The sequence below is a fragment of the Lynx rufus genome, unplaced genomic scaffold (genome assembly GCF_022079265.1).
Source record: "Lynx rufus isolate CCGP_SWC_20201006 ecotype Redwood Valley unplaced genomic scaffold, mLynRuf1.p SCAF_2, whole genome shotgun sequence".
Lineage (NCBI taxonomy): Eukaryota > Metazoa > Chordata > Mammalia > Carnivora > Felidae > Lynx > Lynx rufus.
In genome coordinates, this window is record NW_025814834.1 from 221,421,713 (window position 1) to 221,488,551 (window position 66,839).

Below are 66,839 nucleotides of genomic sequence, written 5' to 3' on the forward strand. Positions count from 1 at the left end.
GCCAATGCAACAAGATAAAAATAAATAAATGTCGGACTAGAAAGGAGGAAACAAAGTTATTCCAGACAATGTGATTAGCTACGCAGAAAGCCAACAGATACAGCAAAAAGGTATTAGGTATAGGGACAGATTAGCTACGCAGAAAGCCAACAGATACAGCAAAAAGGTATTAGGTATAGGGACAGAATTTAAATGGAGGTACAGAAAGCACTTACACGTATAGACACGAGCAACAAACATAAACTTTATCATTTGAAAATATACCGCTCACTGTAGCGATGGAAAATAATTGGTTTCAAAGAGCTATAAAACTTTGTGGAGAAAATTGTAAAACTTTCTTTAAAAACAATAAAGAATACCCATATAAGTAGATATCCAATGTCCATTGTTAGAAAGGGTTGGTATTACAATAGAAGGGCAAAAAACAATAGCAGACAAGACAAAGAAGAAGAAGGGGAAGGAGACGAGCAGGAGGTGGGGGGGGAGAGGGGGAGGGGAGAGAGAAGGAGAAAACGGAGTGGAAGACAGTGGTATAAAGATTTCCCCTACCAGTCGATACAAGGCTATACTAACCAATACCAAAGGTTATTGACTCAGGGACAGATGGAAAGGGCAACAAAACAAATTCGAAAGGCCAGACACAGACCTGTGGGCATCCAGAAGTTAATATGTGAGAGTGAGCATCACAGGTCTATAGGGAAAGACAACGACCATTATTTAGCGGATGCTGCTGATTCTGGAAAAAAATAAAAATAAAAATAAATAAATTCCAGGTGGATTATGTGATAGCTACGTTGTAGAGTTTCTAAAAGAAAATGTAAGAGAATGCCACTCTGATTTCTGTGGATGGCTGGACTTCTTAAGACACAGAAAGTGGAAACAAAGGGAAATTCGTTGTGTTTGATTAAATTTAAGATTTTAACCTTCCATTTTGCCCACAACTAGAGGAAATTAAAGGAAAATCGACATCCGAGAGAAAATACTTGCAAAATATACAATGGGCAAAAGATGACTACTTAGAGTATTTGGAGAATTCCTACATATCAATAAGAAAAAACATTCAATATGAGAATTGGCAAAAGCATTTCCCATAAGAGAAAACACAGATGGCAGAGAAATACGAAAAATGTTCGCCATCATGGTAATGAGATGAATGCAAATTAAAACAATGAGATACCACTTTCCACCCACCCCATTGGAGAAAATAATTAAGATTTTAAAAATTGGCCTCGCTAGTAATCAGGAAAATTAAGATTAAAGCAACAGTGGAATAACATTTATATCCCCCCATATTGTCGAAATGTTTAAGTCTCACAATAGGAGCGTCTGGCTTCCATAATGGTGGACTCGCTTGACTGCACTGTGTCCCACAGGTAACAGTGATAAAATTCGGCCAAAATATAAAATGCAATCCTTTGAAGGCACTGAACGGTGACCAAATGCACACCATGCGAGAGGCACAGGCTTGCAGCTTTTTGCCAGAGGAAGCCCCCTCAGTCCGCGTGTTAGCCAAGTAAAACAGGAAGCTGCCGTTGTACTGGCTTGAGAGGTTGCAGGACAGAGTTCAGGCTGAGAAAAGTGGCTGGAAAACTTAGAAGGAAAGTCCTGAAGAGGGGGGAGCCACCGAGGGGGTTAGACCCCAAATCTGTGTATTAAATCCGCTTGAATCCCTGATGGGCCACCAAACTGCGCATCCGTGGGAGAGACTGGGTGGTCTGAAAAAGCAGCTGCTGGGAGCTTCAAGCACTCACCAGAGATTTTAGCTGGGCCCAGCAAAGAGAAGACGGAATCTGGGGGTTGATCCTGTCCACTGTAACTACCTGCTGACACAAAATCCCCTTCGGAGGAACATAACTGAATCCAGAGTCTCTACAAAACACCAACCGGACATGCAAAGAAACTGGGAAATGAAATGGAAGCCACAGTCAGGAGACAAAGAGGTCAATAGAAACGGAGCCCAAGATAATCCAGGTGCTGAACTTAGCAGACGAAGGACTTGAAAGGAACTATTCCAGATCGATTCAAGAACCAAAGGAAAATACGGTTCCAATGAATGAACAGATGTGGAATCTGAGCCGGTAAATGGACACTGGTTTTAAAAAGAATGAAACGGAGATTCTCGATTTGAAAAATGCAGAGCGTATTGGAGAAAGCAGAAGAGTCAGTCAAGTTGAAGATAGAAATTATCCGGTATGAAGAACACGAGAAAAATGAGCAGAATCTTGGTGACGTGTGGGACCGTGTCTGGAAGTCTGATTGGGTAACTGGAGCCTCAGAAGAACAGAGAACACACTTCCATGTGGGTAAATAGGTAGCAGATCCCCACGGGCCCCAAGGGCTCTCCGCCTACCACAACTCCCTAGGACGTGAAGTATTGTAAAACTCAGGCATGGAATGGTTTTGTTCAGGAACGAGTAAAGGACAGGAAAGGCCCAAAGCATCCTACTTGGCCACCAAGACTAGACACGGTGACCTTGTTGGTTGGTTGATCTCAGGGTGCGAGATTTTTCTTTTTTTTTTAATTTTTTTTTTACATTTATTTATTTTTGATAGAGAGAGACAGAGCATGAGTAGGGGAGGGTCAGAGAGAGAGGGAGACACAGAATCCGAAGCAGGCTCCAGGCTCTGAGCTGTCAGCACAGAGCCCGATGTGGGGCTGAGCCAAAGTGAGAGGCTCAACTGACTGAGCCACCCAGGCCCCTCGAGTGTAGACCATTTTAACCCCATTATAAAGCAGAAAAGGAAACCGAGGCACAGCGAGATTCGGTAAATGGCCCAAGGCCCCCACTGTGTAAGCAGCACTGGGTGTATCCATCCTCTACTCGCTGGACCTGACCCCGGGCTGGCTCCAGACGGAGGCGCTGGGTCCCAACCCAGCCCAAAGGAGGCCAGCAGCAGAATGCTGAAGTACCAGCCATCCCCTACCAAGGTCACAGGGTCAAGAACCTCAGCATTGACCCTGGGGGGTGGCCTGATCCCAGAGAGGGAACTCAATCCCCAAATCCATCGTTAAAAAGTAAAGAAGTTTTCTAACTAAATTTCCCTGTGGGCTGAGCGGTGAGACTGGCTTTGAACCCGCGGGCAGAGAACACTGCCGGACAGGCACCCCGGCTGTCCCGCCCGATTCTGCCCTGTCACTAACGGTCCATCTTCGGGATGCGATGTCCTGGGCTACTGGGACACTTTCGGGAGTTGCCACGAGGTGCTCCAGAGGGTCCAAAGCGCCGCACGGTCGGGGGCTATAGGTGACACCCCGGAGGATGTGACCCAACAGGCAGGACCAGTGCCTCTGTTTCTCTCCCCAGGTGAGCGTCTGGCCGCCCTGCTGGTCACCCGCGCGGCCGCGGCCTTATTCCTGGACGGTGGGGCCCGGGACCTGCTTCGGGACCTGCAAGAGGCCTTCCGCCAGAGCCCCTCGGGGGCGCGGAGGCAGTTCGAGGCGGTGCTCTCCGCTGGGGACCGAGAGCGCGTGCGGGCCCGGGCGCAGGAGGCGGCGGATGTGGGCTTCGCCCACTTCCAGGAGGCCGTGCGGGGCCGCGTTGAGCTCCGCGAAAACTCGGGCCGCGAGCTGCTGGCCCCGGTGACCCGCGCGCTCCGTGTCCTGCTGCACATTGCGCCGCCCGGGGAGCGCCCGGCCCTGGGCGCTCGCTTGGCTGAGTGCCTCCTGCTGGCCGGGGACACGGCGGGCTCCCGGACGCTGTGCGAGCGCTGGCTGCGGCCTGCGCGCCCCGGGGACCGCGCCGGGGACCGAGCGCCCCTGTTGGCGCTGCGGGGCTTCTGCGCGCTGCACGCCGGCGACGCGCGGCGCGCCCGGGAGGACTTCCAGGAGGTGGTGGAGCACGGAACACCGCACCTGGGCAGCTGCGTGCGCGCGCTGTGCGGCCGAGGGCTGCTGCGCGTGCTGACGGGTAGCGCGTTCCTGGGCGCGCTGGACTATGTCACCGCCAGCCGGCTGCAACCCGAGGAGGCCTTGCTCGTCGCCAAGGCCTACGTACCCTGGAACCAGCGGGGCCTGCTGCTGACCGTGCTGCGGGAGGAGGGCCGCAAGATGCTGCAGCGGAGGCCAGACCCGGGACACATGGGCGCACCGGGCCGCCGGAGGAAGGCCGCCGAGATGCACAGCCCCGCCGCGCAGGAAGGGTAAAAACTAGCCAGGTGCACCCCCCGGGGCTGCTGCTTCTTTCTGGTCTCCTGCGAGGTAGCTAGGGTTTGTGCGTCTTCCCATTTTACGGATGAGTAAACTGAGGCAGGAAGCAGCCGCGGGCGGGGTGGGGGGGGGGGGTCCCTAAATCACGGATGGCAGCTTCAGTGCGGAGCCCAGCCAGGTCTTAGGACTCTCAGTCTCAAACGATGTGATGCTTTGTGGGCCTTATGGCCCTAGAAATTTAAGAACTCAAAAATGGGAATGGGAATGTACGACTTGCCCACCACCGCACCGATAACGTTCCCTTCTAGTTGTTTCCCCGGTGCACACACAAAATAGAATTCACCAGAGTGTGTGCTCTGTGTGCAATTTTTAGCCCACTGCTTTTTATTCAGCAGCTCCTGAACGTTTCCTTGGCCCCTAGATTCCTTCTGGGGCATCTGGATAGCGCACCCCGGGAACACTCCCCGCGCGTTCCTAGAGCTTTTGCCCTTCGTTATAACGCAACCATCTCCACGAAGCTCCTTCCGACCCGAGAATGCGCGCGGAGGTGGGGTTTCTGAGTCCGGGCGCACGGCCCCACCGGGAGGCCCTTGAGCCCAGGAGCCGCCTGCCTGCCCGTTCAGCCCCACAGCCCCGCCCTGATGTTTGTTTTGCAGATGTTTTGCCGGTTTGTTCAGTCAGTGGGTGAATCTGCAGCTGTTTTGACTTGCAATTCTCTGTTTGCTGAGAGGGGGCAGGAACGTGTTTCCGCAAAGCTAACAGCACGGAGCTGGGAGCCTCCTGGGGGGGCAGGGAGTGTTTGAGGTCAGCTCCACTGCCACCACCCACCCTGCACATGCGCGCGCGCGCGCGCGCGCGCGCGCACACACACACACACACACACACACACACACACCTTCCTCTGCCTCCAGGATGCTCAGTTCAAATCGCTTTAATGCGCTTTCCCGGATGAGATCGGGGGCCCTTTGGTACTTCTTGTCTCTGGGAATTGACAGATTCCAGGCTCCGTGGCAGGACAGGGCAGAGAGTGAGCGCCCAGGGTGCACGTCAGAGGGCGGCTGGAGCTCTGGGCACCACGTGTGTGAGGGGCCTTCCGGCAGGAACCAGGCCTCTGTAGTCGGGTGGGGAGGGAGGTGCGCGGACCAGGTGCCGGGGCTGGAACTTGCCCGTGGCCCGCCTCCCTGGGCAGGTGAAAGGGGCGCAGCTCTCCCCCGCTACTCTCTCCACAGCGATGCCCACGGCGTGTACCAGCTGGCCATGCTCCTCACGGAGCTGGACAGGGGAGACGAGGCTTCGGGCCTCCTGGGGGCCGATGCCCTGTACCGCCTGGGCCGCCTGGACGATGCCCACAAGGCCCTGCTGGTGGCCCTCTCCCAGAGGCCCCGGGCGGCCCCCGTGCTGGCAAGACTGGCCTTGCTGCAGCTGAGGAGGGGATTTTTCCATGACGCCCACCAGGTGAGGAGGCCCCCCCGGGCCACAGCCCCCTGGAGGGCACCGGGCCCTCTGGCCTCACTCTGCAACCCTCAGCCTGGACTCCGGAGCGGGCAGAACCTGTCCCAGCCCCGGGCTCTGCCGCCTCGGGCAAGGCCCCTCGCCTCTGTGACCCTCAGTCTCTTCATCCGTGCCCTGGTCTTACGGGTTTTTGCTGAACAGCTAGAGCGGGTGCCCCAGGGCCCGGCAGGTCTCCGGCATGTAGTAGGTGCCTCATAGTTGCTTTCGTTGTGTTATGAAGGAAAAGGGCCAAGAGTCAGGTGTAGACGGAGCTTCATCCCAAGTCTTCCAAGTGAACTAGGCTTGGAGGTGACCCTGCTCAGGGAGGGGGATGGCAGAGGTGCTGCTGGCCTCGCCTCTCTCCGACACCGCTCTGCTCCCAGGAAGAGCAGGACTTCACCTCCCTCAGGTGGCATGAGGGCTTCCCGTTGGAACCGGGGTCCGAGGTCATGTTCCAGGGGAAGGTGTCAGGCTTTGGGTCAGACATTCGGGTTCCGCGTCTCCCTGCGCTGGGCCACGCGGGTGGGCGGGGAGGATGCCCCGGACCTTCCGCTCTGGGACCTGGGTCTTCAGCGAGCGGCCGGCAGGGGCAGCAGCGGGTCTCTCTGTGGGACCGAGCGGCTCCGAGAGCCGCGGCCACGCCCACCCGGGTCTCGCTCCGGCCGGAACGGGCTCCGGTCCCAGGGCATTTGCTCCTCGCCTTCCGAAGGACTCCGGTGCCCTCTGTCCCCTTAGGACTTGAGAGCCCCCTTTCCCCGCGCTTCCCGTTTGGACCTGCAGCGTGTGGGCCTCCGTGGCTCGGAGGAGGAGGTGCGGCTCGGGGACACTGGGACCCCCGCCTCCACGCGCGAGCAGCCCAGCGTGTCCCCCGCTTCCCGGTGCTCTCAGGGGCCGGGACGCGCCGACCCGCCGGGGGGCCGGTCCCCTTAGCCCCGCCCCTGGAAGCTCCCGCTCGTGGGCCACGCCCCTGCCCCCCTGCGAGGGGACCTGGGGGTGGAGGGGTCTGGGCATCCGGCGCAGGGGAGAGGGGGCACCCGGTGACTGCCCTGCCCTGCAGCTGGTGAAGAAAGTGGTCCAGTCCGGGGACACGGCCTGCCTCCAGCCCACCCTGGACGTCTTCAGCCACGAGGACCGGCAGCTGCTGCGGGGTCACTGCCACGCTCGGGCCCTGGCCATCCTGCGGGCCCGGCCCAGCGGGGCCGAGGGCGCGGCCCACACCAGGGAGGCCATCGCCTACCTCTCTCTGGCCATCTTCGCTGCAGGTAGGAGCTGCCCGCCCGCCCCGGGGTTCCCATCCTGTGCCGGGTACGTAGGGGCAAGGTGAGCCACGTGGGGGTAGGGGGTCAGAGACCTGAGGGATCCCAGCACGCTCTCGGTTCACGCCTTGCCCTAGCCCCTAGCCGTCAGGCGAGCATGCTAAAAAGCCTGGGAGACTGGCCAGACCGGCTGGGACCTGAGCTGGGACCCCCAACACACACACCCTGGACCCTGGGTAGGGCCCCCAGCACACACACCCTGGGTAGGAGGGAATAAGGCCATTCCCCCAGCTTGGCCCCCTCCCTCCAACCGGGAAGAGTCCTGGCCCCCTTCAGCCCTTCCTGGAAACAGTGGGGGTGTATCCGTAGGAGTGAGCCTGCTGTCACCTTCTGCCCAGCCAGCGCCATCCTGGGCGACGGGGCCTCTTGGAGTGGGGCCTTCTCGATGCGGTGGCACAGGGCGCGCGTGCTGGAGGGGAGAGGCTTCCCCAAGGACGCGCCTCAAATCCCTGGGGTGCATGGAGATTCAAAGTGCGGACTTTGGATCAGGCGGTCGGGTGGATTCCTGGCTCGGCACTTACTAAGCATCTCCTCGTTTTCGTCTTCTCAAAGTGGGTGATGGAGACGCCGGGGTGAGGGGCCGGGGTGGTGAGGATTGGACGGCAGGGCTCACGGCCTGCACGCGCTGGTGGGGAAGGGGACGTGAGCCAGAGCATCCTGTAGGGCCCGGTGTGCTGTTCTCTGTGCCCATCGCTGGACAGACGACCAGAGGGAGTGGTGGTGGTCTCCTTGGGGAGGGGCCCAAGAACTCAGAGCGCTCCTCCCTGCCCACCTGGCACCTTCCCATTTCCAGCTGTTCCAGCCCCAAGGACCCGTCTGCCTCCGGGACCCTCGGCTGGTGCCCCGGTGCCCCCTCCTCTTGGGACCCCTGTCGGACTGTCCACCAGCCCTCCCGGATGCCACCCTTATGGCTGGGCTCCCTGTGCCCCACGGCCAGTGCCCCCCGGTCAACCCAGACACAAGATCGTGTCTTGGTGCCCAGGGGTCCGTGAGCTCCCCACGGCGGCCCCGAAGCTGGTGCGCCCCTGCCCTGCCCCGCTGCTGGGCACCAGCAGATGCTGGATGGGGGCAGATGCTGTACCCCCCCCCCCAGGCCCAACAGCGGCCACGTCCTGATGCCACAACCCCCTTCCTCCAGGGAGTCAAGCAGTGGAGTCCCTGCTCATCCGGGCCCACTGTTATGGGCTCCTGGGCCAGAAGAAGACCGCCATGTTTGATTTCAATTCAGTGCTGCGGGCTGAGCCGAAGAACGTGCAGGCTCTGTGCGGTCGGGCGCTTCTGGCCCTGGCCCTGGACCGGCAGAAGGTACCAGGCCCTCCCCTCCCCGCCTGGGACTGGGCAGGCGGGGTTAGGGGAACAGTGCTTTAGGGGAGGGCCACCCGGGAGGAACCGGGACACCGCTTTCCTTCTCGGGCCCAAGGGGAGAGGGAGCAGGGCCAGACCGTCCTGAGCGTGAGACGCCCCTTAAAACTCCTCCTGCACGGGGGCTCCCGGGACACTCATCATCGCGTCCCGTCATCCCAGGTTTCAGGAAGTCTGTCCCTTTCATCTGAAGAGTCCCCGTGCCTCCCAGCCTCAGTGAGCACAGGATGTGCAAGCCCCCGGGGCTACTAGACCCCCCTCTTCAGCTTAACATAACAAGACCGCAGCTGCCTTCTTGGGAACCCCCCCGAGCTGTCTGCACAAAACCCAAGGATTCGGGTGGTCAGCATGCAGGGACAGAGGTGGGAGGGGATGCCCTGGCAGACCCAGGACAGGGGCTTTTCCCAGAGAAAACCTGCACGCAGGCAGCCACAGCTGAACAGCCCTGGACAACGGCACCTCTCAGCCCGGTGATTGAAGCTGGGTGGCCTCCCTGAGGCGCCGCAGCCCAGAGGTGGCCTGCCTGCCAGGGTTCCTAACTGTGTAAGGGCCGTGTGCTCGGAGGCAAGGAGAGACGGTCCCAGATGCTGAGTTGAGAGCCTCTAGAGACGGTGCTGGCGTCTGCCCCTCGGGAGTCCTGAGTCTCCCCCAAGGGCGCTGGCAGCCTGGCTTCCGTTCCAGCCTGTGGCGGGCTCTTCCTCAGTGTGCCCTCCCTGGTGCCAGCCATCCCTCCCTTTCCGGAACCCCAGCATCCTGGCCGCAGCTCCCCATGCTCTGCTCTGTGCGGCTCGCCGGCCGGGCCGTCCTATCGTGCAAAGCCAGCAACCCGGCTACGTGCCCCTTCTGGCACGGCGAGCGCCCAGGCCCTGGGAGAACACTCGACAAGCGCCCGCGGGGACGCCTTCTGCCCCCGCTCTCCCCACAGGAGGCCGTGGACGACATCCTCTTGGCTCTGAAGCTTGATGCGAGGACAGCGGTCCCTGAGATCCGCTCTCTGAAGCCAGAGGCCCAGGCCCTCATCACCCGGGGCCTCTCCTCCCGCTGCCGGGCCCTCCTGAGCCAGGCGTCGGACGCCGGGGCCCCCCTCAGCGACGAGGACGCCCAGGGCCTCATTGCGGCCGGGGAGGCGCTGGTCGAAATCGATGGCGGGCAGCCGGGCTGGTACATCCTGCTGGCGGACGTGCTCACGGCAGCGGGTATGCTCAGCCCGGGTTCGGGGCACGCGGGTGTCCGACTCCTGTCACTCCTGGTGCTGTTCTGTAAAATGAAAGGATTCGGCGCCTCCTGGGGTCCTGTCCACCCCAGACCTCGGCCCTGTGACCCGGTCCCCGCGTGGGGCCTGGGGTGTAAGCGTCCAGAGCTCTCAGTCACCACCAGGGCCCCCTGCAGGGAGGAGAAACAAAGGAGCGGTTTGGGTTTTCACGGAAGGACCGCAACACCGCGGCCTCCTCGGCAGCTCGCCCACGCGGGGCAAAATCCTGACGTTGTTCGAGCACTAACGTGAAAGGGGACAGCTCTCTGCAGCCTGCCTTTCCCTGGCCTGTCACTGTCCCCCGCAAGCCTGTGAGGTGCCCTCCTCAAGGCCTAGACTGCCCTGCAGTAGAGTACAAATTCCTGCGAGTGCTCAGGAGGGACCCTCCAGGTGACCACTGTGAGGCTCAGAGCCATGCCAGGGGCTTTCGTGACCCCCACCCCAAGTGGGGAGGATCGGGCCAACAGACAAGCTGCGACTGGCACGCTGTCGGCGTCTCCTGTTCCCGGAGCCGAGCCCCTCCATCGTCTGGCCTCTCCCTGGGCCGGCACTGAGCAAGAGAGGCTGTGGCCAGCTTCCCACCTCTCTCTCCCGTCCCCCGTCCCCGCCCCACCGTGACCGTCCCTCCCCGATCGATCGCTGACAGGCAGCTACGAGGAGGCCGGCGCCTGCCTGCAGAAAGCCCCGCGGGCCACCCCCCCGTCGGCGGCGGCCCGGGCCCGGTGGGGCCTGCTCCAGCTCAAGAAGGGAGACGTGCCAGCCGCCGCGCGGGATCTTCAGTGCCTGGCAGAGGCGGACGCCCAGGAACTCAGCTTCCTGCTGCAACTCCTAGAGGCCTCGGAGCGGCAGAGCCTCACCCAGGTGCGCCCCACGGAGCCCCCGCCCGGCGCCCCGGCCCCTCGCCCCGGGCGGCTCTGCCCTCCCCGTCTGCCTGACTTCAGTTGCGGTGGCGGGGGGGGGGGGGTGGGATGGGGACACAAGCCAGTCTGGCCAGCGACCCCAGCAACCTCCCTCGTATGCATGAGACACATGAGCCACAAGTGACAGGGCCGGGGAGAGAGAGGGGACCCCTCGTCGGAGCCGGCCGAGCCAGCCAGGAGCAGCGGCCCTCGCAGGAAGCCCGCTCCAACCCCAAGTCAGGGAAAGAGCGGCACGTCCCTCCCAGTGAGAGCGTGGCAGGAAGGCGGGCTCCTGCGGGCCGGGAGCGGACGGGGCACCGCGGCGGGGCGGTGGGCTGGGGTCACCGCCTCTGGCTGGCTGATTTTCCGATCGCTGTCTGGTCGACGAGAAGACACCGAGCGCCTTCCAGCAGCGCTGTGGGCCTCGTCTCTCAGGGGAGGCAGCGGGAGGGTTCACTCTCGAGAGTACCGGGATTGAAAAGACCCTGAGACAGGGCCGTGGGGTTAACAAGGCGGCACCGGAGGCGAAACCATGAGGGGACAGACAGGCCAAGGCCAAGGCGTGGAGGTAGGAAAGCGTTCAGAAAGTTCACAAAGACCACAAAACGGGCGGTCAGTGCAGCTCGTGTGGATGGAGGAGGAGGGGGTTGGGGGAGGGGGAGAGGCTTCAGGGCCGAGGGCTAGTGGGGGCCAGTCTGACGGAAAAGCCAGCGGCGCAGGGGCAGAGGGAAGGGGCTGCCCCATCCGCAGGGCTGGGGAACAGACGCTGCGAGCAGAGCCCCGGAAGTAGCTGAATTGCACCTGTGGGGAGGGGAGGGAGGTGAAGGGACCGCCTGGAAGGGGAGGCCAAGAGCACAAGCGGACGAGTCCGAGGGACTACCAATTCAAGCGTCCTGCGACCTGGGGCAGGTACCCCACGTCCTCACGCCTGCTGTGCCCAGGCCTCTAGTGGGTTCTAGTTCTCGGGGTCCGGCAGCAGAACGGAAACCCTACCGGGGGCTTCAGCCAGGGGGCTTAAGAGAGGAAGTGGCTGCAGAGGCATTAGGGGTGGAAACAGCGAAGAGACGCAGGAGAACGAGCTGCCACCTGGGGGGGCGGGGGGGGTCCCGTCTTCAGGACCTGGAGCCCCCAGGGAATCTCTGAGACGGGTCTGGCTGGGGTCTCAGCACGGAGGAGACTGGTCTGGGCCGGTTCGCAGGAGGGAGCTGGGTGGTCTCTGGGCTCCCCTGAGGGGTCTGGGGGGAGGGTGTCTCTGAGACGGGAGGAGGGGGACGGGAAGGGGTGTCCGACTCCCTGGCGGGGATGGTGCCAGGCGGGAACGGGATGGGATCTCCGAGCGGGAAGGGGGTCCGGGAGAGGGGCTCCGAGCGGGAGAAGGATGGGGGGGAGGGGCTCTCCGAGCAGGAAGGGGATGGGGGGGCTCCGAGCGGGAAGGGTGTCCAGGGGAGGGTCTCCGAGCGGGAAGGGGGCCCGGGGGGGGGGGGGCTCCGAACAGGAACAGGGGGCGCAGAGGGGCGGCCGGCAGGCTGCTCGCGGCCCCGGGGCGCAGACCGCCCGGGTGAGCGCCTGCGCGACGCTGGGCCGACGCGGAAGTGACCCCGAGAGGTGGAGCCCGCTTCCGGCGCGCGCCCCGACCCCCGGCGGCCCGGCGCCGGGACCGGAGCCTCGAGGTTCCCGGCAGGTGCCGCCTCCCGCGGGCTCGCGTCCGCGGGCTGCCGGGAAGGCGGCGCCCGGGCAGCGTCGCCCGGACCCCGGACCCCGGGCCGGGCCGCCCCCTCCCAGGCCGACGGCGTCCGTGCGGGCCCCGCGGTGCTCGGCGCCTCTTCGGGGGGCCGGCTCGGCTGCACCCCGCCCCGGGGCGGAGGGAGAGGGGCGGCGGGAAGGGCCGGCCCCGGGGGCGCCGTGTTCTCCAGCGGGAGCCGCTGTGGGTTCCTGGGAGAGGGGTTCATCCCAGGGGGCGCTGGGGGAGCCGGAGCGCGTGGGGGCAGGCTTTGAGAGCGGGCTTCCCCCAGCCGGGGCCCCCCCCCAGCCCCCGCTGTACCCGGGGGGGGGGGGAGGGGGCAGGGCTAGGTTGGACGGTGCCCGCTGACCTCTGGCCCCGCCCTCCTCATGACACCACTACCAGTCCGGGGGGGGGGGGGGGCGGGGCAAGCACAGTGAACCCAGCCCCCGGAGGTCACGGTGGCCGATGCGGGAGCAAGTGCCGTAGTTTCTCCGCGTTGAGTCTGGCCCTGCGGGAGCGGCTCGTGGACCGGAGGGAGAAACCCACCAATGCTCAGCGGCCGCCTTCCTGACCTCGGGGAGAGGAGGGGGCTCGGGGACGGAGCTGGGCAGAGGCGGTGCTCGCGAGGGTCCTCAGGGCCAGCGCAGCCGCGGGAGGGTGGGCAGTGTGGGATCCGTGGGCCCGTCGTCGGGAGGGTGACCGCAGAGAGGGGCTGAGGCAGGGAGGAATGAGGGAGGAGTTCACCAGATGGCAGAAGCAGTGGGGCTGCGAGGAAGGGGAGGACCAGTGAGGAGAAGGGAGTCCAGGGGGGACCCCTCTGGGCGGGGTTGCAAGGTGGAGGGCTTGCAGCCCATGTCCCCTCCCCTGTACCTCCCCTCCTGAAGCTGCCAGCCAGAGCGCTCTGGCAGGTCAGGAGCAGAGGCCAGGTGTGTAGGGCCGGTGAGGGGCCCCAGCTTCCTGGCCCGACCCGCCCTGTGTCCCTCTGTCCCCTCTGTGCAGGCTGCAGCCCGGGAAGCCCACGCCCTCCTGAACTCGGGGCAGCCGGGGCGAGCGCTGGGCTACTGCTCGCTGGCCGTCCTCGCGGGAGGCAGCGACGCCCGTCACCTGCGCCTGAGGGCCACCTGTCTGGCTGAGCTGCAGGAGTTTGAGCGGGCACTTGAGGACCTGGACCGTGTGCTCCGGGAGGATGGGAGGGACGGTGGCCTCCCGACGCAGGTGGAGGACTTGTGCTCCCGGGGACGCCTGCTGCTGAGCCTGGGAGATGAGGCCAGGGCCACGGGCGCCTTCACCCGGGCCCTCGAGCTGGCGCCCGCGCTGGCCCAGAGTAGCCTGTGGGAGCGGCCAGGCCGGGACCCCGCTGCCCAAGTGTTCCTGCATCAGGGCCAGACCTTGATGGAGGAGCAGCGCTATGCAGAGGCCTGGACAGCCGCGGAGAATGGCCTCCTGGTAGACCCCGAGCACGGTGGCCTGAAGAGGCTGAAGGCGAGGGTCCGGAGGGAGGCCTCCTTGGGCTGCCGGCTCCACTGACCCCGTGCTCTCCGGGCCCGGGCCACGGGTCGCCCTGTCGCCCCCCGCCTGGGGCTCCTGAGCAGCAGGATACCGTGGGCCTCACCCATGTAGGTCAGACTCAGCTGGGAAGTGAGAGTCTACAGGATCACCACGTTTCAGGTTAGCGAGAAGACGTTCGCGATAGCGTATGGATAGTATTACGTCATCACAAGATGACAAAGCTGCAATGGGCAGGCCCCAAGGAGGTTACTAAGCAATGAAAAGAAAACAAAGTACGTGTTCCATTCAAGGAGTCAGAAAAAGACAGTAAAACAAGGGAAGTCAGGAGCCAGGAATCAAGGACAAAAGCAGAAGTTAATAAATTAGGAACAGAAGGATAGAAGAATCAATAAACCTAAAACACGGTTTCTCAAAAATAAAGCAGGTGAACCAACAGCTAACTTAGTGGAGAAAGCCCAGGGTCCCTCCGCTGGGCCGTGCTGCTGCTGTCAACTCCAAAGGTCTTTAAGCTCGTTCATGCCAAGAAAAAGAAAAGCTTTCAAGTTCATCGTTGAAGAAAGCATAATCTCAACCCAAAGAACGCTACAAACCAATTGAATTACCAGTTCCAGAATCCTAAATGTCATGCTCGGCTCGGCAGCACACGAACTGAAATTGGAACGAGACAGATTAGCGTGGCCCCTGCACGCACTTGTCTTGCAAAAATCCTAAATATCAACAAGCCCAAGTCCAGCGGCGCGTTCACGCTTCACCTCGAGCAACGTACACGGCAATACGAGGACGGTTCAAGGTGGGGGACGCTACGGTCTATCGTAGTAACCAGGCTACGGGGACACAAGTCCCGCGGCCCTTCTTGGGGGCTGCAGGGGGCAGGGTGTATGGTCACACTGGACAGATCCTACGCCTTTGGATTCCTTCTGTTGTACTCGGGAAGTCCTGGCATCTCGTCTTCCTTCACTAGAGACCACGAGTGAGGGTTGCACTCAGCCACGGGGACTGGCAAAACCACCGGGCACACCGTCTCCAGCGTCTGTGGGGGGCGTGCCCACGGCCTTAGCGCCGACCCAGCCCAGAGCTGTGTTCCCTCCGCCGTGGCCTAACACCCTCAGACTCCGTTCCCACACAGAATTCCCAGGGTCCCCTGTGTGAATTAGCGCAATCTTGCGATTATCGGGGCGCATATGCTATTTCCTCCAGGATTAGACATTGTACCCTCCCCCTCCCCCAGGATGCTGAGATCAGACCCCATTTATGGGTCTAGAGTCCCTGGGTGAGGGAGGGGGTCATGGAGGTTGAAGAGAATGAGCATCCTTCTTTCTGGGCCCCTGACCCCCATGAGGCTCTCAGGGTTGATGATGAAAACAAGGCTCGTCTCCTCCCACACGAAGATGGGCTGCACCCCTGGAAAGGGGCTCGGGGACTTGGGGTTCAAAGTTCTCAGCTTCATCTGAGCCCCCTTCCTACTTCCAGGGTCGCATCCCTTCGCAATCAGCGCCTCGATTTCTCACAAGAAAGTTGACGTGTCTGTAAATGCGACCAACTTTGTAATTACACGGCTCACGGGATTACCTGTCACGTTTGACATTTAGCAGCATGGCCCGTGCTCGTAACCGGGTCCTCTCAGGGCCGCCATGGAGCCCCCTGACTCCCGGGCTATGACCTGAGCTGGTCATTTTCTTCCTGTGTGTGCTCCAGGACACTCAGGAGAGCCCACCCCCTGCCACAGTCCCTGCGGCCACCATCACTGCAGGAACGGCCACGCGCCACAGCGCCTGGGCTCCCACGCCCCCTGATTCAGTGGGTGCGTCACAACCACCACGGTGACCGCTCCATCACCATCAGTCGTGAAGCCCCTGCACACCGCAAGTCTCCCTTCCCGACGAGCCTGGCCGTGCAGACAGGCCCGAGGACACGACCGAGCCAGGCCCCAGATCCGTCTTTGTGGGTCTGGTGGCAGGGACCACTCGTGGTACCAATTTACGTATCGGTCAGGGTCCACTCGAGACGGAAACCACACCCGTGATCGCAATGGCGAGGGTTTAATATAAAGAATCGCTAATTAGCTAAGAAGGTGGCAGTTATGTAACGGGCAGAACCCTAGGGACCGTGGAAGCGGCAACCACAGAGTTCAAGACGGACGAGCAGCCTCTCCGAACAGGATGCCGTCCGTCACCCACAACCCTCCGCTGGGTGACCGAGCTCCCCTGAGCGTGCCCCGTGCCCCGTGTGCTATTTGCCGACCACACCTCTGCGCCTGGCACGGACCATCCGTTCTCTCAGACTCTGTGACGGCTCTTCTAGGTGAGGGGACTGGCTTGGTGGCTCAGTGACAAAGACCAGGGGCAGTCAGACGTCGGCCCCTTCCCTCCTGTGCGGGGGACCCAAGGCCCGTTGTCAGGAAGCAGCTGTCAGGGAGGGTGTGGGGGTGCTCCCACAGGCCGGGCTCTCACCGCAGCTTTGTGAGTGCTCCGGGAACGTCCTCAACTTCCTCCAGCCCGATTGTCTTCTCTGAGCAGGGCGCCTCGCGCCTGCCCACAGCACGGGTGGACAGACCCGCGGGGAGATCCGATCCCTGCCCTGCAGAGGCCCAGAGACACCTGCCAGGTGGGGCCGGGCTTCGTGCAGAGGACAGGAGCTGCCCCAGACGATCCTGCCCGAGAGCAGGGGTGGCGACAGTCAAGGGCAGGTCTTAGACCTGCCCTCGTCCCAGGGCTGATGAGGGAGGTGGTGCCCACCCCTCCCCCCATGGGAGCCTGGGTCTCCAACCCCCCATCTCCGATCTTTTGCCCAAGATACAGGCAGGGGTGAGCAGGGAGCCCCCACTGACCCCCGAGCTCACCTAGGAAAAAGGCTTAAATCCACCCTCCAGACTGTCCTGGGCACGATAAGATGGGGGCTGGGACTCTGCACCCAGGACCTGGCCAGGCTGGGGGTCTGTAGCTCCCTGCCCTGTGGAGCCGTGGCTTCCCTTGGCTGCCAGGTACCCGAGCACCGCCTTGCCGGCCCCGCCGGATGGTGTCGGCCTCGGCACCACGCCCCGCTGGCCCCTGGCTCACGGCTTCTGGACGGCTGCAGACAGAACCCATGAACCGGCAGCTTGGGTGGGAACGGCGGGCTGGGCTCTGGCCAGCAGCCAGCGTCTGCATCCCGGCGGCCTTGGTGGCGGGGTAAGAGGTGGTACTCTGGCTGGACCGTGTCACCTGTGGGGTCCCCAGGGCCATCATGCTCTGGGAAGGAGCTTCGAGCTGGCCGAGCTGGCCCCCGGCCCGCCTCAAGGCCCCCCGGGATGGGCAGTCCCCCGGCGGCTCACTTCCCTGACCTTGACCTCGTGCCCTTCCAGGCCAGCAGCCCAGGTGCCCCAGGCTGCCGGCTCCTCGCTCTGCCTGGGTTTCCGGCCTTCAGATGGGGTGGGTGCTGGGAGACAGACCAGACAGGGGGGTGAGGAGAGCCTCGCCTGGGCAGTGGGGGTGGGGTCGGGCATCAGCCCCTCTGCCTCAGTGCTGCCCTCCTCCGGGGGGGGGGCCAAGCAGAGAGCTACCCCAAAAGGGTGTGACGTCTCCCGGCAGGACCCAGCATGGGCGGCCCTGCCCAGACACCCTTCCAGAGTCCCAGGGGCCTGGGGGACTGCTTGTTCTGTGGGGTTCTGAAACAGAAGCAGAACCATGCTGGCACCCGAGCGGGGCCCGAGGAACGGAAGCCTGGGTTGTGGCTGGACCTGCTCCGCCCGGAGCCCCCGGCCTCCGTCAGCCGGGCGACTGGTTCACGCTCAGAGGCACTGGCGTGCCTCTGTCAAGTCCAGAAGCCTCTCCTGTTCCCCTAGCCAGGACCGACTGCCCCTCAAGAGTCCCCAGGGGCAGAGGGAGGCCGCTGAGCCCCAAGCTGGCGGAACGTGGGTGTCTCGGGTAGGGAGCACCACCTCCCTTTATACCTGCGAGGCCCCCAGAACCCACCAATCTCACTGGAGACTAAGGGGCAGAGCCCCACGGCGGGGCCTTGGCAAACCCCACTGCCAGTGAGGGTCTCTGGTCCCCGCCTCTCAGGCAGGGCGGGGGGAGGGCCTGGCCTTCCTTCCCGGCAGCCCCCGCAGCTGCCCCCTCAGGACGGTGGGGTCGAGGAGGGAGGAGGAAGCAGGACGCAGGGCCAGAGGCCCGCAAAGGGACCCTCGCTCGGCCAGGAGCTGCTCTCGGCCCCTCCCCCACACCAGACCCAGATGGAACCCCCTGCCGGTGAGTGGGAGATGGTCCCGCCTCCAGGGAACCCTCGCCTGCGTCACAAAGGAGGCCCGGAAGCCTCAGTGGAACCCCACCTGAAGCCACTGCTCTCCGGCCCTGGGAGCCCTCCCACCTGCCCCCAGCTCACAGGAGCTCTAGGCCAGCCCGACCCAGCCTTCTGAGACCTGCCCGTGGGACGCGGCCGCCCCAGAGTGACCTGAAGGTGAGCCAAGGGAGGGGGCCTGCCTGCCATGGCCGGCTTTCCTGGGCAGCACGGAGGGAGCACCCTAGCAGCGCCCAGCCCGTCTCCCAGGGGCCGGGCAGAGCATTCTGTGAGCACGCCCACACCGTTCCCCTCCGACGAGCCCCATTTCCTTGGCTGGCCACCATAGCCCGGAGAGGCCTGCTCTGATTCCCTAGCACTTGGCTTTGCCCTTAGCCCTCAATATGAAAGCGTGTGCGCACTTTTCTGCCAAACCGAGTTCCTGGAAGCGAGCGGCACAGAAGGAGAGGACGCATTCACTAGTTCTGACCTAAGACAAAAGCCATTGGAGAGGCCGGAGCCACAGACCCTAGGCCAAGGCTCGGACCCGTCCAGCCGAACCCATTCCTTCGTTCATCGTTCAGCAGACGTTGGTTGATGCCTCTGGGGTCGTGGGTACCAGAGTGGGTGCTGGGGACCCAGGCAGACGGAGCCTCGCGCCCCCATGGTGCCGACATTTCCCGTGGGGAGGGGGACCATGGAAACAGAAGTCAGGGGCATCGAGCCTGAATCGCACATCTGGTGGCAGAACAGAAATCAGGTCCGGGGGTCAGGCTGGTGAAGACGGACCCAGGGAAGGCTCCACTGGGAAGATGGCCTTGAGCAGGGGCTTTTGGGGAGTGAGGGGGCGGGGGAGGGTCTGGGGGAAGGGCAAAGCCTCCGAGGAGGGGTCTGCCGGGCGCTGAGGGCGGAGGACCACATGGGGTGCGCAGAGAGGTGACGGGCGGGGGCTGCGGAGGGTGCTGAGATCAGAGCAGGCCTGGCTTCTCTCCGTTCGGGTCATGGAGCGGGTGAGGCCCGGGGAGAGTAAGACCCGCCTAGGGCCACCCACCCACCCCCCCGCCCCCGCCCAGAGCGGGAGACAGAACTCAGGCAGACCCCTGGGCATTGGCAGGTAGGGACACCTGCGCCAGCCCCAGCGTGTCTCAGCAGCCGCGCTTGCCCGCCCACGGGCCCGACTGGCATTGCGCTCCTCAGGCTTTTCCCGAACTCGCGGCCCTGCCTGGTGCAGCGTGGGCGCTGGTGCGGGGCTCGGCTGTGTCACGGTGTTTGAGGACCGGAAGTCTGACGCACAGGCCGGCGGCCAGCTGCTCCCAGCTGCACAGCCGTCCCAGGGCCAGGGCTGTGCGCGCCAGCAAAGAGGAGCGTGTGCACGCCCACTTGCCAAAGGGAGCGCAGACCTCAGAGCCCTCGGGGTCTGCTGTCCCCGCCTGTCCCCAGGCAGCGCGCCCTCTCCTGTCTGCCACAGCCCTGACGGTCCTCCACCGCTGCCCACCCCTGGAGTCGCGGGGGCAGGGGAGGGTGGGGAAGGGGGACACAGGGATGCACGCCGGCCAGGTGGCTGCTGGGGCTGGCCTTCATGGTCACTGCCTGCGTGGGCGCCCGTCCTTCTGGTCTCCCCAGGGTCCACTCCTGGGCTCCGGGCAGGAAAGGTGGGCAGGAAGCCCAGTGGCCCACGCCACCTCCCAGAGGGTTTTCGGGGCCCGTAGCTCCAGGACTCCAGGACCCCCTCCCCAGCCCCGGGCACTAGGGCCCCAGGCCGGCTCCACTGCCCTAGCCCCTTGGCAAGCATGGGGAGCTGGGCCTGCTGGGTCCCTAGTGCGCACCCCCAGCTGTGAGCAGAGTGGTCCCTGGACGACCCCTGCTGGAGAGCGGGCTCGGAGAAGCCGACCTTGGGGAGAGGTTGCCACCATGGCCCGCAGGCCGCACCGCCCCCGCCCCCCCACCGGCGCCTCGGGCCCTCAGAGGCTCTGGCCTGGGGAGACCGGCTAGCGAGACACAGGCCGAGAGCCGGCTGTGGACCGGGCAGTGGGGACAGGAGCCCGGTGTCCTGAAGGGACCGGCACCGGCCTCCCAGCCTCGGGCAGGGCCCCAGGGGCTCCACGCGCGGCTCCCCACCCTGGCCGGACACACAGCCCTTGCCCTCGGCCTTGGACTTTCTCAGCTGTGCACTTTCCCCCGTCTAGAGACTTGGCGATGGGGAAGCCCGAGAGCCCGGTAGGGATGGTGGAGATTGCCGGCTGGTCGGGACAGAAGCGCCCGGGCCTCCTGGAGGGGGGGCTGCTGCTGCTGCTGCTGCTGCTGAGTGTCGCCCTGGTGGCCCTGGGCCTCCTCTACGCCGCCCGCGGCGGAGGTGAGTGAAGGCGCCCCCCGCCCACCCACCCCGATGCGCCCGTCTTGTCGACGGGGCAGGCGGGGGCCCAGGGTCCGCACCTGGCACTAACCTGCAGGGCGCCGGCGGCCCCTTCCAGAAGGCTCTGCCCAGGGCCGGCCGCCCCGGCCGGTTCCGCAGGCTCCGCGCAGCCCCCTCCCCTCCCGCACTGCGGTCCCGGCTGGCGGGTGGCGGGAGCCGCGCTCTTCCCCTGCGCTCACCTGTGTCTCACGGGGGCGGCTGCCGTCCTCCTTCTCCCCCGCCCTGCAGAAGTCGTGACCCCCAGACAGGCTCCCCTGGGTGCAAGACGGCGGGAGGGGTCAGACTGGGCTCCCGGGGGTGCAGCCGGGGCTGCTGTGCAAGGACACTCCTCTTCTGGTTCCCCCTCCGCGTGGATAGGGAGGGGCTGTCCCCGACTTGGGTGGGGGGCCTGGCGGGGGTGGGGCTCACGTGTCTGCACCTGGGCTGCACCCTGCTGCTCACAGGCGCCACCCCAGCCCGGATGTGGGTGCTGACCCCCCACCCCCACCCCCACCCCCAGGGCAGCGGGCACGGGACTCCGGAGAGGGGCTCACAGTAGGGCATCACGGCCTTTGTCACTAGACTGACACTGGCCTGGCCCTGGCCCCGTGCACCGCAGGGAACCAGCCATCCATTGCTAGACGAGGCTATTTTTCTGGGGACCAGAAGTGGGCGCAGCCTGTGGATGTGATGGGTGTCCCAGCCCAGCGCTGCTCCCAGCCTGTCTAGGCGCCCGGAGGGCCCCTGCCAGCTGCTCTGGTCTCTGGCCCCTCTGGGACCCCCGCCAGGGTGGGGGCACTGCCAGCTCCAGGGGCAGGGGGCAGGGGAGGAGCCTCTGGCTGCACAGAGAGCCCTGGGGAGCCCAGACCTCGAGGAGCCTAGTTTGGGGCTCGCTGGGCTGGAAACACCTGATTCAGAGGCTTCCGGAGGACGGGACTGTCCCCCCGGCCCCCACCCCCCAGCTGATCTCGGCCTCAGTCCCTTCGAGTCCGCGGAAGAATTTACGTGCAGTGTTACTGTGTATTTCTCAGTGCTTTCTCATTTCCACGACGATTTTTTTCTTGGATTCCTGAGTTATTTCGAAATTTTTTTTTTCTTTTTAATTTCCAGACGCACGGAGATTTGACCAGTTACCTTTTCTCATTGGCTTCTCACTTAACTGCATTGTGGTCAGAAATCAGGGTTTACGCGGTGCTGATTCTTGGGTGTTTGCTGAGGCTCGCTTTGGGACTGCCACGTGGTCAGTTTTGCAAACAATCCACGCGTGTTCGTGGAAGACACCCAATCACTAACTGTTAGATGAAATTGGCAATACAGATATATCCGCACCAGTCGAATCTTCTATATATTTGGGTTTTTTTTTTTTTAATTTTCTTGTGTGAAATCTTGCACTAGGGAACCGCCAGTTTTCCTCGTATTTATGCCAAATATTAATTTGCCGATTTAAAGGCTACGTTATCATGTGAAGACAAGGTTAGAAATGGTGTCTTCACGCAGCCGATCATTGCACAGTGACACCTTCTATCTTAATATCTTTTGCCTAAAGTTCTGTTCTGTGCGATGTGAATATAACCACTCGGCCCGTTTTCTTCCATTCTTTCTCTGTCAGACCTCTTGTGTCTTTCGCCTTCGATGTGTCTCTTGCAACCATACGAATCTGGATTGGATTGGGGACTTTGTCTCTTACCCGGAGAATTCAGTCTTACTGGCCTTCGTTATGGTTGCCGTCCGCCTTCTTTTGGGTGGCTCTGGTACTTTTTCCTCCTCTATTTTCCCTCAGCTAGCTTGCAGGTTTTCGATCACTGTCCATTTAGGGGTTCTCGTTGATTTTTTGTTTGAACAGTTGTTTTAAAAGTTATGGATGGGGCGCCTGGGTGGCTAGGTCGGTTGAGCGTACGACTTGAGCTCAGGTCACGATCTCGCAGTCCGTGAGTTCGAGCCCCATGTCTGGCTCTGGGCTGATGGCTCAGAGCTTGGAGCCTGCTTCTGATTCTGTGTCTCCCTCTCTCTCTGCCCCTCCCCCGTTCATGCTCTGTCTCTCTCTGTCTCAAAAATAAATAAACGTTAAAAAAAAAAAGTTATGGACAAGTGCTTTTCGGGAAATCGCACGCGTTTTTATAGAAATTACAGTAGGAGATGAAGCCCCATGTCCGCGGTCCTGCCCCTCCTGGAATCCTGCTCCTACAAAGCAGCCACATTCACTTTCCAGCACGGAAGCCAGCAAACTCTGGCCCGGGTTTTGTAAATAAAGTTTTATTGGAACACAGCTGGGCCCACTCATTTATGTATTGTCTGTGGATGTTTTCCTGCTACAAGAGCTAAGTTGAACTGGTCAGACAGAGTCTGTGTGTGGCCCACAAAGCCTAAAATATTTATTGCCCGGCCCCTGACGGGAAAATATTGCTAACCCTTGGCCTGAGGTGGCTTTCCGTATCTAAACTTTGACTTTGAACCTCTTTTACTGTCAGTGTTGGGTCGTGAGGAGGCATTATAAGGTTGTGGTTAATGCCCAGGCATGGCTAGGCGTGCCGCCCGCCCCCCCCCCCCCCCGCCGATCCTACTGCGTGACCTTGGCAGGTTTCTTCCATGCCTCTGCACCTCAGTTTCTCCGTCTGTGAAATGGAACATAACATAGTACACACACAAGAGGCTTACTTGAGGGCCCAGGATTTAATGCATCAGTAACACTTAGAAAAATGCCTACGTCTGTCATGGTGTTCGTGAGCAGATTTAATGGCAAAATAGCCGATTTGTCATTTACCCACTACCAGTATGGTTATCGACGTGCCGAAGGGAAGGCAGATTCAGCTCCCTACACAACCCAGACCCTGCCCTCGCAATACAGACGTGTCCGTGCTTTGTGGTAAAGACTGAGGGTCATACACAGCTGAGCTATGAAGAAAAGTTGGGTCGCGTCTCCTCTCTTTGCCGTTATCTGGTTTCCTTGTCATTAATAGCTACCTCGTTCCAGAGGCTTCCTTTTTTTCGGTCACATTATTTCATTACCCGCCCGTCTGCCTCTCAGATGTCACCCTCTTGGTCCTAAGATAGATTTTCGTGGATTGCGGGATGGGGCTTGAGTACCCAGTACTGATGGTTCCCCAACAGTGAATCACTTTGGTGTGAGTCCCTTCAAAATGACATTTCTAGGGGCGCCTGGGTGGCTCAGTCGGTTGAGCGTCCGACTTCGGCTCAGGTCGTGATCTCGCGGTCCGTGGGTTCGAGCCCCGCGTCGGGCTCTGTGCTGACCGCTCGGAGCCCGGAGCCTGTTTCCGATTCTGTGTCTCCCTCTCTCTCGGCCCCTCCCCCGCTCATGCTCTGTCTCTCTCAAAATTAAATAAACATGTTTTAAGAAATCGCATTTCTAAATCTGCAAGTTCTGTTCCCAACCTCTCTGATCTTTCCTCCAAAGAATTTTTCAATGCAGCTCAAGGAGCTACACCTGCGTCTCCTGCACGACAAGGTCCTTCGGACGGTTTGTAAACTGAGGCACAGCTGGCTCACTCCGCCTGGCCTCAGGTTCCGCTCCTTCAACGAGAGGCCAGATCGCTGGGGTCCTGTTCATGTCGAGGAAAGCCAAAGAACCCGTCATTCTGCGTCCAACGTGTCTCAATTATTAGGTGGTTATGAGGCGTGGTAATACGGGTTGAGCCTGCACAAATATAAGGTATACGGTTATCTTTCCAGAATCCCATGGGTCCCGGGTCTGGGGGAGCCTTGCCAGGCTCGCTTACTTGTTTTTGTTGTAAGAAGAAAAGCCATTCCGGAGTTCTCCGTTCCTTTTTCTTTCCGGCTGGACCCGTTTTCCTCCTTCCTGGAGACCCTCCGTCAGGATTTATCCCAGGCAGGTGTGCTGGAAACGGACTTCCTCAGCTGCTGCTTCTCTGAAAAAGCCTTTCTTTCCTCTGCGCGTTGAAAGACTTTTATCTCTGAGCAGAGAATCCTCGGTTGACCGTTTGGTTTCTCCCTCAGTCACTCCGTTGCCTTCGGGCTCAGACGGCTGCTGCGGGAAAGGCCGCCATGACTCCCGTGTCTGCTGTTTCCGTCTGTAACGTTTCTCCTCTTTCTGTTGCCCTCGAGATTTTTCCCTCTGACCTCGGCTGCGGTGTGGCCGGGGGAAGCGCGGGCGCGGTTCAGTATTTTAGGAATCGTGCCGCGTGTGTTCTTTGGAATCTGGGGTTTTACTTTCTTCGACTCATCTTGGGAAACTCTCAGCCATTGTCTTTTCAAATATCTCTTCTGACCCCTTTCTCTCTCTCTTTCTCTCTCTCTCTGTCTCTTCTTCTCTTGACGGTTTGATGCTGTCCCGCAATATTTGGATGGCCTGTTCAGTGTTTCTCACCCTTTCAGTCTTTGTGCTGCGGATTAAAGAGTCTGACCCGAACTAGTCTCCACGTGCGCTGCGTCTTTCCTCGGCTGGATCCAATGTGCTGGGCAGCCAGTCAGGAAAAACCTCCACCTGTAATAATACGCTTTTTATTTCTGATGTTTCCACACGACTCCTTTTTATAGTTTCTACCTCTTTGCTGAAATGTCGTATCTGTTCAAGCATGCCGTCCTCCTTTTTCATTAAATCCTTTAACGTATCACCCACAGTTGTGTTAAAGTTCAGCTCTGATGGTGCCAGCATCTGGGCACTCTCTGGATCTAGTTGTTTGTTTTTTTTTAAGTTTTTTTTTAATGTTTATTTCCTATTGAAAGACAGTCAGAGCATGAGCAGGGGAGGGGCAGAGGGAGACACAGAATCCGAAGCAGCCCCAGGCTCCGAGCGGTCAGCACAGAGCCCGACGCGGGGCTCGACCCCACGAACCGCGAGATCGTGACCTGAGCCGAAATCAAGAGTCGGGCGTTCAACCAGCCGAGCCCCGCAGGCGCCCCTCTGTGAATCGAGTTCAGCCGGTTATTTGGTAGCAGCGGACCGCTCGACCGCTCTTCTGGCTTTTGCCTGTGTGTGTCTCACGCACCTTCGCCGAATCCCGAATACCACGTGGGGAAGAGGAGAGACCGAGGCACATCGTGTTTGTGGCTGGAAACGGGGACATGTGTCCTGCCAGTCTGTTGGTGTGTGGGCTCGACGCATCTAGTCAGGAGTCACCCTCGGGGCGCCACGGATTCGAACTCCTCCAGCAACCGGCTGGCTGCCGTTACCTCCCGTTTTCCCCTCGGCCCTGCCTCAGCCTCACCGGCAGCGGCCCCCGGATGCCCGTGACACAGAGGGGCCTCTCTCCGCGCCTCAGTCCCTCCACAAAGGGTAGGTGGTCAGTGCTTGGCTCGGCACGCGATCCCTGATGCACCGGCCACGTCTGGTCTTCAGCCGCCCTGGGAGCATCCCTGTGCTGGTCCCCTCGTCCACCAAATTTTGCTCCACGCCTGAGTTTCCCGCCCTTGCTCTAGAGGCAGCAGACGTCAGCTTGATGTCATGCTAAGATCCTGGGGCCACAGGGGGCTCCTGTCCCTGTCCCACGGGCAGAGGACTTTTGGTTCTGACCCTCCTCCAGACCGGTGGGCTTTTGCCTGACCCCTGGAGGTGCGAGCTTTACTGCCTTTTCCCCAGCGGCTCAGGCCCTTGCTCCCGACGAGAGGAAGGCGCGGGCAAGCAGGGGAACCTGGTGCGTGTGCCTCAGCGGAAGCGGATGACGTCTGGCCTGGGCCCCCGAGGGGGCTCTCTCTGGCCTTCTGATGGCTGCCCCCAGTGTCTCTCGTCAGCACCTGCCGAAGACCCCCGGCTAGAACACGCGAGTGAGGCAGCGTTCCCTCCCGGCTGTTCCAAACCAGCGAGCCAACGCGCGGGTGGCCTCTAAGAACGCGCGAAGATTGCGCCTCCCTCCGTCCCTCCTACCCACTTGCGTGGTGACCAGTCTCGCTCCTGGGTCCCGTCAGAGGGCGGACGCTGTCGTCCCTCCTTGGAGGGGCTCCTCGCGCTCTGAAACTGTTTCCCGAGTTGCTCTCTGACCCCAGGCCCTAGACGGGGCTCTCGAGAAGCTGTGACGTCTGCGGACGATCTAGACTTCTCTTGTCGTGAGGACGGGCAGGGTACTGTCGTGGCTGCCGGCGTTCCAAGCAGGAAGCAGACCCCTCCTACCTCAGACGTGCGCGTGCCTGCTTAGCTAGTGAGGCGCTCAGCTGATGGACACCTCCGTTCTGCTTCCCGACACGCAAGGATTTAGAGCCGTTCGAGTCCCTCCCGTGCCGGCTCCGTGTGGTCGCGGGCGAGACTCGGTTCTCTCTCACTCTGGTCTCTCACGGAGGCAGCGTTAGTGAATACAGCCGGGCTCATTGGGCTCATCGCACACCCCGCGAGCTTTCTTCGTCCTCCCGTCTCCCAGCTCAGGATGTCCTTTCGAAACCATCTTTCTTCTCTCCAAAGCACGTGCTTCCGGAACCTCCTATTCAAGGTGTGGGTTGCGGACCAGGGGGTGGCAGCCTCACCCGCCTCTTCTCAGGAGCTGGGCCCCACCCTGATGACTTCATTCAACCTTTATCACCTCCTCGGGCAGGCCCACCGGGAGCCAGGACCTTGGCCTGTGAACTGGGGTGAAGCCACGTTCGGTCCACGATAGGCCTCAACCTCTGTACTATGATGGACACTTGAGGCCCTTCTTGTGACCAGGCAAGTGTGGGGAGCACCGCGGTAACAATTTTTCCACGGTAGGGATGCCTGGGTGGCTCAGTCGGTTAAACATCCGACTCCCGGTTTTGGCTCAGGTCACGATCCCAGGGTTATAGGATCGAGCCCTGCGTTGGGCTCCATGTTGAGCTTGGAGCCTGCTTGTGACTCTCTCTCTCTCTCTCTCTCTCTCTCTCTCAGTCTCTTTCTCCCTCCCCCCACCTTTGCCCATCCTTCAGTGGTAGTTTGATGAGACAAATCTGGACCCCGTTCTCCCTCGATGGCTTAAAGATTTATCTCGCGGTCTCCTGGCTTCTGCAGCCGCTGTGCAGAAATCTGGGCCCGTCTAACTGTGGTTCTTTGTCGGGTGAACGTTCTTTCCCTCCGAGCTGTGTTTCCTTTGTCTCTGGTATCTTCTCACTTTTACCATGAGGCATCTGGCTGCGAACATTTGTTTTGTTTATTCTGCTTTGGGTAGGTCGTGATTCCCGGATCTCCGCATCAATACCGTGTATTCGTTGTGGGAAGTCGTGCACTATCTTTCTGAACGCTGTGTCTCCCTCACGACCTCTCTTCTCCCGCTCTAAAACTCTGATTATGCGTGTCCTCAGTCCTCCTCGCTCTATCCTCCAAGTGTCTCTGGGAAGGTTCCGTCTCTGACTTTGTCCTGCCTCCTGGGTAGATTCTTTTGGGCTATATTCCAACTCACTAACCCTCTCTTCACCTGTGTTAGATCTGCAGAAATTCTCCCCCAAATAGCCTGCAATAACTCGGAATACATCCCCTTTAGGACGCTGCCTTCCCTCGGGTGTGAATTAAAATGTTGGCTGCAGGGGCGCCTGGGTGGCGCAGTCGGTTAAGCGTCCGACTTCAGCCAGGTCACGATCTCGCGGTCCGGGAGTTCGAGCCCCGCGTCAGGCTCTGGGCTGATGGCTCAGAGCCTGGAGCCTGTTTCCGATTCTGTGTCTCCTTCTCTCTCTGCCCCTCCCCCGTTCATGCTCTGTCTCTCTCTGTCCCAAAAATAAATAAACGTTAAAAAAAAAAAAAAAATTTAAAAAAAAAAAAAAAATAAAATAAAAATAAAATGTTGGCTGCATTTTGCAGAATGTTGATTCTCCAAAAATATATCTGAATATGCCTGTACCTGCAGTGCAGTAAAGATTCCATGGAACCCCGGAATTTGTGACATGTTGTCACTTAGGTTTCAATTAGCAAAATAAACAGTGCAGCCCGGAGGGAAACATCCAGAAATGTGATCTTGGCAACCACGTTCTTTCGTGTGTCTAGAATTTACCATTTATTCTTTCACTCACTGATTCTTTTTACATGTTTCTTGCCCTTGTTTTTAGTGTTTTCTTTTACTTCTCCAAACATACTCGGATTCGTTTCTGCATCAGCCGGGTTATTGCTTCCTCACAAACTGCCCTGGTGCTCGGGGGTTAAAGTAACGTTCGTCTGTTGGGACGCGCACACAGGCGCACAGCCACGGCCAAGTCGGCCCGCCCAGGCTGGACTCTGTTCAGCCCCCCCTCCAGGGGGTCCTCGCACCCCCTACGAGGACCAGCAGGCGGGCCGGGGCAGAGTGGAGGAGGACGGCTTGAAGCCCCCAGGCCCCCTGGGGCCTGGGCTCAGGACCGGAGTGGGCATCCTTTCCACCACATTCTGTTGGCCCAGGCAAGCCACGGGGCCAGCCCACAGACGAGAGGGAGAAAACGTCCTCCGGCAACAGCATGGGGACAGAGAGGAGTCGAGACTGGGGGCCCGTGATGCCCCAGACATTTGGGATCGGAGAGTGCCAGAACACAAAATCCTCGGGGTTCACGGTTCTGCCATGTGCTGGTCACACCCGTGGAAGCTTCTCGCCGTGTTGGAGCGAATCCGTGCTCGCACTGGCTTTACCTGTGGGGACCCTGTGTCTCTTGGCCGAGAAGTTTCCCTCCAGAGAAGGCTTGTTGTTTGTTTTCATCAGGCACCTGGGGAGGCCGCCTGCTTAAAACGCACGTCTCAGCTTGAGGTTTCCATGGCCACACGGTCAAGCTCGTACGCGCACCTGCCTGACGACCAGCCCGTGCTCATTCTCCAGGGAGGAAGGTTGTTTTCCACCCTCTGAGATTTCTGTGGCCTTTTTTTCCAGAGAGAGAGAGACGCAGGACGTGGTGACAGACAGAGAGAGGGAATATAAATCATTCAAATCAAGGCCAACCTGTATTTTTTTTTTAATGTTTATTTTGTGAGGGCAAGAGGGTGGGGGAGGGGCAGAGAGAGAGGCAGGAGGAGGACAGATGATCTGGAACAGGCTCTGTGCTCTCAGCACAGATGCGGGGCTCGAACTCACGAGCCCCGAGATCATGACATGAGCCGAAGTCGGACGCTTAACCGACCGAGCCACCCAGGCGCCCCATTTGCCAATGACTGTTAAGTAGGTCTACACTTTCTCCAGATTTCCTCTCTTCCTCCCTCATGTCCTGTTCTGTCCCAGGATCCTACGGGATGCCACGGAGCAGTATTCATCAAATCTCCGTAGGCGACTCTCGGCTGTGATGGTTTCTCAGACTTCCCTTGTTTTTATGATCTGGACAGTTTTGAGGTGTCCTGGCCCCATATTTTGTAGAACGTCTCTCAGGCGGGACTTGTCACATGTTTTTCTCATGGTTGGATGTGTTTTGGGGAGGAAGGCCCGTAAACGAAGGGTACGTACTTATAATGACTCGTCACTGTCGTTGACCGTGACCACGTGGCTCCGGCCTATAACGTTCGTGGGCTTTCTCTACCATAAAGTTACCTTTCCCCTCGCTTTCCATACTGTCCCCTTGGAAAGGAAGCCACCGTGGACAGCTCACGCCCAAGGGGCGGGGGGAGTTGGAATCCACATCTCTCCGGGCAGAGCACCTCCGTAAAAGATTTGGAGTTCTTCTCTATGGGGTTTTTTCTATTTCCCCCATTTATGTATTTACTCGGTGATGTATTTATGTCGGCATGGACTCGTGGATGTGAATTTTATACTTTGGACTAGGACCCAGAACTAGTTTATTGTGTTCAAATCGCCCCAGCTTTGACCTTGGGGGCTCTGTCGTGGCTTTGGTGCCCCTCTGACAATGCCCCGTCACTGTGGCTTTGGGACTCTGGAGGGGAGGGGAGCACTTCCTTCCTTTCTAGCCTTGTGAGTTGTTCCAGGCCCGTCTTGTATGTTTTCTGCCCCCGTTAGAGAACCCAGCGTTTCTCCAAGGACCCCTGGCTCCCTTCACGGGGCGACGGTGTCAGAAGCCACGCTCGGGTTCCCAGATGTGAGCATTGCTGGCGGGTCATTGCTTCCGGCCGCTCTCAGCCGAGGGCGTGCTCAGCCCCGTGTGTGCCCCGTCTGTGTCTATGTCGGGCTAAATACGAGCTTCCTTCCAGCCCCCTGCCCTTGCCGACCTGCCCTCCCCCTGCAGCGGTGAGGAGTCTGGACTCCCGCCCTCCCCTGCTTACTTAATCCCAATCGTGGTCTCAGAACTGCCAACCTGCATTCCCGTGGGGACCAGTTTCACCGACTACACCGCCGCGCCGACGGTCAGCTCCTTTTGCCTTTTTTGGTTTGTTTATTTTTGAGAGAGAGAGAGACAAAGCACAAGCTAGGGAGGGGCAGAGAGAGAGGGAGACGCAGAATCCGACGCAGGCTCCAGGCTCCGAGCTGTCGGCACAGAGCCCGACACGGGGCTCCACCCCCACGAACCACGAGATCGTGACCTGAGCCGAAGTGGGACGCTTCACCGACTGAGCCACCCAGGCGCCCCTCGCTTATTTCTTTTCATTGCTTCATAATAATTCCACCATGTGGCTGTAATACGGTTTATTTCTTCGTGGCTCTGTGGCGGGACACCATGGTTGCAGAACCACAAACAAAAACACCCACCGCACCTGCTATAAAATTCACAGTCCGGCTTCCGTGTGGACGTGGGCTTTCCAACCACCTGGGGAAACACGCAGGAGTGGAATTGCGGGGTCGCCTTGTAAGGCCGCGTTTGGCTCTGTACGAAGTTGCCAAGCCGGCTTTCGAGGTGGCTGCCCCACCGGGGGTTCTGCGGGCTCTCCTCTGCTCTGTTCTGTGTGTTTTGTGTCTCTCCCCTGTGCGTTGGCCTGGATAACTTCCGTTGACACAGATTCCTTCCAGTGCAGACTCAGCTTGTCGTGAAGCCCGCAAAACGAACTCTTCGCTTCGGTTCTTTCCGACCGTGTCCGTGTATTTGGCGATGCGCACCACGTATCTGTCGACACGTTTCCCGTCTTTTGTACCAGATCCTTTAATCTCGTGATCCTAATCGCTGAAGACTCTGTCCCCTAACTCTGACAGCTGGTCCCCGGGTCAACTTCTTTGGACTCTGTTGGGTTTTTCTCGATGATGGGCCACGTTTGCCTGTATCTTCACGCACGGGGATTTCTCGCCGCTTCCCTGCCCCGCCCGTGCCCTCGGGGAGGCCCCGGAACAAGGACCTGGCCCGTGGGGGAGCGGTGTGGGACCCCGTCCCTCGCACCAGCCCCAGTGCTGGCGGCCTTACTGGCTCCTCCAGCCCGAAGCCCCCTTTGTGCAAGACCACCTTCCCCGCGCCGTGGCTCCCAAGGCGGTCATAGGTCCCTGTTGTCCAGGGAGGGCGCATGCCTTTCTGGAATTTGGTTCTGCGGGTTTCCTGTCCGCAGCTCTCGGGTGGGTGTTTACAGACTCCCAAGACTCCTTCTCCCGGCCGGGGAGGGAACCACGGTCGCTTTCAACTTTCCGCGTCCTCATCAGAAGCAAAAATCCCTTCTCCTCCTCGTCATGTCTTTGGCCGGAGCTCAGATGGCCTTGTCCACTGTCCCTGAGTGTCACTGAGGGCGTGGCCCTTTGGGGTCCGAGGTCCGGCTCTTGTCCCAAGGGTCTGGGTTAACGACCCTGACAGACCCCCTGGGGCAGCCATGCCTTCGTGCCCTCTCGCCACCGCATTTTTGCTTCTGATCGGCATTGCTGTCCTGTCCCCACGGGCCGGGGCTCCCTGAGGCAGGGCCCGTGCCGGACTCGTATCTGAACGCTCAGGGCCCGGCACCGGGGCAGGCTCGTCACAGTCGGCAAAGGTCGGCTCATGGGTGCACAAAGAGCGGCAGCCACAGGTGGGGGGAGAAACGCCCCCAACCCCACACTTCATAAGCGGGTCTTCCCACGGCCAGGGCCCCAGGGAGCCCCCAACACTCCGGGAGCTTTCTGCACCCTCTGCGGCCTCTGACCTGCGTGAGGTCCCTCTTTCCCGCCAGGTCTCCGTGCGCCTCCGTAGTGGGGACACTCGGCCACAAGCCAGGTCTGTAGGGGGCCGGGCCCGGCAGGCCTTCTCCCTGCACCTCGCCCCTGCCCCACCCCCTTCTGGGCAGGGTCCCCACCCTCCCGGAAGCTCCCCATGCTGACCAGGTGATGCCCCTGCCCTGTGCAGCGGATGGATGCAGGGAAGGTGGCCAGTGAGTCAGACAGTGAAAGCGGCCTCCCGTCCCCCTACACAAACCTATTGTTCCTGCCTCGGTTGGACCCCAGGAGCTGCCCACCTTGCGTGGGTGCGGCCCATGACCTTGAGATCAAAGAGGAAGGTCAAAGGAGACTTCCCTGAGGGGAAAGAATGCGGACTTCCGACTCAGGAGCCCTCTGGACCCTGGCAGATGGGGGTGGGTCTGGAGAGTGGGGGTGGGCGAGCCAGGGGAGCCCCCTCGCCTTCCCCCTCCCCTCCGAGGTAAGTTCCGCTGGGCTCCCTGGTGACCCGGCCTGGCTGTGCGGAGGCAGGCAGCCCCCCGGAGAGCCCTGGACCCCAGCGCTGCAGGGAAATGGCAAGGCTGCCCCCGGCAAGCCCCGAGGGGCCCCAGCAGGGGGAGGCAGGGGGCTGAGTGCTGTGTTTCTCCCCAGGGAAGCAGCCCCCGTCCTTTCCTAGCCGGCTGTGCTTCTCAGAGGACGAGAAGACCCTTGTAAAACGAAAACCCCGAGGTAGCTTTGCCTTCCCTTCCAAAACACGGCCCAAGCAGGTGGGCTGGAGACGGGGCCCCCGGTGGGTGGGGGTGCAGCAGGGGCGCGGGGCCCCGCCCAGGGCCCCCAGAGTCCCGCGGAAAGCCAGGGCAGCGGCAGGGACACAGCACCTGCTACATGCAGGGTGTTCCCTGCTCCCCCGCCTGGGGCGCCGTCCCTCAGACCAGGCAGGTGCACACCTATACAACCAGCTGGGGCCCGGCAGGGGGCTCAGGGGGGCAGCAGTGTGCAGAGACCAGCAGCACGGGCACCCTGCCTGGAGGAGGTGACCCTGACACGGGCGAGAGCCGGCTGGCAGAGAGGCAGGAAGACAGAACCACCAGCTTCAGTCCTGGGGACCCGGGGGCCCTGGGGGTCAGTGGAGGCAGAGGGTGCGTCCGTGGAAGAGGCTCCCGGGTTACGGAAGCGTTCAAGCCGGCGTGGGGCTCGCCCTCACGTAAGCCCCAGCCCTGGGCCACCTGGGGAGGACCCCAGGCTGGACTGCCCCCGGGGGCTGGGGGCGGTTTGAGGCCTGGCCCTGCCCGCCCCAGCAGACGCACCTCACCTGTGCCCCATCCCGCTCTGCGTCCCCACTCGCTCACGCCGCGTCTTGCCCACAGCCCTCCAACGGCCCCAGGTGATGGGTGAAATCTGCACCACCCCTGGCTGCGTGATAGCAGGTAAGCCCCTTCCCCACACCTCCCAGAGCCCTGCCCCGGGGCGCAGGGCCTCCCAAGGCCAAGGGGAGCCGCCTCCGGACAGGGCATGGGGGCCGGTGGGCAGTCCCTGGCCCCGCCTGCAGGCGGGGTCTCTGCAGCGGGTGAGGAAAGCGGGTCTGCTCCCTCTTCCCAGCCCTGTGCCCCCAGGAAGAGGTCCCTGCGCCCACAAGGCCCCTGTGATGGGGAGGAAGGTAGTTCGGGGACAGGGGCTCTTTCCTGCAGTCACAGAGAGAAAGGTCACATGAACATACAAGCTGCCTCCCACGAATTTGTCTAAAAATTGGGGACCACATGCTGCCATTCGCAGACTGAAAACAGTGAGAACGGCCTGAAGAAACATCAGGAAAAATCTCAGACCTGAGATTTTCCTGCCCACGCTGGGGTCGCGGACGAGCGTCCGTGGTCGGTGCTTCCCGCGAGGCCCCGGCCAAGTGGGACAGAGGGCGAGGGAGGGTCCCGGGCTGGGGGTTCCAAGTGGGGAATCCAACTGAGAGCCTTCGGCCGGGGACCCCCGACCAGTGACGCGGCACATTCTGGTGCTGGGGTGACACCGTCTCCTCTAACAGCACACAGACTCCCTGTGGCGGCCCAGAGCACCCCCACCCCCACCCCCGCTGCAGACACTCTGACGAGTGAGGGGGCTCCAGGGGCAGCAGACCGCCTCCTGGGAGCCGGGCAGTCCTGGCCGTTGGCCCAGCGCCGGACCGTGGGTGTCCTGGCAGAGGTCACGGGATCCCAGGTCATGTGGCTAATAAGTCGTAGCCCTAGAACTTGAATTCCTGCTTCCGACCTCGCTGAGGCTCAGAGAGGGTGACTCACGCTGCCGAGGGCACACAGCCATGATGGAATGTCGAACGGTCCGCGGCCACCGCGACTGGGTCCCCCCCTCTCCCTCCCCACCCCTGCGGGCGAGCAGCCGCCAGGATCCTCCGGAACATGGACCCGTCCGGGGAACCGTGTGACGACTTCTACCAGTACGCGTGCGGAGGCTGGCTGCAGCATCACGTGATCCCCGAGACCAACTCCCGGTACAGCGTCTTTGACGTCCTTCGAGACGAGCTGGAGATCATCCTCAAAGGTGAGAGCCGCCGTGACCTTGGGGGTGGAGCTGGGCAAGGCCGTACGTCTGCCCCACTCGAGGGTGGCCGTGGGGCCCGCAGAGAAGAAACCCCCTGGAATAAAGGCCCCGCAGGGGCAGAGGGGCCTCCTCTCACTAAAGAGGGACGGGTGACACCAGGACCTTTGACCTGGCTCTCCCGGCGGCCGCCTCAGGCCTCTGTCCAGCCCCCTCCTCTGCCCACAGGAGTGCTGGAGAATTCCACCGCCAAGGACAGGCCGGCTGTGCAGAAAGCCAAGATGCTGTACCGCTCCTGCATGAACGAGAGTGAGTGGGGGGTCCGGGACCCCACAGTCCCCGCAGCAGTGCGTGGCAGCTGGCCGCCACTCAGGACTCACGGCCACGGGGGCTGTGCCCCCACCTGGCCGCCGGGCCCAGGCTCCCCCGGGGGCGGGGACTTACTGCCAGCTGCCCGTGATTCTGTTTACACCCTGACCCCAGCCCGGGCCACACCGTCCGGGCAGAAGGACAATGCTGAGGGGCGCACCCGGAAGCCCCAGGGAAGGCGCACACGCGCGTGTGTCTGTGCGTCCGCGAGTGTCCACACGTGTACCCGGGTGCTGCTACGGGACTGCCCTGTGCTCCGGCTCCTAGGAATGGCTCCCCCACACCCCGCGCCCCTCTGGCCCGTCTCCCCTCGTGTCCCTGCCTGGGGGTCTGCAAGCCCAGCTTGGGGTGTCGGCTGCTCTGTGGGGAGCACCCCCCCCGCTTAGTACCGAGGGCTCATTGTTCTGTCCCCGCATCCGACTCCCCAGAGGAAGCCGCCAGCTTCTGGCTCGTGCCTCCCGAAACCCCGGCCCCCATCTGGGCTCGCCCGGAACCTTCCCTCTTTCCACCCTGAGGCTCCCCCATGCCCCTGCCTCCCTGTGAGTCTCCGCCAAACCGAGTGACCCGGCGCCCTGCCACCGGACCCTCACCTTCACCTTACGTGTGACCCCAGTTCCCCAGCTCCCTGCCGGACCTCCGCTGCCCTGCACAAGTTGTCCACGTCCAGTCCAGAGTGTTCGGCCGGCCACGGTGCTGGCGCCCCCCACCCGTGCAGCACCCCCGGGCCGCAGGGCCTCCCTCGGCCTGGCTCCCCCACCAGCCGGTCGCCTGTCCCCCTGCCACGCCCCGTGTCCTGCCGGCGCGTCTGCTTTGGTCACCCCCCGGGGCCCCTCACACCTGCGTCCGTCTCTGCTCCTCCCGGGCCCTTCCCCGTCCCCGTCCCCGTGTGACGGGGGCCTGGCTTTGTGCCGGGCGTGCAGCGTCCCCACGGGCCTGTGTGAAGGTGGGTGGCGGGGAGGCGAGTGACCCTCCTTCCCTCGCAGGCGTGATAGAAAAACGAGACTCGCAGCCCCTGCTGAACATCTTGGACCTGATGGGCGGCTGGCCGGTGGCCATGGACAAGTGGAACGAGAGCGTAGGTAAGGCCGGGGCCTGCGGCAGCCTCGCTCAGCACACAGGTGTCACCGCCCGGGGCTCCCTGGAGCCGAGCCCTCGCGGGCTCAGGCTGGCGAGTTCACACCCACTGCCGGTGGGCTCCCCAGCCCTGCAGAGGACGACCCTTCCAGGCCCCTGGGGGGGACTCACCTCCCAGACCCCGGGGCGTGGAGGCGGGGCACGGGGGCACCAGGTGCCCGGCAATCCCTGGCCCTGTTGTCCCGCAGCGGGTCCTCAGCGCCGGGGCCAAAAGGTGTGCTTGCCACCACGATGTCCCCCGAGCTCTGGGGCTTAGGGGGCTGGGGTCCACTGTCCGACGAGGGCCTGGCCTGGGACCCCCGGGAGCGCAGCCGGTCTCCAGCGTGAGGCGCTGACCCCCCAGGCCCCAAGTGGGAACTGGAGCAGCAGCTGGCCCTGATGAACGCGCAGTTCAACAGGCGCGTCCTCATCGACCTGTTCATCTGGAACGACGACCAGAACTCCAGCCGGCACATCATCTACGTACGAGCCGCGCCGGGGGGCCGGGGTAGGCCGGGTCCCTGGTGCCTGGCTGGGGGCGCCCGCAGGGCCGTGGCCAGGGGGCGGGTGAGCCCCGGGGGCGTTCCCAGGGCCCTGCCCTTGTCCACGTCCCGCCCGGGGCGCCGGCTGCCGGGGGACCGGGTCGCAGTCAGAGGAGCCGCCCGTGTGCCGTCTGTCCGGGCCTCGGGCTCCAGGGCAGGAAAACTGACCTCAGAAAGCCACCGCCGGTCACAGCGAGCCCGCGCCACGCAGGGAGGGCGAGGGCGCCGTGAGGCCCTGCACGTGGCCCGGACCCCTTGGGTCACCTGGTCAGCGGACCCTGCAGCGCGTCCCCCGGGGCCCTCCGGCCGTCACTCGCAGAGCAGCGCCGGGGCGCGTCCCCCTTTCCGGGTGGAGCCCACGTTCCCGCTGGGCGCAGTTCGGGGGGCGTCGAGAGAGCTGCTGTCCTCCCCAGCCAGGCTGTGGGGACCCCGACTCGTTGCCCAGGGTCACACCCTCTGTGTCTCCAGATAGACCAGCCCACCTTGGGCATGCCGTCCCGAGAATACTATTTCGACGAAGGCAACAACCACAAGGTGAGTGGCCCCGGCCCCTCAGGCACTTTGCTGCCCCCCCCCCCCCCCGGCAGCTTTAGGGCCCCCTTGCGGCCGGCCTGCCCGTGGTCCCCTTGACCCCGCCCCCCACGGCTAGCCTTTGTGAACGCCTGCGGGGCGCTGAGAGCTGCGGACAAGCTAAGCACAGCCTTCGTCCTCACCGTCGAAGGGACCGTCCCTAAACAACACGTGCCACGTATGGGGACAGGCTCAGCTGAGCCGGTGGCCCCGAGGCCCACGCCCTTCACCCCCGTCTCACCAGTGAGGACTGTGGTCCACACTGCCGGTCTGCCGCGTAGGGCCCGTCGAGATCTGAACTCAGGCCACCTGAGCGCGGGGCTCTCGTAACCACTGCGTTCCTGGTCCAGGGAGGAGCGAGGCAAGGAGCAGACAATGGCGAGCTGGGCCAGAGGGAAGAGCTGGGAGCCGGCTGTGGGAGGTGCGATTGTGAAATAGCCCTCGGCCAGGAAGCAGGATGGTGGGCCTCCTGGTGGAGGCGGGCTGTGAGCCGGGCCACGAAGGACGGTCCAGCCAGGGGCAGAGACGAGTGTGGCTGACAGAAGGAGCCGCGGGTGGGCTAGCGGAGCGGAGACAGCCAGGCCGAGGGCGCCGACCGGACTGACGCCGGAGGTGTGGCCTCTGCGGACCCTGCCTGGGAGGAAAGGCCCTCCCAGGATGAGGCGCAAAGAAGGCAGGTCCAGGAAGGGCATCGACCCTCCGGACCCAGTGCCTGACCCCCTGGCTGAGTCCAGCCTCACTAAGGGCAGCCCACCCTGGACCCTGGCATCTGACAGCCCTGGCCGGCCCCGGGGCCTTTACGGGGCACCCGCTAGGCGCCCAGCACTTTGTAGGCAAACCACGGAGACAGAACAGGTCTCTCCGTCCCGTGCAAGCCCAGGGACGTGGGGGATGGGGCGGAAGCGTAGCCCCGAGCCGTCGGGGCGTGACCTCAGCGTGCGGCTCCCCACGCAGGTCCGGGGCAGCAGGCCACTCGCGCGGAGCCCGCGGCCGCCGCACCGGCTTGTCCGCGAGTGCGAGTGGCGGCTGCGGCCCGGCCCGGGAGGGCGCGGACGGTCTGGAGCGCCCCGTCCCGCCGCCCGCCGGCCGAGGTTGGCCCCAGGAGCATCCCGGGGGCCCGCTTCGTGTCCTACGCCCACCCCCGCCCCCACAGAGAGCTCCCTGGGGGCCGCGGGGGCCGAGGCCGCCAGACCTAGTCCTGCCTCCCTCGGCCCAGGTGCGGGATGCATACCTGCAGTTCATGGTGTCGGTGGCCGCGATGCTGCGGGCGGACATGAACCTCCCCGAGAACGGCTACCTGGTGCGGGAGGACATGGCGCAGGTGCTGGAGCTCGAGACGCAGCTGGCAAACGTGAGGCCGCGGGGCGGGGGGGGGGGGGGGGGGGGCGGGGGGGCGGGGTCCCGGCCGCCCCGCCCCCGGTGTGACCCCCCCCCCCCCCCCCCCCCCCCGTGCAGGCCACGGCCCCGCAGGAGGAGAGGCATGACGTCACCACTCTGTACCACAGGATGGGCCTGGAGGAGCTCCAGAACAAGTTTGGCCTGAAGGCAAGTCCCCGCCCCCCGACGGGCCCCGGCCCCGCCCCCCGCCCGGCCCCGCCTCCGCGGGCCGAGCCGCAGAAACACGCCCACGCGCGCAGAGGTCACCCGGACAGGGACACTCTCGCACTGGGACGGCAGGTGCAGGCGGGCCGTCCAGGCACGCAGGGCCACCCCATCTGTGAGGTGGATACCGCGAGGACCCCGCTTTCCTGAGCAGGAGACAAGCCGGGAGGGGTCGCCGACTCACCAGAGCGACCCTCGCCCAGGGCACTGCGCCCCTGGGGCCTGTTCTGAGCCCCTGCCTGACCCGGCCCCGCCCCGCCAGACCCTCAGGCCCGCCCTCCCTGCTGGCCAGGCCTGACCGCAGGGGGCTGGGGAGGAGCAGCCCAGGCCAGACAGAGGGGAGCCGGGTTTTGCACCCCACCCAACCCCGAACTCAGGGGGCCGGTACCCTGAGCCGCAGACTTGTCCGGGGCCTCCCCTCAGGAGGGACAGAAATGCAGTGGTAGCCAGGCCAGCCTTACAACCGAAGCCCAAGTCGGGGCAGAGGGCAGGGGTGGGACAGGCACTACAGCTCCTAACTCCTGACCAGAAAACGCGAGGGTCCGGAGCCAGAGAACAAAGCAGGAGAACTCCGGAGACTCCTGCCCAGGGTTCATGGCACTTGGTGTTCCAGAAGGCTCTATGGCCCCTGGAGCCTGCCCTCTTCCTTGGCACCTGCTCCCAGTGGTGATCTGCTTCGACCCGCCCCTCAACACAACCCAACAGCTGCTCCCCCCCCACCCCCGCCACAGCGGGCACTGTGGGGGACGAGGCCCCCCTCTGGCTCGGGCTTCGGCAGCGAGCCAAGCGGGCAACCCCCGCCTCGTGTCTACACTGCAGCCCAGGCGGGGAGGCCTGCGTGCAGAGAGCAGGGAGGCGGTGGGACAACGCAGCCAGGAAGGGCTGCACTACGAAGCTGATGCAGGAGAGAAGTCTCGGGAGGAGGGACCGTCTGGGGTGTGTGGTCCAAACAAAGGGGCAGCCGGTCCTGAGGCAGGGGCTGCAGGGTGACTGGAGTCAGACGAGGCACCGGCGGTGAAGGGGTGGACGGTGCCAGGCCTCCAGGGCACGTGAGAGGGCCTGGGGCACAGACTTGACTCACACTGAGGACCAGGCGGTGAACGCTGGCAGGTGGAGACGCTAGCCGACGTGGCGAGAGGGGTGGTTTCTGACCCACTTGGAAGATAGAGCCAGCAGGATCTGCAAACGTACTAACAGTGGGAAGAGGAGAGAGAGAAGAGAACGCCCACGGCCTGCAGGTGCCGTGCCGCGGAGATGGCGAAGAAGCTTGGGGGAACGTCCTAGAAGCCAGGCGTTGGGCTGTCTGCCGTAGGATGCGTTTATAACGCTTAGACTTGCCTCCGAGTGTGCACGTCCACACGGCCCGTCCCCAAGGCCCCCACCCCGACTTCTCCCTCCACAAGACGGGCCGTCGGACCCAGACAGTTCACTCACCTGCACTGGGTTGCCTTGTCCTACGTTTTGTAGGTGAGACAACATCTCACCGTCGCTAAACCCCATCTCACCGGGCCAGCCGTGCTGACGGCCGCACAGTCAAGTTTGAGAACACAGCAGTTTGCGCCCCCGCTGCACTCTTTTTTTTTTTTTACATTTTATTTATTTCTGATAGAGCGAGACAGAGCACAAGTGGGGGAGGGGCAGAGAGAGACGGAGACACAGAATCCGAAGCAGGCTCCGGGCTCCGAGCTGTCAGCACAGAGCCCGATGCGGGTTTCGAACCCACGAGCTGTGAGATCACGACCTGAGCTGAAGTCGGACGCTCAACCGACTGAGCCCCCTGGGCGCCCCAAGCCCTTCGGTTTCTGACACTGGCACGAAAGGTCTTACTGTGTGATGTATCTTCGGATTCTTTGTTGCGCCTGTGCAGAGGCTCTGACCTCGGACACGGCAGTTTTATTCCGCGCACGCACTCGTTCCAATACTCTACGTATCTGCAGTTCCTTTCAGGTTTTATGCACGTGAAATCAGGTCCTTTGTGAACGATAAGTTTTATTTCTTCCCTTTCAAACCCTTACTGATTTTCTGTCATTTACTTGTCTTGTTGAGCTAGCAGGGACCCTCAGTCACGATAGTAGATGTCCTGTTTCCTCCCTCAGTTTTGACGTTTGCTGTGGGCGGTTTTGTTTTCGGGGTTGCTGCTGCTGTATGTGGATTCCCCTCACCAGACTGTTGAATTTACCTTCTAGCTCTAGTCCGCTAGGACTTCTTGTCACGAACAGACGGCAAAGTTCATTAAACGCCTTTCTTCCTGCATCCATTGAAATTACGATGTGATCGGCGCGCCTGGGTGGCTTAGTCGGTTAAGCGTCCGACTTCAGCTCAGGTCGCGATCTCACGGTTCGTGGGTTCGGGCCCCGCGTCGGGCTTTGTGCTGACAGCTCGGAGCCTGGATCCTGCTTCGGATTCTGTGTCTCCCTCTCTCTCTGCCCCTCCCCTGACTTCGGCTCAGGTCTTGATCTCACAGTTCATGGGTTCAAGCCTAATGTCCGGCTCTGGGCTGACAGCTCGGAGCCTGGAGCCTGCTTCGGATTCTGTGTCTCCTTCTGTCTCTGTTCCTCCCCCACTCACGCTCTGTCTCTCTCTCTCTCAAAAATAAACATTAAAAAAAAATTTTTAATAAAAAAAAAATTAGGATGTGATTATCCTGCTTTATCTAGTTATCACCGTGAGTTACTTGATTCTATTTTCAAATTTTACACACCAAGCTTGAATTCTTGAATAAATCAAATTTGGCTGTGATGTATTATCCATATTATGTAGGTATGGATAAATCCTAATTGCTAATATTTTCCATAGGATTTTTTTTTTGTCTATGATCATAAACAACACTAGCCTGTTACCTTCTTTCCTTGTAACATCCTTATTTGGGGATTCAAGTTTTTCTTGGCCTCATAAATCAGATTGAGAAGATTTTTCTCTTCCTCTCTCCTCTGGAAAGTTGAGTAGGACTGACAGTATGTCTTCCACAAATGTCAAATAGCATCCACTGGAAAAGGCAGATGGTTCTAGAAATTTCCATGTGGGAATATTTCGAATGAAAGATCAATTTATTACCTATAAAACTATATTTCTACTCTTCTTATATTTATTAGATATATACTCTATAGATCGTATTGCTAAACTCTTTTCAGGAATTTTTCCATCACGCTCAAGTTTTCAAATACGTTGGCATGATCTCTTTCCACAGTCTGTAGGCTCTGTGGTGATGTCACCCACCCTCACCCTGACTCTGATCATCTGTGCCTTCCCTCTGATTCCCCAGATATTCTCTGGTGGGGGCTGGGTTTCTTGGATGCCCACGAGCTGTGTCTACCTACCTCTCTGTTCTCTCCCTCTTTCTCCGCACGCCCTCCTTCCCAGGGGTTTAACTGGACCCTCTTCATACAATCTGTGCTGTCCTCTGTCAAAATCAAACTGCTGCCAGATGAGGAAGTCGTGGTGTATGGCATCCCCTACCTCCGGAACCTTGAAGACATCATCGACGTCTACTCAGCCAGGTGAGGCCCCGGGAAGGTCCCCAGAGGCCTTGGCATCTCGGCCTCTGCACCCCCCCCCCCCCCACGTCTCCTCATGGGAGAGTACCCCAGGGAGCATCTTCTCTGGGCAGATAAATATTAGTGGCCGATAGAACCTTAGTGAGAGATGCGAACCCTCCCTGGGACTTTTCGGGCATCTAGGAGCAGACAGGCTGTATCTGGAGGTTGTCCCAGAGGCTTTCTCCACCACCCTGCTTGGGGCGAGCACCTGTTCGTCACAGAAGCCGTTGACCAAGGGCCCACAAGCCCAATCCCCACTCTGGGCAAACTCCACGCGCCTGTCATATGCCCCGCCCTCTGCCTCCTGCCCACAGGACCATGCAGAACTACCTGGCCTGGCGCCTGGTGCTGGACCGCATTAGTAGCCTGAGCCAGCGATTCAAGGATGCGCGAGCTAACTACCGTAAGGTGAGTGGGGCCCCCCGCAGGTGGCTCCTACCCCTGGCCTGTCATTTGTTCACTTAGTTCATGGTGCTGGGCACCTGCTCTGGGCCAAACGCCAAGGTCCACGCCGGGGGCAGAGCCATGCAAGAGGCTGACAACGCCTGCCCTCTTGGGACAGTCGCCAAACCGGAGAGCCACTCTTTCAAAGCAACAAGTAGGACATGACAGGAAGGTATGGGACAGAGATGGCCTTTCTGTGAGGGTGACACTGGAGACCTCCAGGCAAGAATGACCCAGACACGAAGAGGCTGGGGGCAGATTCCCAAGGCAGGACACCCCCGGGCCACGTGCTGGGAAGGAAGGAGACGGGGTCGGGGAGAGAGGTGGGGGCCCGCAATCGTGGGACTGAGCCGAACGTGGATTCCACGTGCCTTGAAAGCCGCCAGGGTGTTCAGAGCGGGAACCACAGCCTAGTGTCCTGCTCGTGTGGTCATTCTGGCTGCTGGGGGTGGGGGTGCGGGCAGGGCAGAGGCAGGGGACCCACTGGGAAGGCCTGTGGTCATGGTGGCTGTTCCAAGGCCTCGATCAGAGGCGGCGTGGGGTCAGAGTGCAGACACACGTTGTCCGGGCGGGGTGACGGGTTGGACCAGGGCCTCAGGAGCAGACGCAAGTGTGGACAACAGACAGTTGAGGTACGAGCAGGGGGCTGAGGGGCAGGGGAGTCAGGCGGACCCCCAGGTTCTTCGCTAGAGAAATGGGACGGACAGAAGCCCTCCAGCGCATCGGGAAAGTTGGGCCAAGTCGGGGCGTCTGCCTTGGCGGGTTGGGTGGAGACACTACTGGCCAAGCGTCTCCACTCTGGCGATGGGAAAACCCACTGGGGGCCGGAGAGCCGGTGGCTTACGGCTGAGCTGGATGTGGCCCCCAGGGCCCCCAGAGTCAACACCAGCCTGTGCTTTGGTGGGGGGCCGGAGTCCAAGAGGTCAGAGTCGGGCTGGCCAGCCAGGCCAGGGCGGCGAGAACAGGGGGCAAGGTGGCACTTGGGGCTGAGCAGGGTCCTACCCCTGTCCCGGGGCAGAGGCCAGACTTCCAGCCCGGGTGGGGAGCCCTCCCCTGAAAAGCGCACACGCCGTCCTGCCCACACCCACGGCCGGCACTCCCCGGGGAGGTCAGAGTTCATCGGTGCCCCCTCTGGCCGCTGGGCGCTCGGGCTGAGGGCAGGGAGGCAGCGATGCGTGAATGGGTGCTCCACGCGGCAGGTGCTCTACGGCACGACCGTGGAGGAGGTGCGCTGGCGAGAATGTGTCGGCTACGTCAACAGCAACATGGAGAGCGCCGTGGGCTCCCTCTATGTCAGGGAGGCCTTTCCCAGAGACAGCAAGGATGCGGTGGGTGCCCTGTGCTCAGTCTGTCTGTGGCCCCTCCCCACAGGGACGCTGCCCGTGGTGGGGGGGGGCGCGGGTCACAGCCCCCCTCCCCCACAGGGTGACTCCGGGCTCCCAGTGCCGGGACCCTGCTGGCCCCCCAACAGCCCGTGTGTGTCCAGGGGGTACCGGGGAGCACACGTTTGCCTGGTGCCCCGTCACATGGGGAGGCCAGAGGCCCCACCCCCAACCCTACAGGCCTGTCTGGGAAAGGCCTACAGGCCATACACGCTGTGAGTCCAGGGGCGGGCAGGCCCTAGGCTCACCCAGGAGAACGCCCAGCAGTCAGGACCCCTGTCCCGGAAGGGGGGGAGCATTCCACACCCCCAGCCCCAACATCGCGGCAGGGACGAGGCTTTGGAATGGACCCCTGCAGAGACCCCAATGCTGGACACGCAGGACGAGAGCCATGTGTCCTCCCAGGTCAGAGAGCTCATTGACAAGGTGCGGGCGGTGTTCGTGGAGACCCTGGATGAGCTGGGCTGGATGGACGAGGCATCCAAGAAGAAGGCCCAGGAGAAGGTGCGCAGGTGGCTGGAGCCCCACGGTCAGGGCATCCTGCCTGGAGAGGGCAGCCCCAGCACGGGGACACAGGGCGACCGTCGTCGCACCCGCTTCAGAGATGAAGACACTGGGTCTGGGTGTGGCTTGCTCAGAGGCGGAACTAGAAGCCAAGTGTGGGGACCCTCCCGGCACCCTTGCGAACGAGTAGGGGTGGCCTCGGAGCAAGCCCCCTCTGGGCCAGGATGTCAAGTGGAAACCGTCCCACTGCACCCGGCCCTCGCCCCATCTGACCCCTGGCTGGCTGTCGGGCTGAGCCGGTCCTCACATGTCCCCATTAAACCTCCCCATGGCTTGCAAGGGGGGGGGTCGAGTCCCTCAGCCCCTGAGCCACGCGGCAATGAGCGAGGGGCAGAGCCGGGGTTCCCACAGTGGGGCAGTCACCGATCGGCCCCAATGTCGTCCCTAGGCCATGAGTATCCGGGAGCAGATCGGGTATCCAGACTACATCCTGGAAGAGAGGAACAAGCACCTGGACGAGGAGTATTCCAACGTGCGCCCCACCCCCGGCCAAGGGGGCCCCGAGAACTTCACCTGCCCCCTCACCCCCGACCCGATCCGCCCCTGAACCAGCCCTGTGAACCATAAGCCTTCAATTTCCTGGCAGGTGGTGCCGTCTCGGCCACCTCGCTGGGTGGGCAGCTCTCCAGAGTTCCCCCTGTTACAGATGGGGAAACTGAGGTCGGGAGGGAGAAGGAATGTGCTCAGTGGCACAAAGGCCCAGAGCCAGCACCGGCCCCCCAACCCCACCACCCGCACCCACCGCCCGTCGGCCTCGTGCAGGACTGCCCGGCCAGTCCCAAGGCCGGTCCCCAGCCACTGCCGACCCCCCTGCCTGCACACCCGGCAGTGACCACCCCTGTCCCGTAGCTGAACTTCTCGGAGGACCAGTACTTTGAAAATGGTCTTCAGAACCTCAAGGCTGGTGCCCAGCGGAGCCTCAAGAAGCTTCGGGAGAAAGTGGACCAGAACCTGTGAGTGGCGGCACGCGGGAACCAGCGGGCCGGGAAGGGCGGCCGGGGTCTGACCCGGAGCCCCGGGTTCAGGGAGGATTCAGATCTGTGGATTGCCCAGACCCGGCCCTGGCTGCGGGCAATGCTGGTCTCGTGGCACGGCCACTGTGATGGGGGCCCTAAGGGTGGGGGCTCTGGTCAGCCGGGAGGGGACCTGGAGGAAAGGGTCCAGGAGACGGGCTCCAAGTGACCGGCCCGTCTATCACAGCTGGATCATCGGGGCGGCCGTGGTTAATGCATTCTACTCCCCAAACCGAAACCAGATAGGTATGTGTGACCCCTCCATGACTGAGCCCAGCCCTCCGGTGCCAGAGAAGAACCCTCCCCTCCCTCCTGGGGGGCACCTCCAGCCTCTTCTCGGGAGGAGAGACCCTCTCCCCACCTGTAGGGACTTCACCCCTCTCCCCACCTGCTGGGAAGTTCCTCACCTTTGTCTGAGTGGTAGGGCCGGGTTTAGAGACTGGGGAGCAGACCCCAGTCCCGAGGGCAGCAGAGAATGAGGGGGGGCGGGCGAGCTTGGGTCTGCCGCATGCTGGCCCCGGCCTCTCACCTCCGGGCCCTGTATTCTCCGGTCTGTAACGTGAGGGGCGGAGGGGGGGTCACAGCCCTGCCCCCCCGGGCCGTGTGGTTTGATGCAGGAGCCCCAGGGGTGCCTGCCCAGGGCCTGGCCCGTGGGAGGGTTGTTCACGGACATGTCTCCACCCCCGTCTCCGGGCAGTATTCCCCGCTGGGATCCTGCAGCCCCCCTTCTTCAGCAAGGAGCAGCCACAGGCCTTGAACTTCGGGGGCATTGGGATGGTGATCGGGCATGAGATCACTCACGGCTTTGACGACAACGGTAGGGAAGCTGCGTGGGGGGTGGTCAGAGCTACACGGCCTCCTCCCCTCTCCACTGAGCAGCAGTCCCGGGAGGGGACCAGGGGACAGGGGGCCTTGGAGCTGTCCATCCAACCCCTTCACGATTTAGGTGGGGACACTGACACCCAGGCAGACAGGACTTGCTGGGTTCCCAGGGGAGCTATGGTGGCAGAGAGGTCTTGAATGGCAGGCTCGGCCCCCATCCGGCACCCTTGCTCTGGGCAGAGACATGGAGAAGAGGGTGTGAGGGCTCGCGGGCCAGATCCTGACTCCACCTAACGGGCCGCTCTTCCCCGGGCCCGTGAACCGGCGATAGTGACACTACCCCGGGCATTTCTGAAGCTCCAGGTCCTGGCCTGGCGTCACCCCAGGGCAGCCAGCCTCCTCCAGCCCAGAGATGTGCTGACCCGACGTCCCCACCTCCCACCCCGGGGTGCGGCCCCTGCCTGCTCTAGTGGCCTGTGACCACGCACGGGGGCCCCAGCTGGCTTTCCCACAGGGCTTGACCATCGGGACCTTCTGAGGGCAGCCTCGTGGCTCCCCTTACCTGGGGCTCACAGAGTTTGGACATCACGGCGAGGGGCATTAAGCCACGGTGCCCCCGGGCCCCGAAACCCCAGGCTCTGACCTCGGGGGTGGGATGGTAGGCCACCAGAGCCCCCTCCCGGGCCTCAGCAGCCCGATGCCCTTGTGCCAACCCTTCGGGGGCCCGTCCCCTGCCCCCATGAGCTCTAGATACTGGGGCTTCTGGGAGGACGTGCCGGTGAGGCTGGCACTGGGCAGGCAGGGCCATGAAGGCAGCCCCCTCTGCCCGCCAGGCCGGAACTTCGACAAGAACGGCAACATGCTCGATTGGTGGACCAACTTCTCAGCACAGCACTTCCAGGAGGAGTCAGAGTGCATGGTCCACCAGTACGGGAACTACTCCTGGGACCTGGCCGACCACCAAAACGTGAGCAGGCCATCAGCAGCGCCGCCACCCGCCGGGGACCGGCTCCCCAGCCCTGGCCCCCGGGGGGTGCAGGGGAGCCCGGCCGCCCTACCGTCCCGCGTCCTGTGTGCAGGTGAACGGGTTCAGCACCCTCGGGGAAAACATCGCTGACAACGGAGGAGTGCGGCAGGCATATAAGGTGGGTCTAAGCAGGGGCCCCTCAAGGGCGCAGGGGAACAGGTGCCTCGGTGAGGCAGAGACCGTGCCCTGCGCAGGCCGAGGCACCCCCGGAACCCTTCTCCATCTGTCCCGGAAAGCAGCTGTGCCCTGGGGGAGCCAGCCTGGCTGCGGGTGAATGGGCACCTGGCTGTGCTGCCCACATTTTACCCTGACCTTACCTGAGCCTTCGGACCCCAGGGGAGCCACTGACTCTCCCCCGGTAAGATAGTGGCGCTCACGTCCCCACCGGCCGTGGCATCGTCCCTGCACCTGCAGCCTGAGGCACCGGGCCTCGGAGCTCCTTCTAGGTGGGCGCTGCGTGGCAGCCTGAGCAGGGATCCTCCCCCCCCACCACCCCCCCCGCCCCCCAGCCCCCCCACCCCGGCCCCAGGGCCAGGGCCCAGCCGCTGTAGCACGGAGATGAGTACCAGGCCGTCAGGGCAGGAGCGCCGTCCCTGGGGTGCTCGAAGGGCCATCAGGTGCTGAGGCAGGACCGTGGAGCCAGACCTCCATTCTGCCCGGACCCCAGGCCGGTGCTGACCCCAGGAGCAAGGACAGGCCCGGGCCCAGCACCTGTTTGGCGTCTGCAGGCTTACCTAAAGTGGATGGCAGACGGTGGCAAGGACAAGCAGCTGCCAGGACTGGAACTGACCTACGACCAGCTTTTCTTCATCAACTATGCCCAGGTAGGAGCCACAGTCCCCACCCTGCCTGCCGCCTCAGCAGCTGGGCACCGGTTGCCCACCAGGTTTTTGGAAGGCCTCCACTGAGGGGTACTTCCAGGGCCACGCTGAGAGGGCAGGCCGGGCAGAAGCAGACTTGCCAGCCTGGAAGGCTTCCTGGAGGAAAAGGAAGCAGAGGATTGGAGCTGGGGGGCTTCAGGTGTAGCTGGGCCAGTTGGGGAGGGGAGGCTGGCTTCCCTCCCCCACCCAAGAAGGGACGGCCTGGGACAGGACAGGCGGGACTCCCTTGTGCCTAGAAAGAAGTGAGAGCACACGCCTGTCCCTGCCCCCCTAGGCCCACCCCACCCCCGCCTGGATGCCCTCAGGGCCCCCCTGATTCCTGCGTCCCATCCCCCCAGGCCCGCCCCTCCCCCCCCACAGCCACGCCCCTCACGCCCCCACAGGTGTGGTGCGGGTCTTACCGGCCTGAGTTCGCCATACAGTCTATCAAGACCGACGTCCACAGCCCCCTGAAGTACAGGCGAGTAGCCCCCCGCATCCGTGCGCGCCACCCCCATCCCGCCCCCCGCCCCCGCCCCCCAGCGCCCACCCCCGGGGCCCAGGCCACCTGGCTCAGGCCCCTGGCCGCCCGCAGGGTGCTGGGCTCGCTGCAGAACCTGGCGGCTTTCGCGGACGCCTTCCACTGTGCCCAGGGCACCCCCATGCACCCGCGGGAGCGATGCCGCGTCTGGTAGCCGTCGCCGGCCGCACTGTGGCCACGCCCACCCGCCGCGGGAGGCCGGGCGGCCCTGGCACGAGCAGCTGGAGCCGCGGGCAAGGCCAACGTGCACACGCGGCCGGCCCCGCGCGGGGCCTGGAGCGCAGCCGCGGCCCCAGCACCCAGGGCAAGCGGTGACTGCCCGGCGCCCTCCGTGCCTGCGGTGAGGGGCACGGTGCCCCAGCCCTGTAGACGCGTTTACCTGTCTGCACCCTCTCCAAACATCCCAGTCAGCTGTCCATGAGCTTCAGACTTGAGCTAAGTAAACGCTTCAAAGAAGCCATCTGCCTTGTCTGTTGGGGGGGGGGGGGAGGGAGGGGGGGGCCGAGCCCCTGTCTGTACGCGCCGCTGACTGTTCGGGGACAGCATCTGGCTGGGCGCTGACTGCTGGTGGCCTTGGGCAAAACAGCAGCCAGACAGGGAAACAGCAGGGCACCCTGCAGAGGGAGGGCCACGCCTGGTGAGCCCCCCAGGGTCTCTGTGCCAGGACGCCCCCAAATACTGGCCCTCAGGGACCACGGGTTCAGATGGGAGGAGGGGCCACTGACTCAGGAGCTGGCTGAGGTCAGGAGGTGGGCCGAGGGAACCGGGGAGCCATAGATCAGAATCTACGCTTCGGGTTTTATGTAACTAGAGGCCGGTGGCGGGGTTAAACCACAAAGGGACACTGTCACCTGCTCTGATGTTTTAAAGACCCCCAAGAGTAGTACCAAACGGGGCAGGGGGGGAAGGTGGGAGGAAGTTGGGAGGCCAGCTAGGAGGCCACTGTGGTCATCCTGGCCAAGGCGAGGGGGGCGGGTAGAGGGGTGGTGCTGAGGTCATCTGAACGTACCCAGACCAAAGAGCCCCAGGCACAGTGGGCAGGGGCAGGTTTCCGCTCTGGACACTAGGTTCCAGGTGCCTGTCACATCCCCCCAAGGAATGGTGGGGGGGGGTGGCGGAGCTGGACGAACCAGCTGGGCCAGGCCAGCCACCCCAGTCGGGTGCAAATGACAGATCTCATCGGAGAAGGTCCTTCCAGCCGACTAGCGCCCTCCCTAGGCCTCACTGTCCACCGTGCCCAGCAGCTGCGGGGCAACATCTCCCTGGACACCCACCCAGTATGAGCTCTGACCTGACCATATCCTCATCTCCCGCACCCTGCGCGGTCCTGCGACCCCTGACCCTCCTGTGCCAAAGGCCTGAGGCCCTCGGGGAGGCTGCAGGGCCATTTCCTCCCCTCTGCCGGCCCCTCCCAAGGAAGCCTGCAGGCCCACGTCCCCTGCGAGGACGACGGGATCAGAGCCAATGAAGATAAACACCGCCCAGAAACGAGTTTAATGCTCATTGTCACAGAGGCCCAGGCAGAGTTTGGTGCCCCAGTCCAGAGATTCCAGAAAGATTCTTCACATCCAGCTCCCAGTGTTCAAGGCAGCAGACGCCTCCCAGGCCCTCGGAGGCCTTGGTCTTCACCTTGTGCACGCCCCCTCAGCACACTGTGGGCACAGCAGGGTCCCCGTCAGGCCAGCCGCACTCCCCAGAGTCCAAAGCAGCTGGTCCCACCAACCAGCAGTCTGGGGCCTCTAGACACTCCCCTCTATTCGGGACACAGGAGGTCAGCCACCAGGACCACCCTAACACTGGCTGTGGTCACCTTGGGCAAACTGTGACCCTCCCCAGGCTGAGAGGACGGGCAGCCCCCTGCCCTCTGGGGAGAGCCCTGCTGTGCCAGGCCGTCTGGCCACCCTTGCCCCTGGTTCCCCACTGTCCTCAGCCTGTTTCCCCCTGCACAGTGGGGTGACAGTGACATCCTGGGCTGCCACGAGCGCAGAAGTACGTCAACCCTGCAGGTGCAGCCTGGCACCTGGTCGTACCCAGCACTCAACCCAGGGGAGCTGCTGCCCTTAGCGGGCGGCGTGCTCCCCAGGCCCAAGCTCACCTGGGGCGCCTCGCTGGCACAGCCCTCCGCCGGGATGCCCAGGGCCTGCAAGATGCTCTCCCGGGGGACATAGTCTCCCGGAGACTTCTGGACGAAGTGCAGCAACACTCTGTCACCACCTACAGCGGTGGGGAGGCGGTCAGGATGCCCCTGCGTGCTGGGAGGAGGGAGACACCCCTCGCTGTCCGAGACTCCACCTGGTTACCCTGACAAGGGAGCCGTCCTGGCCACAGCCCACCCAGCACAGAGAAGACTTGACAAGGTCAGGAAGCCAGAGGAAGGGAGGCAGAGAGGGTCGGGGCATGCCACCAAGTTCAGCCAGACCTTCCCAGCCCAGGATGTGACCTCGGCCCCCCATGCAACCAGGCGTCGGCCTCTGACACCCCTTTCCCAGCCCACCTTTGGTGACCGCCAGGAGCCCTCCGCTCTGCAGCAAGTCCCCGGACAGGTTCCCCTGGATGCCAGCAGCTTTGGCCTGGAAGGAGGGAGGCAGGTCCGGGTCAGCCCTACAGGGGAGCCCCACCACCTCAAGTCCCACCCGTCCTCGGCCATCACAAACCTTGAGGGCCACATCGCGCACGGGCTTCCCCAGGGCGGCCGGCAGGATGTTCAGGCTGTTGTACCTGTGAAGACACAGCTGGCTAGTCCGGGCCCCGGCTCGTCGGCGAAGACTTGCCCAGCAATTCTATCCCCAGTCTCTACGAGATACACCCACCAGATTCTCACAAGCATCTCACCAGGGACTCGGGGCAGGGCTGGGGGGGGGGGGCGCATGGGGCAGCCAGCCTGGGGGCCGGTAGGCCTGGGGCCCCGCAGAAGATTTGGGGAGTGTGGGCTGGACCCCCGGCTGGGTGAGCCCAGAGATCTGACTCAGCTGGGCACCACTAGTCAGGCCAGGCAGCCAGCCTACGACACAGGCACGCGAGGTGGCCGGAAGGGGGGTAGATCTTGGGTGAGGGGCCTAACCAACAGCCGTAACGGACACCCAGCACCCAAGAGAGAGTCCTTAGAAGGACCGACCGAGCAGTGGATGCCCCCAGAGCCTCATGCCCAGGAAGAGGGCAGCAGGGGGAAGAGGAATGAGAAGAGGCGGCTGCCCCGCCCGCTCACCGCTTGAAGCCCAGCTCCTTGTAGAAGCGCTTGCTCTCATCCAGGTAGAGCTCTGGAAAGCAGAAGCCACAGGTGTGCACTCACCTCCCCCCCCCCCCGGCTCACCTGCCTGCATCCAGCCCCCCGCTCCCCTGGCTTGCCCACCCAGGACGTAGGAGCAGAGGACTGAGTGTCCCCACTGTTAGCGGAGGGGCAGAGGCCCAGAGGTGGCAGGAAAAGGGAGGCACGGGGCTGGCCTGGACTCTGCCCCCGGGCCCAGGGCTCTGGGAGGGCATATCCTGAGTGCCAGGGAGAGGGATCTAGCAGGGTGGGCTCCTGTCCCAGCCGTACTCCTTCAGGCTCCTGGGAAGGCGGGGTCTTGCTGCCACCCAGTAGAGACCCTCGGGGATTCGAGGCCAGCATCACCGCTGGGCCCTGCCTCTGTCCAAGGTGGGAGGGACATCGTGCCTGAGGGACACAGGTAGGGGCAACAGGTGGAGAGCCCCGGAGACATGACTGGAGCTCCAGGAGACAGAAGGGTCAGGCCTGGGCAAGCAGGGGATGGCCACTGCCCAGAGCTTGGGAAGGGTCTCGAGGTAGCTGGTGGGGCTACAGTGGGAGGAAGGGAGGGGAGCACAAGCACCTCCCGCGAAGTAGCCGCCTTCCAGGAACTCCTGCAGGCCCAGGGCCTCGGGCCCCACGCCCACCAGACGCACGCCGTGCTGGTCCAGTAGCCCCCTGAGGCTGCTGAGGTCCCGGGCGATCCAGCGACACACCGAGCAGCCGAAGCGCCGCAGGCCAGCCACCACGCACGCCTGCTCCAGCCACAGACTCCGCAGCTCCACTGCCTGCGCGGGGCGGGCGAGGGGCGCCGATGGACCACCTCCCACGCGCGTCCGTGCCCCCAGCCCCGCACCGCGCAAGCCCGGACTGCGCCCCCAGCCCCACGACCCGAAGCCCGCCGCGCATGCCACTGCCAGGGCGCCTGGGCTGGTGCCAGGGGCCCACCCACCGCCCTGCGCTCGTCCGGCCTGACCTCCCCGGTCACCGCATGCTTCAGGACACACGCGCCCACGCGGGCAAGGTCCACGGCGCTCATGTCCACTTGCCACCGTGCTCTTGGGCTGCGCGCCCGGCTCCCAGCCGGCTTGGCCACGCCCCGCCCGTGCCCCGCCCTCCTGCGGCTTCTCGTCCAGGCCGCGCCCCCAGGTCACCTCTCCTCTTGCCGGCCCCTCCCCCAGACGCCCGCTCCTCTGCCGGCCCCGCCCCCAGGCCACCTCCCCGCTGCCGGCCCCGCCCCCAGACCGCCTCTCCCCTGCCGGCCCCGCCCCCAGGCCGCCTCTCCGCCGCCGCCCACAGCAGCGGCCCGGGCCGCGCTTTGTCACTTGTTTTGCATATGCATAAGCCTGTCGGCCAATGGCGTCGCTGCGCTGGCTGCCGGAGAAGCTGGGCGGTTGGGCAGCGGACACGTGGTGCGCCTGCGCACAGCGCTGCCCCACGTGGGGGCGGGCTCCGTTTTGCCCGGCCAGGTGCAGAGCCGGAGAGCGGCCGCAGTCCCCTGATCCTAGGTCCCGAGTTTGGGGTCCGGGGCGGGCGGGAAGGCGGGAGCGCGAGCGGGACAGCGGCTACCTAGTGCCCGGTTTGCAGGGCAGGGTTAAGGTGAGTGCGGTGAGCACTCGAGTCCCGGCTCTGGGGCCCGGGCCTCGTCCTATAGGCAGAGGAGCCCAAGGGCTTAGCATTTACCCTTATCTTATTTGAGCTTTAAAATCCACGCGAATGCTTCGCTTTCTCAATTAGATATCTGCGTTGGCTTTAATCATAATGCTGGTAATTTCTTAAAGCAAAGTCTTCTTTTAGCCGCCAGACTTTGGGTAAAATAGACCTGAAAGAAGTAAGAGCAGTTTACTACGTGCTTTGCGACTTTGTTTATTGCTCACCGCAGTCTTGTGACACCTGTGATCACCCGGTTTTACCGATAAAGGCCCGAGACATTGGCGTGAGAAATGAAGCCAAGACTTAACCCGGATAATGGGACACGCAGATCTGTCTGGGCCCCAGCCCTCGGCCTCACTCCCCAGGTCCCACAGAGAGCCCCTGGACCAGGCTGGAGACCTCGGAGTCTCCCAGGTTCGGGAGAGTCATTTAAGGCGTTAAATGTGTGGTAGGTGGTGTTAATCATCCTGTAGACTTTTGTTTAGTAAGCAATCAGGTAGTTGGTAAGAGGCACTTTTACGGCAACAGAAAATAGAGTAATGGTTAGAGCAAATTATAAACCCAGTGTCTGAGTCTTGCGTGCTGCCAGTGAGATTTGCAGATGTCAGGCTTGGAGTGGGAACAGGCAGGAATCAGATGGATTTGTCTGGTTTGTAACCCAAATGCCTCTGGAGGTCCTTGTGAATGGCCCACCGAGCAACGGGCACAAAGATTGTATGTGAGCCTTCTGGCAGTTTCTCTGAAGTTTACCTCAAGGTGTCCAGCTTTGGCAAACAACAGACACTTAAAGGCAACCAGGAGTTTAACGTCTGCAAAGATGTGTTACTGAAACATAATTTTTCTCTCCCAAATCACCCTTATTTCCAGAGATAGCCAGATCAAGACTAATTTGTTTGTAGAACGAGTCCAGTTTTAGCAAACTTGGCCTAATTATTTACATACGCTCAGCAAGAAGAGCAGATTGATAATATAAATCTTTTAAAATTTGCTGTGCTGGGACTTTTTATAGGAAATCTCAGCTGAACTTCCGGTAACCTCTCAAGGCCGAAGCCAAGCCAAATACTTACTATCAGACAGGCCTGCGATACCTGTCGATTTGGGTAGATTCGTCTTCACGAGGTCCCCAAGATCTCCTGAGGTTCCGGCACCTGCCAGGAGGTGACCTTCTTTACTCACCCGGTGAGGCTGCTGGGAACTCTAAGCAAAGTGTCAGGCCAACATTTCCGTGTTTCGTGAAGTCAACCTCAATTCCTTTAAGCTGTTTGGTCATATCTGAGTCTATGCATCTCTCTCTGAAATATGACTTTCCAGTTGCATTTGTTTAAAAAGTCCAAGAGCACTTTTATCATAAAGATATAAGTCTCTTTGAAGATGAAACTCATTTGGTAAATTGCAAAAGACAAATGCAGTTGACAAGGGAATTCAGTTATTTCTGCAACATAACATTTCACCAGTTAGAATGTTAAGGGATGACCTTATTATCAACACAAATTAAAACGGCAGGAATTTCATATAGTATATTTGAAGTTTTAGCACTTACCCAGGCAATACAACCTAAGATTTATCATTACTTGTTTGACAGGGCTTTCCAAGTAACTTAACATACCAAATAAGCAAGCCCAATTGGTCAAAAGGACTTCATTTACAATTTAAATCTTGGGGAAGTTTGTTAAAAACTTCAGAAAATTATGAAGCACGTGCCTAGATAGGATTACAGATCGTTATAAAACTTAAAACTTTATTTATTTATTTAACCAAGGTGGCAATAAGAGATTCCAAAGGCAAATATGTAGGGTTGGGTAGTGGTTAGCAAAACTCAGCTCCTTTAATATTGATGAGTTTTAGTTATTAAGTAACCAAAGACTCAATAAAGACAAAGCGTAAAAACCTTGATTTTCCAGGGAGACAAAAGAGAAAAAAACCCTTGGGGCGCCTGGGTGTCTCAGTCGGTTAAGCGTCCGACTTCAGCTCAGGTCACGATCTCACGGTTCGTGAGTTCAAACCCCGCGTCGGGCTCTGTGCTGACAGCTCGGAGCCTGGAGCCTATTTCAGATTCTGTGTCTCCCTCTCTCTCTGCCCCTCCCCCGCTCACACTCTGTCTCTCTCTCTCAAAAATAAAAATTAAAACATCTTAATAAAAATAAATAGAGAGAAAAAATCCTTTTATTACATTTTTTTAATCAAGAGCAGACCAACAATCCAAGAAAACTTTGTCTTTAAACAGAGAGAAAAGCAGAATTTTAATGTTATACCGGTGTACTTTTATTTTTTTAATATTTATTTATTTTGAGAGAGAGAGGGAGAGAGCTCAAGTGCGGGAGGGGCAGAGAGAGAGGGAGAGAAAGAATCCCAAGCAGGCTCCACAGGCTGTCAGCACAGAGCCCGACCACGTGGGGCTCAATCCCTGAGCTGTGAGATCATGACCTGAGCGGAAATCAAGAGTTGGGCGCTTAACGGAGTGAGCCACCCCGGCGCCCCCTACCAGTATCCTTTTAAAATATATTTAGGGGCAAAATGAACCGTCATTTCAAGGAATCCCTTCGCCAACAATTTGCGACAGAGAGAACACGAGCTTATTTGACCTTCGGTAAACCTAGGTAGACAAATTTTCATATTTATGTTGATGACTCTAAAGACATGTCTGTCATAATTGAGCCAACAAATTAGTGTAAATGCCAAATGCGTTCCACCTGTGTGTCCCCCGCTGTCGATTTTTCCCTGGGGCTCCCGTAAAGGGGGTGCCCTTCGCTCCTGGACACTGAGGAGGAGGGGCCGGTGGCCCCCGAGGCACCCAGAATGGTACAGGAGCCGGCTATGCAGGCCGCACCCAAGGCGGTGCACAGACAGGAGGAGGGGGAGGGGAAGGGGGAAGAGGTGGGGTGCAGGAATGCTGGAAGCTGGAAAAAGCCCAGAGGACAGAGAAAGAGGCCTCCCGGTCCCCAAGCCTGTCAGCTCGGACATATGAGCGGATGCAGATTATTTTTTCGTCCACGAGCAAGTGGAAATGGGTAGTTGTGCCGGGCCTGAGAAGACGGGGAGCTTCCCTGAAACAAAAGGAGTTTCAGCAGCTGCTTGGGAATTTTCCATAAAGTCCCTGTCCCTGGATAGACTAACCAGAGCCAATTGGCTCCAGTTATCGCACTCAGTAACCCCGGGAATGGAGGAGGGAGAGGCCCCCACACACAGCTAGAATAACCTGAGTCTGTCAGGAGGAACAGTGAGAGTGTCAGAGACCCTTTCGTTAGGGATGGCCTGTGCTTCCTCCAGCAACCTGGGTTTTTCCAGACGAGGCCTGTTCAGACAACCATCCAGTATATCAGGAGGGAGTTCATCAGCCTGGTTAGTGGCCAAACACATTCTGCAAGAGGCCCTTCGATCAGGGTCGTGATTTAGGGCCATGCAGGGCTGGACACAGGGTGCCTCAGACCATTTGCCCCGTTTCCTGCAGAGGAGATCTAACTGATAAGTCGTACTGAAGCTTTAAAAGTCCCATTAATGGGCTATTTCTTCTTGTCTCCTCAGGAGTACTGAGGCCGTGCAGTTTGACAGAAGACCTTTTTTGAATCTTGCGATCTGAATTGATTCCAGTGGATTAAAAGGCATCCCAAGGGAGAGACCTTGGGGACCAAGGAAGAAGCCTAGGGGTTCATTACCAAGAATCCCCCCTGGCCCGACTCCCGGGTGATGTCTCGTGCGGAATATGTTACAGGTTCCCGGTGTCAGAGCGACTGGAGGGGTCCCTCCAACAGAATCACTATGATCACCGGGCAGCTGAAAAGGCCCCCCTTTCCCCGACGCATGCTAGACTGCAAAATGGGTGTCTGCACATGGACCAAAACACTGCGCTGCGCCTTGCCATGAAGGCCGTGCCATTTTTCACCCATGGCAAACACCAGAAGAGCTTTCTAAGGGGAAATTATCCAATTTCGTAATTTTAGTAGTCAGTAGGGGGCACTGATGAAAAAATAGTAAAGAGCGAAATCCATCACAGTGTAAGCAACATTCCAGCATATGTAGACTTTTACAGCTAACTTCTCTAGGAAGCCATCCCCAGTGGGCTTTGATTTAATCGAGGGCTGGTTTCGGCCCACCCTGAGCCTAAGTCTTGCAGCGAGAAGTGGCTAGACCAGGGATGTGGAGGGGATCACATTAGACCAATGAGGAGGAAACTTCACGTGAGAGTCTTTAAGATTAGCAGCCGTCCTGGGGACTTAGGTGGCTGTCCTAACTCCCAAAAGACAACTCTATATAAGAATAGGAATAAAGAGGGGCACCTGGGTGGGTCAGTTGGTTAAGCGTCTGACCCTTGGTTTTGGCCAAGGTCATGATCTCACAGTTTGTGAGTTTGAACCCCGATTTCTCTCTCCCTCTCTACCCCTCTGGTCTCTCTCTTGCTCTCTTTCTCTTTCTCTCTCACAAAATAAACATTAAAAATTAAAAAAAAAAAAAAAAAGAATAGGAATAAAGAGAGGGCATCGAGTTTCTGGGTCTTCTTACCATTCCGGCCAGGGGACTAACTTCCAGCTTCCTCCTCCCTGTAGAGCAGCCATTGGCTAGAGGATTGCAGCCTGAGCAATTGACACGAAAGTGTCCCAATAAGAAGGAGTGAATGACTACATACTTTTTAATTACTGAGGGTTATGGACAGTGCAGTCTCTAAGGAATTTGGAAGCAAGGCTTTCAGGACCTTGAGGGGCTAGCTGCTGCTAAGATAAGGTTACTTTTAGCCTGTAATAAGACATAAACATTAAGGCACTAATGCAGCCATGAATTCCTCGAGGAAGGTCACCTTTGGCATGTTTCAGGTGTCTGTCAGTGGGCAGCAAGCTGTAAGGAGATTTTAATTTAAGCCACATTCTCTTGCCTTTGTTTCCCTCATCAGCATAGGGTTAGTTTTTCTTGGTAGTTGTCTTATTCATTTAAAATATAATTGTTTTTCATTATTTGAGTTTCAATTCTGTTTTACAGGTTTGCATCGGACCCTTGTTGATTAGATCCTTTGTTAGCCTTCAAAAATTACACTGCCAGTTACTTTACCAGCAAAAAAAAATGGTTTTACTTGGGAATAGCAGAGAATTGCAATCCAGGATGCAATTGCAGACAACAAGGCAGAGGAAAGCCGGGCAGAGGTTCCTTCATAGAGCGCAGAGGGGGCTGGGATAGGCTGTTAACTTCACCGGAATGAGACAGAGCTTGAAGTGTAGTGGCTTCTCATTGGCTGGCCTGTGACAGTCTCTCATTGGCTGAGCTGTGAGAGGCTCTCATTGGTTAGCTTGTGACTGTTTCTCATTGGCTGGGCTGCCAGCCTATGACTGTTTCTCATTGGCTGGGCTGTGACTGTTTCTCACCGGCTGAGCTGTGAGAGGCTCTCATCGGCTGGACTGTTGCTGGGTAGTAGGAAGCTTTCCTTCCTCCCGCTGAGGCAGTGAAGAGTAGCATCCTCCTGCAAGGCCGGCCTTTTCCTGCGGGGTGCTGCCCGGGTCAAGGAGAGTTCTAGGATGTGACCACCAGGGCACTTGTCCACTGTCCGCCACACCTGGACCTGGAGTTCTGAAAGATGCGTGAAGACTGCCTGCGTGCCTGGTAAGACCTCCTGATCAGGGTCCGGGATGCCCACCGAGACCCGGACTGCTCTCCTGCCTCCTGGCCCCTGGGCAGGGGGAGCCCCGTGGGTCACAGTGCCGAGTTCGGCAAGAAGCCCCCCCCCCCTTGGGCACCAGGACCCCTGCCCTCAGAACCCAGAGCTGCCTGATGAGAGCACACTGACCGAGGACATGGGGTTCAGTGTCCCTCCCCCACCCCCAGCACTGGAAACCAGCCCACATGGGGCTCCTTGTGCCCTGGAGGGAAGCATGGGGCCGGTGAAGAGCTACCCAGGAAGTGAGCCAAGGGTGGGGTGAGCCGTAGGGGAGGCTGCTGACCTAGGGGCCCTGAGGTCCATGGAAGAGAGCCGTCAGGGGAAGGGAAGGGCTCGGGACCCCGCCAGGGACTGAGAGAGCAGGGGGGCATGGACCCTGGTTCCCCAAGGTTGAGGTGCAGCTCCAACATCAAGGCTCCTTCAAGGAGATGCCTGCCTGTCCCCACCCCCCACCCCCAGTTCACCTGCAGAGAAAGGACCCACCAGGCCAGCAAGGCTCCAGCCTCCTGCTGGCCAGAGGGAAGGGAGCTGGTAGCAGAAAACAGCTCCTCCTGATGGACGCAGGGTTGCTGGCCTGAGTGGCCCTGCTCCGCTCCCTCGAGACACTGGGCGGAGGCAGGAGCCCAGGGGATAGAGGTGGAGGCAGAGACAGACGCAGGGGTGAAGTGGTCACGGGGGTGGGGTTTGCAGAGGGGGGCAGGCTCAGGCCTTCTGTGGGCAGCCACTGAGGGCTCAGGGCCGTGTGCGCTGCAGGAGAAGGGAGGGACGGGGAGGGGCTTGCGAGGGCTGGGAGGTGGGCCCGGCAGCCAGGACCTGGTGATGCTGTGTGTTGAGTCCCTCTGAGCAGGGACCAGCCTGTCCTAACCTGTCCCATGGCTTCCCTCTGGAAACCTCTAACTCGTTCAACCCCCAGACTGGCAAAGGGGGGGGGGCGCTCTCAGCACAAAATAAACACAGCAGTTGAAGGGCCCGTGAATGCCTGTATCCCCCTGTATTTCTGAGCTCCTGTCTGAGGCTCTGGGCTGGTCTCTGGGATCCTATGGGCATCTTCTCCATGGCAGTGTTTCTTAAAAAAAAAAAAAAAAGTGGGGGGCGCCTGGGTGGCTCAGTCAGTTGAGCGACCGACTTCAGCTCAGGTCATGATCTCACGGTTTGTGAGTTCAAGCCTTAAGTCGGGCTCTGTGCTGACAGCTCAGAGCCTGGAGCCTGCTTCGGATTCTGTGTCTCCCTCTCTCTCTGCCCCTCCCCCGCTCATGCTCTGTCTCTGTCTCAGAAATAAATAAACATTAAAAAAAGAAAAAAAAGGTGCCTAATAGAAAATAGAATCGGGGCAAAAAACATCCCGAAAGACAAAAAAAAGGCTAAAATGGCCCAGTGAGGGGTCGGAGCCGGTCCATTGCACGTGCTGTCTGTAACCATGTGTTCTGGGAGATGTTACCTCTTGAATTCTGTGGTGCTTTCGAAGGTTCTGACACACCCGTGATGTGCAAACATCTCACTGGAGAGCTAGCACCTCGCTAACGCTCTGGGTGGGATTTATAGTCTCCTTGGTGAGCTTGGCCGTCAGCCTGCACAGGTGAGCCCGAGGGCACCCTGGGTCTGGGGTGCTGGTCCAGAGGCACTGGGGGCTTCTGCTGGTCCTTGCTGCCCCACCTGGCGCCGTTTAGGTGCTGGGATGAGGCCCTGTGGCCTGGTGGCCCCGGTGGCCGCGGGCAGGCAGGAAAGTGACCTGAGAGGACTCGGACGTAACCCCCAGGGGGACCTTCTGGGGGCGCTTTGGGCTGATGCACACTGAGTGGCCGCATCGAACGTTGTATGAAGGGAGGTTTCACGGTGAGCCTGTCACTCCCGAGGCCCCGGCCTGGGCCAGCCGTTCTAGGAGCAGCCTGGTGGTTTTGATGGAGAATGCTCTGGAAGCCGGTGTGTGGGTTGCTGAGCTCCTTGGATTCTCGGGAGACAGAGCAGGGGCTGTGCATCAGAAACGAGTCAAACAGCGTCTTGTAAGACAAATCTGGGACAACGTGTGCCTCAAAATAATGACAGTCATGTATCAGAATCCGCTGTCGAAGGAGGAAGCACGGGCCACCGTAGAGCCCGCAGGGGAAGCGCTCCGTCCACGGACGCTAACTCACTAGTGCACGAGGGGGAGTCACACCCCCGACTGGAAACCCTCACAATCACTTTTCAGGCAAAAATCGTCAGGGCGCTGGGGGGCTCAGTCGGATAAGCGTCTGACTTCCGCCCAGGTCGCGATCTCGCGGTTCGTGGGTTCGAGCCCCACGTCGGGCTCTGTGCTGACAGCTCAGAGCCTTCTTGGGATTCTCTCTCTCCCTCTCTCTATGCCCCTCCCCCACACTCGCTGACTCTCTCTCTCTCTCAAAAATAAATAACCATTAAAAAAATTTTTAATAAAAAAAATCTTTTAAATCATCAGTGGATGAAAGTTTTGGGAGAGACAGGAGGTTTACATACTCTCAAAACATCCTTCCAAAATATACTTTTTAACGAGAAATTAAAAAGCAATTTTGTATTTGTTAAACAAACACCTCCAATTTAGAAATCACTTGCAAACGTGACAGTCACGTGTCGTGCCGCATTCGTGGTCCCTCCAGTGTCGCATTCGTGGTCCCTCCAGTGTCGCCGCAGCTGTGAGGTAGGTGCGGGCAGGCCCATCCTACAGACGAGCTAGCCGAGGCCCAGAGGGACTGGGAGTGAGTGGGGCTTGGAGCCGAGAGTGGCGGTGTCCTCACAGGGCTGGGTCTACACGTGGACAGCACAGGTGGCAGGGAGGCGGGCCCCCGCGAAGTTGATGGGAGGCGTGTGAGGTCCCCGAGCCCCCTGAGCGGCAGCCGGTATCCCTCTGCTGCGTCGAGTCTGAGGGCCCACAGTCTGCCCTCGGGGGCCTGGCGGCTTCGAGCGGGCACAGCCCGAGATGTCTCAGACGTCCGCCTCCTAGAGCCGTCGATCGGTGGGCTGGTCCCTCCCGGGAAACACGGATGCCGTCTCCTCCAAAGCCACTGTGGTGACGTCCGGCGGGGCCTGCGGGACCTGGGTGGACACGGCACGCCCTTCTGTGTCGCGATGGGGAATTTCCACACGAAGACCCGCCTGTACTGGGCCCCGCCCGTGGGCCTTGTGTTCGGGGTCTTCCTGGCTTTCTAAGGCGAGGAGGTGGCTTGGCCCGAAGGACCCAGGCCCCTCAGAGAACCGGGAGCCCCACCCACCCCGACGGCATCACCTCCAGTGGGTGGGGGCCGGGGAATGGTCCATAATACCTGTAAGAGTCTCCCCTTGGCGGGTCCCCCTGCAAAACAGAGACCCTGTGTCACATAGAGTCCGCTCAGCATTGGGGGTTGGGGGGACCCAAGCTCCTGACTTCTCTCTGTGTGGCCTTCCCTGAGAGAAGGACCCTCCGGGAGACAGGCCGGACCCGTGCGGACTCGTCCGCCAGGGAGCCCAGGACTCGTGACAACGTGGGGGCACTTCCTGCCCGAGCCTCCAGCTGCCACACCCTGTCCCTATCGCACCCCAATGTGATGGTCATCCAGGGAAAGGGAGTGGACACTTCACAGGGGAGGGTCCGCCGGGGAACAGGCGCCCCCGAGTCGGGTGAGAAAGAACACCGGCCACTGGGCGGCCCGCTCAGAGCCCGGGACCCTGAGGCCTGCCTGCGGTCTGGGGACCCTGGGGCGAGGGCCCAGCACGGACTAGCTGACAGCCTGAGAAGGTGGCTGACCTTCCCCGCTTGGACTCCTTGCCGAGCGCCCGCTCCCTGCTGGAGGCCAGAGCCGGGTCTGCGGGGCCGGGGCCGGGGCCTGGCCCAGATGTGGAGCCCGCAGCAGGGCAGATAAGCGGGCAGGGACCGAGCGAGTGAGGGAACGATGTGAGGCCTCTCGGGAGGACCCAGCCCTGCCCACGGCTCCTGCTGACCTCCCCACAACGCACCTGCTGGGGCCCTGAGCCCTGATGGGACCACACCCCCTTGCTTACCAGGTGACCGTCTGGTTTTCATCCTTTTCCTCAGTAGCCAGACGACTATGGGTATTATGCCACCAAGCAGAAGTACGGAAAAGGTCAAGCCCACAAAAAGAGAAAGGCTCCAGGAGGAGCACTTGACATCGGAGCTGCTGGTCCCAGCATTTAAAAGGCTCTGAAAAGGGCCGTTGCACCTAGGAGACAGCAGTGTGGGGGCCTGATGCTCACTCGACCTGGGGGTGGGGGGTGTCCCCGAGGCGCCGCCAGGCTCCGCGAGGTGGAGGCAACCGCCCCGTGGCAAGGCGCTCGGCGGCTCTGGGTGTGAACTCGGGTCCCTCTGCCTTTCCAGGCCTTGCTGCTACGGGGAGACGGGTCGGGGGAGAGGGCCGGGGAGAGGCAGCAAGACAGAGAGGCACGGGGTCGGAGGAGACAGGGCAGAGAGAGCCCTGGTCAGGGGGGCACGACCCTTAGAGCCGGCATGGCAGACAGACGGACAGACCCGAGGGAGGCAGGATGTCGCCCACCAGCAGCCACATCTGGTCACCCCAGGTCCTCCCCCCTCCGCCCAGGGACACTGTGAGGGCCCAGGTTAGCTCTGGGCTCCGGGGATGGTCGCAGGAAGAATGGAGCCCTCACTTTGAGAACCTCCCTGACTCCAGATCCGCTGGGAGCCCCCATGGCCCCGATATCTGGGGACACCCCAGAACCACAGGGGACTGGGAATCTGGCGGCAGCATCCCTCCAGACCTGCCCCAGGGAAGAAGGTCCGTCCTTGGCCTCCAGGAAGCTCGCATCTACTGACTTTCAGTTCTCGGCTAATGTGATGGGGTGTGTGAGCCCCAGAGTCCAGGCAGGGGCTCTCCCGGAGGCTGGCGCACGATAGGGAACAGCAGGGTGGGGCCTCATCTGCCAGGGGAGCTGGAGGAGCCCCTCCCAGGGACACAGGGCTGAGACCACCCCGGGATCATCTACCTGGTCCAGGGCTGGCACTCCTCCAGGGTCCCACTGGGCGAGAAGGTCTCTGGAGGGCAGTCCTCACACACCCTGTCCTGCCACTCGGTGCCTGAGAAATGACAGGGCCAGGCAGAGAGGATGCAGGGCATCAGGCCAGCGGGACAGCTGGGCTCCCCCCACCCCGGGCTTGGGTCTGGGGTCCGTCTCTTAGAGGGTGCTGGGGACCAGGAGGCCGGCTGCCCGCAGTCTCCCGCTCACCTCTCTGCTGTACCCTCTGGCCAGGTCTGCAGGCCGTGTGGGGACGGCACTCCGCACAGTCGTCCCCCGACTCACTAACGCAGAAGTGGCCCTGGTCACAGACGCACACGGTGTTCTCTGTTCTGGAGCACTGTCGCCTGGTCACCAGGCCCATGGCTGGGACCCAAGAGAAGGAGCTAAGAGCAGCTGCCGCGGGCAGTGCTGAGCGCCCCGTCCCAGGAGGAGGCCAAGCAGAGGCCCGGACAGCACCGCGGGCCTGAGGGCTCCCGCCTGGGGACAGGTTGGCGACAGGCCCCCAGCCCAGCGGCGCAGCCTGGTGCGTGTGTCTGGGGCCAGCTCTGCTCCCGCCAGAGGTCCCGCCGGGCGCACTGCCCGCTCAGCCCGAACCCAGCACCTGCCGGGGAGCTGGCCTGGTGGGGAAACGGAGATTGGTGGCAGCAGGCGCACACGGGAAGTAGGAACCACAGTCAGCCACCGGCCCCAGCCCCGGGGCAGTCCCAGGAAGCAGGACCCGGCCCGCAACACCCACACCTGAAGACCCCGCCCCTCAGGCAGTCTATCGGGCTGGTCAGATGGCAGCGACAGAGCAGTGAGAGCCCCCTCCCCCAGCTGGCAGTGGGGGGGGAGGGAGGCGGGGATAGCGCTGGGCCTGGGCTCACCCCTGCACCCCTGCTGAGGGGCAGCCTCTGTGCCTCTGCACCCCAACCTCAGCCCGATAAGACGGGTGTTTTGTTCAGCGGCATCGCAGGATCTGTGGGTGAGCCCGAGGCTCCCAGCCCCTGACCCCACCTGGCTGGACCCAAATGTATTCCAGCCTCCACCTGTGCCCCTGTCTTTCCTCCTGGGGTCCCTCCACCCCAGACCACCTGGCAGGAAGAAGGTGAGGGTCAGAGCGCTGAGCCGCGAGTAGGGCCCGCCGTGGTGTGGTGTGGTGGCTGGGGGGGGGGGGGGGGTCGCGAGAACCTGCACGCTGCGAGTGGGCGAGGTCCAGACCCTCAGGACCCGTGCGCGGGGCAAGCAGTACGGGACCCTGGGGCTCCATCAGGGCTGGCCTCAGGCTCAGGTGTCCATGTGACCGCCGCGGTCCCTGAGCTCTGGAGGGCCTGGCTAACGGGGTTACAAAGGCACTGACCCCACTCCGGGGAGAGACAGGGGTGGACAGAGGCCCAAGGCTCCCTGAAGGATGTGCCTGCAGACCTCTGCCCCGGAGGCAGACCGGCCTGGCCCAGCACCTGGTCCGGTCACGTGGGCACGCCCCCCACAGCGGGATGTGGGACGGGACAGAGGCGGGTAGCCTTTGGGGCCAGTGTTCTTACCTGGGTCACACACACGACACTGAAGACACTCGCTCAGGCCATTGAGGTGGGCCGTGTAGGTCCCCGGGTCGCAGGGGACACACAGCGTGCCGGTCAGCTCCCCGCAGGCCTCCTGCACCCGGTAACCTGCACCCCAGAGGCTCCGTGTCACTCGGGCCTGGGGAGGGCCCTGCGGGGGCTCACGCGTGCTGCCACCCGGAGGCCCCCAGCAGGTGTGACCACACCCCCAGGCCCGAAGGGCCCCCGAGCTGCTCCCCACGCCACACACGGTGCCCTGCTGCCTCTCACCAGCGAGCCTGCTCGGGGACGGGTAGGAATGCTCTGGAAGGAGGTGTGGGCATGACTCTGGAAGGAGGTGTGGGCATGGCCCAGCTCCTGGCCATGAATGGGCTGGATGGGGCCCCCGGGCCCCATCCCTGTGCAGGAAGGAACCCCAGGGTCTCGGGAAAAAGAGTGGAAGAGGGGCTGAGGGGGCTTCACCCGCCCCTGCCTGTCCCCCTGCCCCCAGGCCTGCACGTACCTGGGCCGCACTTCGGGCAGCACTCGGCCCCTACCGGATACTCCTCCTCTTTGCACGGGGCCGCGGCCAAGGAGCAGCGCAGGGGCCCCAGGAGGAGCAGGTACAGGGTCTGTGGAGACAGGGCACAGCTGGGGAGGCGAGGAGGGAGCTACCAGGGC

At 61.5% G+C, this 66,839-nt stretch overlaps 4 protein-coding genes across 5 annotated transcripts in view; 2 read left to right on the forward strand and 2 right to left on the reverse strand.

The window, feature by feature from the left end:
* TTC34 (tetratricopeptide repeat domain 34) overlaps positions 1 to 15,092 on the forward strand; it is a 17,970-nt gene extending 2,878 nt beyond the window's left edge. Inside the window, exons 2-8 of the mRNA XM_047084793.1 lie at positions 3,306 to 4,140; positions 5,377 to 5,602; positions 6,696 to 6,900; positions 8,093 to 8,259; positions 9,242 to 9,512; positions 10,215 to 10,429; positions 13,190 to 15,092. Coding sequence (XP_046940749.1) covers positions 3,306 to 4,140; positions 5,377 to 5,602; positions 6,696 to 6,900; positions 8,093 to 8,259; positions 9,242 to 9,512; positions 10,215 to 10,429; positions 13,190 to 13,717 — 2,447 coding nt within the window. The 3' untranslated portion in view covers positions 13,718 to 15,092. The remainder of the gene's footprint in view (positions 1 to 3,305; positions 4,141 to 5,376; positions 5,603 to 6,695; positions 6,901 to 8,092; positions 8,260 to 9,241; positions 9,513 to 10,214; positions 10,430 to 13,189) is intronic.
* Positions 15,093 to 20,090: 4,998 nt separating this feature from the next.
* On the forward strand, positions 20,091 to 49,277 carry MMEL1 (membrane metalloendopeptidase like 1). Its single transcript, XM_047085507.1, has 23 exons — positions 20,091 to 20,306; positions 32,849 to 32,926; positions 33,565 to 33,624; positions 34,580 to 34,741; positions 34,967 to 35,047; positions 36,091 to 36,186; positions 36,585 to 36,703; positions 37,231 to 37,296; positions 38,549 to 38,683; positions 38,788 to 38,877; positions 42,295 to 42,431; positions 42,785 to 42,878; positions 44,114 to 44,242; positions 44,702 to 44,800; positions 45,249 to 45,332; positions 45,710 to 45,813; positions 46,061 to 46,119; positions 46,571 to 46,690; positions 47,529 to 47,662; positions 47,775 to 47,840; positions 48,451 to 48,546; positions 48,987 to 49,063; positions 49,178 to 49,277. The coding sequence occupies exons 1-23, from the start codon at positions 20,150 to 20,152 to the stop codon at positions 49,275 to 49,277; spliced, it is 2,343 nt and encodes a 780-aa protein (XP_046941463.1). The 5' UTR covers positions 20,091 to 20,149.
* Positions 49,278 to 50,610: 1,333 nt separating this feature from the next.
* Positions 50,611 to 53,439, reverse strand: PRXL2B (peroxiredoxin like 2B). The gene is made up of 7 exons (XM_047085324.1): positions 53,344 to 53,439; positions 52,951 to 53,155; positions 52,329 to 52,380; positions 51,778 to 51,841; positions 51,618 to 51,693; positions 51,219 to 51,337; positions 50,611 to 50,775 (listed from the first exon to the last, which is right to left on the reverse strand). Exons 1-7 carry the CDS (start codon positions 53,404 to 53,406, stop codon positions 50,749 to 50,751), a joined length of 606 nt encoding a protein of 201 aa, XP_046941280.1. The 5' UTR covers positions 53,407 to 53,439; the 3' UTR covers positions 50,611 to 50,748.
* Positions 53,440 to 62,045: 8,606 nt separating this feature from the next.
* Positions 62,046 to 66,839, reverse strand: part of TNFRSF14 (TNF receptor superfamily member 14) — a 5,602-nt gene continuing 808 nt past the window's right edge. Inside the window, exons 2-8 of one of the 2 annotated variants that reach the window (XM_047084235.1) lie at positions 66,682 to 66,790; positions 66,162 to 66,287; positions 64,846 to 65,001; positions 64,606 to 64,696; positions 63,649 to 63,827; positions 62,934 to 62,962; positions 62,512 to 62,706 (exon numbers count right to left, since the gene is read on the reverse strand). In XM_047084235.1, coding sequence (XP_046940191.1) covers positions 62,611 to 62,706; positions 62,934 to 62,962; positions 63,649 to 63,827; positions 64,606 to 64,696; positions 64,846 to 65,001; positions 66,162 to 66,287; positions 66,682 to 66,790 — 786 coding nt within the window. In that variant the 3' untranslated portion in view covers positions 62,512 to 62,610. Of the gene's footprint in view, positions 62,707 to 62,933; positions 62,963 to 63,648; positions 63,828 to 64,605; positions 64,697 to 64,845; positions 65,002 to 66,161; positions 66,288 to 66,681; positions 66,791 to 66,839 lie in introns of both variants that reach the window. The other variant, XM_047084234.1, reaches the window with a different exon arrangement.

What these genes read in the sequence shown, in the direction of transcription:
- PRXL2B (XM_047085324.1), bottom strand. Translation starts at nt 53,406, where the DNA reads ATGAGCGCCGTGGACCTTGCCCGCGTGGGCGCGTGTGTCCTGAAGCAT. An exon ending in AGGCGGCTACTTCGCGGGAG is followed by an intron (nt 52,381 to 52,950) that starts GTGCTTGTGCTC and finishes TCTGCTTTCCAG; the next exon opens with AGCTCTACCTGGATGAGAGC. An exon ending in TGCGCGATGTGGCCCTCAAG is followed by an intron (nt 51,694 to 51,777) that starts GTTTGTGATGGC and finishes CCCTCCTTCCAG; the next exon opens with GCCAAAGCTGCTGGCATCCA.
- MMEL1 (XM_047085507.1), top strand. Translation starts at nt 20,150, where the DNA reads ATGGGGAAGCCCGAGAGCCCGGTAGGGATGGTGGAGATTGCCGGCTGG. An exon ending in CCCTGGCTGCGTGATAGCAG is followed by an intron (nt 33,625 to 34,579) that starts GTAAGCCCCTTC and finishes GCGGGCGAGCAG; the next exon opens with CCGCCAGGATCCTCCGGAAC. An exon ending in AGAAGAAGGCCCAGGAGAAG is followed by an intron (nt 44,801 to 45,248) that starts GTGCGCAGGTGG and finishes TGTCGTCCCTAG; the next exon opens with GCCATGAGTATCCGGGAGCA.